A 72,089-nucleotide genomic window follows, 5' to 3' on the forward strand; every position below is an offset into this window, starting at 1 on the left:
GAATGGGGATACAGAGACCTCTGGTTTACATCCCTACCATTCCCCTCCAGGAGCATTGATCAAAAAAATTTTTGGCACCAATAATAACTACAACAACAACGAAAAACAACAAGGACAACAGAAAGGGAAAAGTAAATATTAAAAAAATTTTTAATAAAAAAAATTTTGGTGTGCAGAAAGTGGAATGTCTTTTGTAACTTCTCAGCTAGACATGGACGTTAGCAAGTCGATCTGGTAGGGCTCTGAAGAGGTGAAGATTCAGTAAACATTTCTGCCTTCTTCAGGAAGATCATCCCATGGAAGTCAGGATGGAATCATAGTAGTATCTGGAACTTGGTGACTGAAAGGCAGTAAGATGAGGATTATAATGATGTTCACAGCAGATGTGACCAGTGGTGGTATAGGGAGAGGTCTATTAGAGGTCTATGACCAGATTACCTATGGGACAATCCCTGTCTCAGACCCTGGGTAATGGGGATGGCCTGATAGACCAAAAAGATCATCATTATATGAGCTAGTCTCTTGTCCTTATCTAGCTTTTGTAGTTACTTCCTTAGCTGACTTTCTCCCAGTTGTTAAAGTGTTAATCAAGTGTCCTTAGTTGTATTCAAACAGTTATTAGGTTTATGAGATCTGGCCTCAAGTTAGGGAGGATTTTAGTGAGGTCTTAGCCTCCAGTTTTTCTGAATTTACACCTTTGATGATTCTAATAAAGGTTGTCATAGGGATAGTAATTGTCTTTTACTTGGTATGTAGTTTTTGCCAGTATAATTCTTGGTCAGTTTTATAGTATTTCTTCTGAAGCTTATCAAGTGGTTACAATAAAGCTGATGCTCTGTCAGAAGAGATTAAAAGATGGAAGTATATAACATACTTCTAATTGTATAGTTAATTGAGTAGACAAAGTGATTAAGGGAAGTAAAGTAGGGGTTAGGAGAGGAAGGTATCTAGGTCTAAGTAATAAATACATAGTTAAAGAATGCCTCCTTTAAGCTATTCTACTCGATTTCCAGGCTTATTAAATCTAAAAAAATTCACGGAGGGATATTAAGCACTTTTACTTTGAAATATATAATTGCCCCTAACTTATGGATAAATATACACATGGACCCAGTACCTTAGGCCCTAGCATGTGCCTAGTTTCTGTAACTTTGTTAGAAAATGTGCCACCTGAAATGGAACTACATGTGTTAGGAAAATATAACCATAAAGGAGTTGTGAAGTTGCTGGCGTATTGCACCAGAGTAAAAGACTGGGGTGGGGGAGTGGGGGGAGGGGAGGATACAGGTCCAAAAAGGATGACAGAGGACCTAGGTAGGATTTTATTGTTATATGGAAAACTGGGAAATGCTATGCATGTACAAACTATTGTATTTACTGTCCAATGTAAAACATTAATTCCCCAATAAAGAATTTTTTTTTTTAAAGGACTCGTGAAGTTGCTATCTCAGGCTTGGAGTCTCTGGAGACAATACACAGCAAAAAGTCATTAGCAGCATAATGTGGCATGGTGGCACTGGAAGAGTTAATTTAGTTAAGGTCAACAGAGGCAGTATAACAGGGTAAGGGGACAGAGAAGAAACATCAAAAACATAAGCAAAGTCACAGAGATTCCAGGACTAGGAAAAAAAATATGGATGTTTTAAAATAGAATGGTAAAGATTCCTTGTAGGTTTAGACCAAGTTTAAAATAGGATTAGGGTTAGCTATTATTATAACTAAGCTAGTTGGGAGCTTGTTTTTTATTTGAAAATCTAATCGTTAGAATTCATGCTTTATGTCATTTAAGGCCTAATCTATTAATAATAGTATCTTAGATATTGACAAGACCAAATAATTTTGGTCTATCTGCCCTAATGTAGGCAACTTAGGAATTAAAACAAACATATATGTATATTTCAAACTGCTTAAACAACTTAAACCCTGTGTCATAATCCAATCATTTTACAAATCTGAAACAGTAAATCCACAGGCTTTATACTCCAAACTAAAAGTATTTATTCAGAACTAAAATCTAGGGAGTTAGAGAACTTGAAGTATTAAATCTGTTTTTTTTTTCTGACCTACTGAATAAACAGTGAATTATAAGATATAATTTTGTAGGAGTATTGTTTCACACTGCTTTTCACCAAAAGCCTGTGCCCCCCCATCCCATAACTCTCCCCTATAATAACTACTGTGATTTTCCTATAGTCTTGGATGTGGGTTGACTTTTGCTGTTGTTTTTACATTCATGTGTTCAATTCTTTAAATTTTGCTTAGAAGTGAAACTATTCTGTAGTTGTCCTTTATTATTACCTTACCTCTTTCATTAAACAAAGTCTTCTCCAATTCCATCCATTTTAACCTAAGGGACACAATATCTTTTTGTAACTTAGTAGTACTCCACTGAATATATGTCCTATAACTTTTTTTATCCAGTCATCTGTTGAAAGACATGTTGGTTGCTTACATATTTTGGTTATTATGAATAATGTAGTTACAAATATGGGGGTGCATATATCCCTTTTAATCAGTGTTATTTTATCTCTTTTGAATAAATGCCTAGAAGTGGAATTTCTGGGTCAAAACATATGTATTTTCATTTGTATTTGTTTCAGAATTCTCCATACTGCTCTCCATAGTGACTGAAGCAATTTACATTCCCACCAGCAGTATAATAGAACCCCTCTCTCTCTCTCTCTCTCTCTTTCTCTCCCCTCCTCCCCACCCCCATGCTCTCCAACAAGTATCCTCTCTTGTTTTGTTGATGAAGGTCATTCTCACAGGTGTGAGGTAGAATCTCAATGTGGTCTTAATTTAAATTTCTCTAATGAGTGAATTAGAGCATTTCTGCATATGTCTGTGGGCCACCCTCTTAGAGAACTATCTACCCAAATCTTCTGTCCACTTTTTGTCGGGCTGTTCTTTTTCTTTTTGTTGAGCTGTATGAGTTCTTTTTAAAATTTTTTTATTTATAAAAAGGAAATATTGACAAAACCATAGGATAAGAGGGGTACAGCTTTGCACAATTCCCACCACCAAACCTCTGTATACAATCCCCTCCACTGATAGCTTTTTAACATTTTTTTAGAACACTGATGAGTTCTTTATAGATGTTTGTCTAATTTATGATATGCAAATATCTTCTCACAGTTGCTAGGTTTCCTGTTTATCCTTATGGAATTTTCTTTTGATGTGTAGAAGCTTTTTAATTTGATATAGTTCCATATGTTCAATCTTGTTTTTGTTTCCCTTGCCACTGAGGTGAAGTTCCCAAAATACACCTTTATTGTTAATATCATGAATTATTTCACAGATAGGCTTTTCTATGTATTTTATAGATTCAGATCTGACAATCTAGATCTTTGATCCATTTTTGAGTTAATTGTGGTATGTGATGTTAATTGGTGGTCTAGTTTCACTTTTCTATATGTCCATTTCTCCCGGCATCATTTGTTAAGGAGAACTTCTTTTCCCCACTGGGAAGTTTTAGCTCCTTTGTCAAATATAAGGAATCGAACATAGATGCATGGGTTTAGTTCTGGGCTGTCTATCCTGTTCCATTGCTTCATATGTCAATTTTTGTTCCAATACCAACCTTTTTGACTACTATTGCTTTGTAGTATAACCTGAAGCCAAGAATTGTGATGCTTCCATTCTTCTTCCATTTTTTCCTCAGGAGTGATTTTACTATTCATTTTTTTAATAGTTCCACAATTTTTTAATAAGTTGTTCAATTTACTTAAAATATATCATTGTAATTTAATTTTTTAAAAATATTTATTTATTTATTCCCTTTTGTTACCCCTGTTTTATTGTTGTAGTTATTACTTATCTCATTGTTGTTGGATAAAACATAGAGAAATGGAGAGAGGAGGGGAAGACAGAGAGGGGGAGAGAAAGACAGATACATGCAGACCTGCTTCACTGCTTGTGAAGTGACTCCCCTGCCGGTGGAGAGCCAGAGGCTTGAACTGGGATCCTTATGCCAGTCCTTGTGCTTCCCATCATGTGCTTCCCACCTGCTGCACTAATGCCCAACTCCCGTCATTGGGACTTTTATAGATTGCACTGATCACTTATTCAGTTGCAGTGTCTCCTGCCATTGGCTTACAAATGACAATTCAAATTTTGTGTTTTCCTTATTCCTTTTGGATTCCATGATGAGCACCAAGTTTCCTGTTTAGCCTTTCTGTTGTAATGGAAAACTTGACTCAATACTTAACTGCAACCACAGATCTTGCCCATTTTTATAAGTCTGTAGTTGTTTTCCCTGACCTTACAGAACAGGGGTCTCATTCATGTATAGTTTCCATGCTCTGGGTTACTTCTAGCACCTGTATCGTTCACTTTTGAGCACCTGTTTGCTAAATTCCCCTAACCAAGTAACTTCAAGATGTTATCTTTATTCTGGATTTAGCTGGCTAGTAGATACCTTTAACTTAGCATTTAAGGCAAAAATAAAGCTGTTTGCTCAACTCCCTTCAATGTTTCTCCACTGGATTGTATGTAATACAGGAGGAATTAAGAATAATTCATATTGAGGTGGAACAGAGAAACTAATATGTACTGAACACATTCTGCATCCTAGACAATTATTGTTCTTATGACTAGGAATGACTAGGAAAAGAATAAATTGTCATACACAATAGTAATGAATATATCAAGTGGTAAGATCTAAACTATAGCTGTATATAATGGTTTTTTGGAACTCTAGGAATCAGGTTCAAATGCCAGCACCAACCATAAGACAGATCTAAATACTTCTGAGAGAGAGGGAGAGAGAGAGAACGAGAGAGAGAGAGAGAGAGAGAGAGAAGGCATAAGAAGATGGAATATGAAAAAAGCTTGAGACTATAAAGAATAGCTCAGTGTTAAAAATGATGCACCATTAAGAGGTGGGGTGAGGACCTAGTGTCCAGGTTTCAGGTCTACAGACACCTAAATGAGGAGATGCACTTCCGTAACAATAGCTCTTCAAATTGACACATTCTCAACAGTCATCACAAAAACTAAAGCTTCTGAGGATATTTTAGAAATCAAATTCAGAGAATGGGGAGTTCATCTTTTGAAACAATAGACCTGACAATACAGCCTCTGTGATTATTACTTCATTTTCTGGGTAATATTTCGGCACATGATCAATACACAAAAATAATATCAATCATAAAAGTAATCTGCATGATATAGCTAAATGAATACAGTGATATTAGTTTAAAAATGATCCAGTATTTAAAACAAATGTGAGCCTATCAAATAATTCATTTTTTGACAGTAAATACCATTCTGATACAGGTTAAATATCTTAGTTACCTATCCAATTATAGTCTTCTAGAAATAGTAAAATCCTTGTCATTTTTTTTTTTTTGCATGGCATTTTTCCAAACTATGTAGAGAAAATTTGCCTTTCTGCTAGAAATTTTGCATTGTATATACAGTGTTACTTATTGCTTGGATAATGCCCTATTAATTTCAATGGATTCTTTTTGACATAAAAATGGATTTGCACTGAAGGGCAAACACTACGTCCATATGTATCCAGGCTGCATTACAATTGAATCCATCACATTATACATTTATAGGTGTCTACCCCTGTTACACTGCTGAAATGGTCTGCCATAAAAAATGGCCATGTGCAAAGCTGGTTTAAATTTCATGCACTTTTACTTGTAAAATATCTGGTTAGATGAACAGAAACCTCCAAAATGAAATCCTTTCCAACATGAATATGCTAACGTGACTCTCTGGAATCAACACCTCAGCACTTCGTCCAGTGTCTGTTCTTTAGATTCCAGTGACAGATTTGTTTTAGGGTCAGCATATTGGAGCACACTAAGGATTTATTTTTCAAGCTCACAGTGGTAAATGACACATCGAGAGAGGAAAATATAATGTCTTCTGTTTTCCTTGGCACCATTGATGCCAGTAAATGAGTGCCTCTACATGGTCTTCTTAAGCCAATTTAGCATTTAGAAACATTTGGGTGATGGCTTTAGAAATAAGTGTTCCCTGTATTGATTAACTTACATTTCCCAGGCAATTAAACTGTCTTCCTTTTCCTCATTATGCATGGATGCCAGACTTAAAGTCTTTCTGTTAGGATACATTTAAAAATTGAATAGAGTTTAGGAGAACTCCAATTTTGTGCAATTTCATTAGGTTAGTTTCCTTTATTTTTAAAAAGTTAGAGATTGCAATTAGAGGTAATCATATTATAGCAAATTCTACATTAGCAGAGGATAAATGCATTAGATCTCTACTGGCACTTTAAAAAAGAGTAAGTGTTGATTCACACTTCTCAATATAATTCTACGTCTAGTATAACAAAAACAAAATGGAATAGAAACTGGCAGTAACAATGCCATATCTGAATAAAAACAGACTGAACTATGACTTCAAAGAAATCACTGGATTTATATGAAACATGGGAATAAAGATCATCTATCTTGAACAGATTAAACTACCAAATAAAGATTTTAAAGGCAAATACTATCTCTTAAACATACTTTCTCTTAGTGATTTCTCTTGCCTCCTAAGGCTTTTTTTTAAAATTTTGCTTTTTTTCTTCCCATGAACCCAGAAATTAACCACAGAATGTCATTCTCAATGCTTTGAAAACTACAGGATTTTTAGTTAGCCTTGGCCCATGAAGACTGACTCATAACGTTTTCAGTCAAATTACTACAAGATGGCTTTATTTATCATAATGTATGAACAGAATTTAAATGAGGCACACTACGCAAGTATATCAGCTTCCTTATGTGAATACATATGGACCTAGAACATATATAAGAAAACACAGAGTAGATTTTGAGATGAACATGTGGGTGGAACTCAGTTTCTTTTCTCATATATTCCCTTCTATCCATAAAATAGAAAAGATATAGAAACAGCATGTATGAAAATGGACTAGTCTAGATCTTTAAAACAAGTGTATCCAGACCAATCCTTTGTTCTCTTAATCTGTTAAATATATTAAAATTGTATTATAAACCTCAAATTAGTCTGACATTTTAAGAAAAACCCTTTCATAGAGTATGAATGGTCAAGAATATTTAAAATTAATAGTATTTTGAGTTACAAACATTTACAGAATTCTTTCTGTATTTAGGAGCCCAAGACCTATTAATCTTGTTATAACTTAAAAAAAAAAAAAAGATATAAATGTGTGGCAAGCAGAAAGAATTCAGTTCAGGTCTGCTGGCCCAAATACAATGGGCTGAATAGCAAAGTCCTGAGATTGCGTAGATGCGTAATGTTCTTACAAATGGCCCATGCTATGCTAATAAAACTATTATGAGTAGGAGCCTTTGCAGTGGAAACTGACAGATGAGGCAGAGTTAAGTACTTTTTCAGACAAGCTACTACAGTAAATCATTAAGACGCACAAACAATCATCCTTCATCAGTGTGCAATTTGTTTCATAGCAATTGCAAATCGAAAACAATGTAAACAAACAAATCGACAACTAATGAACATCCCCCACCGCTCACTGTAAATAGATCTACAACTTTAGAAGAACACTTTATCCAACACATTGTCAACTCATTGTAAACACATCTACAACTCATAAACAACTCATTACCCAGTATGTTGTCACCTCATTGCAATTAAAGTTGAATGTTAACTGTACTGTATGTTCCTGCTTTGAATCAGATTATACCCTAGGAAGAAAAATGTTAAGGAGAGCCAGTTCAGAAACGAGAAGCCTTTTATTTTACTTTCTTTCTCCACATCAGTTGGACTTTTACAATCATTTAACCTGACTCACATAGAAATTAAACTAAATTTCAACACTTTCTTAAGGCATGCTATGTTTTTCCATTTTCAGACAGAAAGCAGTGGTTTCTTAGTACAAGTTACTTTCATAGAGGAAAAGTAAATATGTAAAGTATTCCCCAAGTACTAGTAAAACTCACAGATTTTACTGTAATTGTATTGTGTGAGCTGCATTTGGCAAGTCTACCTAGTATATGATCTTTAGGCTAGGGCTATTGTTGTTGATGTTGTTTTACAACCTACAGAATGGTTACTTTTGGAAAACAAATATGAACTTAGGAATGTTACCATAATTATTCCGTGATGTTAACTTTGCTTAGGATTTAAGTAGGGTTTTTTTCTCTTCATCTTTACCTTGTTCTTCTACCACATAGGTAGTATTGGCAGGTTATATGTATATGCACTTTTTAAACCTACCTGCAAATATGTATACAAACATAATCAAATATGTAGTCACTATTTGACCCAAGATACAGAAGGTCAATTCAAAAAATAAATATTTATTTTTTCTAGACCAAAGTTCAGTCTCTGTAGACAATAGACTTTTAAACTGAATTCTACTAAATGAAAACACATGTAAATCTAATGGTGCACATACAATTTAGTTTATCAAGTTTATAGACATCATATTCAAATCAACCAAAAGAAAAAGACTGTGGTGTGGTGAGAGAATAACTGATAATAGAGAACTTCAGTTCTGTATCCAGTTTTACATTTAAAGAAATAAACTGTTTCACCAACTTGTATTCCAAAGGGTTAGTGATAGTTTCCGTCTTGGAAAAGATGAGCTGTCAGACACTTGACAGCTCATAATAATCTGATTACTTTCAGGCATCTATAGTATAGCAAGTACTGAGTCTATTTCAGGAAAAAAAAAAACACTTATCTTTAGGTTATAAAATAATGAGGTTTATCAAGAATTTGTTGCCAGATGACTGAAGGTGAGTACAGTTAAATAACCTCCAAGCTGTGTCATATGTTGCTGTGACACTAAAATATGTTATTAGGTATCTAGTGAAATAACTGATACAGCTCCCACTGATTTTGTGCTCGGAGAAACTAAGACGGAACTTTCGGAAAGCAAACTGGCATCTGTTCATTGATCTTACCAACAAATCTATTCCTGCAATTCCAATTAACTCTATTCCCTCTGAAGATTCCTACAGGCGCTTCCGCCAAGCCATCTTCCAAGCAGCTTCCCAAGCTATTCCTCGTGGGAGACGTGCTAACTATACGCCTTGTCTTGATGCTGAATGTGAGCAACTACTAAAGCAGTATGATGAGTCGGGCGACCCAGATGTGGCCAACCACTGCCATTGCCTCCGTGGCTGCAGCACGCCAAGCCCGCTGGCAAAAACTCACGGAAAGTCTGAACTTCACCCACTCAAGTAGGAAGGCCTGGAAGCTTCTTCATAGTCTGGGTGCCAGTAGCTAAACCCCTCCCGTCTCCCATCCTCCTGTATCTCCAAACTCAGTGGCCAGTCACCTAACTCAAGTTGGACGTGCTAAGATCGACCCAGTCTGGAAAAGAGAAATTTCCCATGAGTGGTCATCCCACTTCCGTTTATCTTGTCCATCTCCAAAACTCTCTCCCTTTACACTGTCTGAACTGGAAGATGCTTTGAAGAGGGTTAAACCGGGAACGGCTGCTGGCTATGATAACATCACCCCAGAACTCATTCTTAACTTGGGACCTGCGGCAAAGAAGTGGCTCGCTTCATTCCTGTCCCACATCTTGGAATCTGAATCTATGCCCAAAATTTGGCGTCGTGCGAAAATTATAGCGGTTTTGAAACCAAAGAAAGACCCAACACTGGTCGCCAGCTATAGACCAATTTCTCTCCTCTCCATGTGTTACAAACTCCTTGAGAGGTTGCTTCTGTCACGTATTTCTTCTCTTACAGAGAAATTCCTATCACCCGCCCAAGCTGGTTTCCGCCCAGGAAGATCTACCTGCGAACAAGCCCTGGCCCTCTCAACTTACATTGAAAATGGATTCCAGAAGAATTTAAAGACAGGTGCTGTCTTTGTTGATCTCACAGCAGCCTATGACATGGTCTGGCACCGTGGTCTCCTAGTCAAGATCTCAAGATGCCTTGCCTCCATGGGTGGCCAACACTATATCGTTTCTTCTCCAAAACAGAAGATTCCGGGTGCATCTGGGTGACAAGTTTAGCAGATGGAGACTTGTCTCAAGTGGCCTCCCCAAGGGCTCTGTTCTGGCTCCTACGCTATTTAAAATTTACATCAATGACCTTCCAGAAACTTCTTCAAGGAAGTTCATCTACGCTGATGACATCTGCTGTGCAACTCAGGCATCCAAGTTTGACATCCTCGAGGAAACACTCACGAAAGACATGTCTCTGATATCTGATTACTGTAAAAAATGGTGACTAATCCCTAGCACTGCAAAAATGGTATCATCATGTTTTCCATCTACACCATGCCTCGGCCTCGCGTGAGCTTAATGTGCAGCTTGGCGATATGAGAATCTGGCATGAAGCCCAGCCAGTCTATCTTGGCGTTACTCTCGATCGCACTCTGTCATTTCACGAACATCTCATAAAAACTGCAGCAAAGGTGGGCACGAGGAATAACATCATTGCAAGACTGGCCAGCTCCTCATGGGGCGCGAGCGCTTCCACACTACGATCATTATCTCTGGCATTATGCTATTCCACTGCAGAATACTGTGCCCCAGTATGGTTCCGTAGCCCCCATGTCCACTTGGTCGATTCCAAATTATATTCCTCCATGAGGATAATTTCTGGAACCATCCGTTCCACCCCGGTTCCATGGCTGCCAGTTCTTAGCAACATCGCCCCACCAGATATTCTTCAGGATGCGGCATCATCTAAGTTCATTTCCCACATCTACGCTCGACCGGACCTGCCAATATACATGGATATCTTTGCCCACCCTGTCCAACGCTTGATGTCTCGTCACCCAATCTGGTCCCCTATGCCTACACTGAACTTCTCTGTTCCAGACTCTTGGAACAGAGTAAAGAACACCTCATCACAGACCCCTGCAAGCGTCAACCCGGCTTTGACCTAGCACGTTATGATTGGGCCCTCCTCAATCGCTATCGAACAGGCCATGGCCGGTGCGCCGCTATGTTCCATCGCTGGGGAGCCAGAGATGACCCGAACTGCCCCTGCGGCTACAGACAGTCTATGACCCACATAGTCAACGACTGCCACCTCTCCAGATTCAAAGGAGGTCTCGAAACTTTGCATCAGGCTCAACCTGACGCTGTTGACTGGCTACAGAAGAAGGGCAAACGCTAGAAGAAGACTGATACTGAACAAGTGTTTAGTACGCAGTAGTGATGGTAATAAGCCAAAGTAGTTCAGAATTTCCTCTAGAGAAAATACCAAATAAAATTTAATTCACTGAAATATCTTTTACCATACTTTCTTGCCATTACAGAGTTCATAGTGCCAAGCACCTCACACATACACACACACACACACACACACACACACACACACACGCACACATACATATACATCAAGCACCTTGAATTTTTAGGAAATGCTTTTGAGGAAGACCACAGAGTTCCTTCTTATGTGAAATACTCTATGATTAAGATGCTCTAAGTAGTTTTTTAAAAATTATTTATTCATTTATTAGAGACAGAGAGAAACTTAAATGAATGGGGGAGAGACACCAGCAGCGCTGCTTTACCACTTGTGGGAATCTATTCCTTGTGTATGATAGCATATACACTCAACCAAACACATCACCAATAAAATATTGGTTTCAAAGAACCGATATTTAGCTTCATTGATCTTTTGTATAGTTCTGTTGTTTTTATGTTATTTATTTTTGCTCAAATTTTAGTTATTTCGATCCTTCTAGTTGCTTTTGGGATCCTTTGTTCCTATTCTTCTTAGTCTTTAAGGCATGAAGTCAGGCTGTTTACTTGAGCTTTTTCCTGTTTCCTAATGTGTGCTTGTATGGCTATGAATTTCCCTCTAAGTACTGTTTTAGCTGTGTCCCGAATATTTTGATAGCTCATATCTTCATTTTAATTTGATGCTAACAACATTTTAATTTCTTCCTTGAGTTTCTCTTTGAGCCAGTAGTTGTTAAGCAGTATGTTGTTGAATTTCTATATTTTTGGACTTTTGCTAATTTTCTGTTTGTTGTTGAGTGTTAGCTTAATCCCACTGTGGTCTGAGAAGATGCTTGGGGTGATTTCAATGCTCTTAAATTTATTGATACTGTCTTTGTGGTCTATCATATAATCTGTCCTTAGAATGCTCCATGTGGATTTGAGAAATGTGTATTTCAGTTTCAGGGGAGATGTAGAATTTTGAAAATGTCCAGATGATCTAGTCTATCTATCTCTTCAACTAATTGTCTTGTTTCTCTATCAACTCTGCCTAGTTGATCTATCTAAGTGTGGGAGAGGGACACTGAAGTCTCCTACTATTACTGTGCTACTACTGATATTACTGATGTATTTTTATAGTTCTTTCAGTAAATGTTAGGCCCTCATAGGGTGTATATGTGTTAATAATTTTTAAGTCATCTTTATTGATTTAGTCATATATTTATTAGCTTTTTCCAACATGAAGACCCCAAATTTCACCTGCTGTACTCTTACCATTAGCTTCCTGGTTATTAAACAATTTGATCTGCTTTATATCTTAATAATTTTCAGCTATCAAGTTACAGATGCTACCATGATGCTGATATGACTTCCTTGGGAAGATGAACTCACCAATGATTCCTGGAACCCTACCTCCCCAGAGCCCTACCTAATTAGAGAAAGATAGAAATAGGCTGAATATATGAATCAAACTGTCAATACCCATAAACAGCAGAGAAGCAATTACAGAAGTCAAACTTCCTACCTTCTGCACCCAGATGGACCTTGGGTCCATCTCCCAGAGGGATAATAATAGGAAAGCTTCTAATGGAAGGGATGGGATGTGAAACTCTGGTGGTTGGAATTGTATGGAATTGTACCCTCCTTATTCCATAATCATGTCAATCATTATTAAATCACTAATAAAATTTATAAAAAGGAATACTTGAACTCAAGCAACTTCCTTAATTCCTTAATTAATGAAATTAAGCATTTGTTTCTTCTGTCTGATCCACCTCCCAGTCCAAGTTACCTTCTGATAATTTATTTATTCAAAAAATATTCATTTATCACTTTGATGTGTGAGGGACTCTCCTAGACATTAGACAGTTATTAATATCAACACAGCATGTTGCTGTACTTACAGGAGCTGTTGTTTCAATGCTGAAGACAAACTAAATAAACAAAAGAGTTAATAAAAAATAAAAGGATCATAAACTATAGCAGTTAAGAGATTTGAGAGTAATAATCAAGTCATCCAATTTTAGATAGATTGATGATAAAAGTCCATTTTATTACTGATGTGAATTAAATGAGATGAAGGCATATATATATATACATATATTTTTTTTTTTTCCTCCAGGGTTATTGCTGGGTTCGGTGCCTGTACCATGAGTCCACCGCTCCTGGAGGCCATTCCCCCCCCTTTTTTTGTTGTCCTTGTTGTTGTAGCCTCGTTGTGGCCATTATTATTGCCATTGTTGATGTTGTTCATTGTTGGGTAGGACAGAGAGAAATGGAGAGAGGAGGGGAAGACAGGGGGAGAGAAAGATAGACACCTGCAGACCTGCTTCACCGCCTGTGAAGCAACTCCCCTGCTGGTGGGGAGCCGGGGGTTCGAACCGGATCCTTACGCAGGTCCTTGCGCTTTTCACCACATGCACCACCACCCGACCCCCAAAGGCATATATTTTATAGGACATTCATTTATTACAAAAGTATTTAGAAAATTGTACACATGTCCAATGGGGAAACAATTACAGAAGCAAACATCCCACCTTCTGCAACCCCAAAAATAATTTTGGCCCATACTCCCAGTGGGGAGAAGTGATGGAGGGAAGATGACCAGAGGACTCTGTATTTCAACTCCATCAGGACCCAGAGAGAGAAGAGGAAAAAATGAAGGACATTAGAAAGTGGTAATTGGTGTAGGTGTGATTTGGAAAGAAAGCAAAGATGATGGGACAATAGAAAAAATGTGCAAATAAACCCAAATATAGACAGATTGTTGTAGTAGAAATAATAGTTAACTCATATCTGCAAACTTGTGAGACTAACTGTTGTAGCTTCTAGTAGAGAGAATGGGGATAGAGAATGTTGATTGGAATGGTGTGAAATTATATCTCTATTATTTTATAATTTTGTAAATCAATATGAAATCAATATATATAGTTGTATGTTTCTTTTGTTAAATGTAAATGTCTAGACAAATAATGTATATCTTCTCTCTTTCATCTTATTTATTGCCGCAATCCCACTCCATATTTAATACTAGAAATTGAGTCATTATGACACTTTTCACAAGTTCAAATTTCAATTTCCACTGTTTAAAACTTCTAATATTACTTATAAAAACCAAACATGTTAGAATGGACACACAGAGGACAAATCTTTGTAAGATAAATTTGTAGGAGCTGAGGTCATAGCCTAACTGAGTTGGGTCAGGTGGGATATTTAGGACAGTCCAAAAGGTTGATGCCCTGTCCTGATCAAGTTGTGCTGAATAGACTGAGTAGCTACAGTGGATGGAGAAGAGACAAACCAAGAGATGATGGATACAAATACCAATGTATCAGTTGAAAAAGCAATCAAAAGTGGGTTATATTCATGACTTTCAAAAATGTGGGACTCAAGACGGGGTGATGTTTGCATTATAATTGGAAAGATGAGATTAAAATAGAGCTGGTAAGGACCAGATAATGGTCCATCTTGTTAAACACACACATTGTCAAGCACAAAGATCTGGGTTAAAACCTCTAATCCTCACATGCAGAGAAGACATTTACCAAGAAATGAAGCAGAGCTGCGGGTCTCCCACCCCTCTATGTCTATTTCTATCAATTTCTCTCTATCAATTTCTATCTGTCCTATCAAATAATAAACCAGAACTGGTATACTGCAGATTTATTTGCTTTACTAGATATGAGGTGAAAGAACTTACACAGGTCACTTAATTTCTCTGACCCTCAGGTTCCATATTAAGTTATCACAAAGATCAAATGGGATTCAACTTCTGCACCCCAAAAATAATTTTGGTCCGTGCTGTCAGCAGGACAGAAATGATAGGAGCCACCAGGTTCTAAATGTTATCATGATGCCAACCTGACTTCCTTGGGCAGAAGATCCACCTCCCCAGGCCCCTACCCCACTAGGGAAAGAGAGAGACAGGCTGAAAGTAGGGATCGATCTATCAATGCCCATGTTCAGCAGGGAAGAAATTACAGAAGCCAGACCTCCCACCCTCTACACCCCATAATGAACCTTGGGTCCATACTCCCAGAGGGACAAAGAATAGGAAAGCTTTCAAGGAAGGGAGGATTGGATACAGTGTTCTGGCGGAGGAAATCATATGAAATTGTAGTCCACTTATCCTATGGTCTTGTCAGTACTTTAATTTTATAAATAAATACAGCAAAAAAAAAAAAAAGAAAGAAAGAAAGAAAAGAAAAAAGAAGAAGAGAAAAGAAAAGAGAAAAAGAAAAGAAAAAGAAATAATAGGAGGAGATGACCAGACAGCATTGAACTCCAACTCTATCAGGACCTGTAGGGAAAAGGGGAAAAAAGAACATTTGGAAGTAGTGATAGGTGTAAGTATGACTTAGAAAGGGAGAGAAGAGGGGAGTCGGGCAGTAGCACAGTGGGCTAAGCGCACATGATGCAAAGCACAAGGACAGGTGTAAGGGTCCTGGTTCGAGCCCCCAGCTCCCGACCTGCAGGGGAGTTGCTTCACAGGCGGTGAAGCAGGTCTGCAGGTGTCTAACTTTCTCTCCCTCTCTCTGTCTTCCCCTCCTCTCCATTTCTCTCTGCCCTATCCAACAATGACAACAACAATGATAACTATAACAATAAAACAACAAAGGCAACAAAAGGGAATAAATAAATATTTTTTTAAAAGGAGAAGATGAGACCATGGGAAAAAATAGATGAATACATATAAATTTTATATTAAAAATAGACAGATGGGGTTTATCCCAGGCATGCAAGGTTGGTTTAATATACGTAAATCAATCAACGTGATCCACCACATCAACAAAAGCAAGACCAAAAGCCACATGGTCATATCAATAGATGGAAAGAAAGCCTTTGACAAAATACAACATCTCTTTATGACCAAAACACTACAAAAAATGGAAATAGATGGAAAATTCCTGAAGATAGTGGAGTCTATCTATAGCAAACCTACAGGCAACGTCATACTCAATGGTGAAAAACTGGAAGCATTTCCCCTCAGATCAGGTACTAGACAGGGCTGCCCACTATCACCATTACTATTCAACATAGTGTTGGAAGTTCTTGCCATAGCAATCAGGCAGGACCAAGGAATTAAAGGGATGCAAATTGGAAGAGAAGAAGTCAAACTCTCCCTATTTGCAGATGACATTATAGTATACACAGAAAAACCTAAGGAATCCAGCAAGAAGCTTTTGGAAATCATGAGGCAATACAGTAAGGTGTCAGGCTACAAAATTAACATTCAAAAGTCAGTGGCATTCCTCTATGCAAACACTAAGCTAGAAGAAATTGAAATCCAGAAATCAATTCCTTTTACTATAGCAACAAAAACAATAAAATATCTAGGAGTAAACCTAACAAAAGAAGTGAAAGATTGAAAATTATGAGTCACTACTCAAAGAAATTGAAAAAGACACAAAGAAGTGGAAAGATGTTCCATGTTCACGGGTTGGTAAAATTAACATCATCATAATGGATATACTACCCAGAGCCATCTACAAATTTAATGCTATCCCCATCAAGATCCAAAGCACATTTTTTAGGAGAATAGAACAAATGCTACAGATCTTTATCTGGAACCAGAAAAGACCTAGAATTGCCAAAACAATCTTGAGAAAAAAGAACAGAACCGGAGGCATCACACTCCCAGATCTCAAATTGTCTTATAGGGTCATTGTCGTCAAAACTGTTTGGTACTAGAACATGAATAGACACACTGACAAGTGGAATAGAATTGAGAGCCCAGAAGTGAGCCCCCACACCTATGGGCATCTAATCTTTGACAAAGGGGCTCAGACTATTAAATGGGGAAAGCAGAGTCTCTTCAACAAATGGTGTTGGAAACAATGGGTTGAAACATGCAGAAGAATGAAACTGAACCACTGTATTTCACCAAATACAAAAGTAAATTCCAAGTGGATCAAGGACTTGGATGTTAGACCACAAACTATCAGATACTTAGAAGAAAATATTGGCAGAACTCTTTTCCACATAAATTTTGAAGACATCTTCAATGAAACGAATCCAATTACAAAGAAGACTAAGGCAAGTATAAACCTATGGGACTACATCAAATTAAAAAGCTCCTTCACAGCAAAAGAAACCACTACCCAACCAAGAGACCCCTCACAGAATGGAAGAAGATCTTTACATGCCATACATCAGACAAAAGTTTAATAACCAACATATATAAAGAGCTTGCCAAACTCAACAACAAGACAACAAACAACCCCATCCAAAAATGGGGGGAGGACATGGACATAATATTCACTACAGAAGAGATCCAAAAGACCGAGAAACACATGAAAAAATGCTCCAAGTCTCTGATTGTCAGAGAAATGCATATAAAGATAACAATGAGATACCACTTCACTCCTGTGAGAATGTCATACATCAGAAAAGGTAACAGCAGCAAATGCTGGAGAGGGTGTGGGGTCAAAGGAACCGTCCTACACTGCTGGTGGAAATGTCAATTGGTCCAGCCTCTATGGAGAACAGTCTGGAGAACTGTTCTAGCAGAAGGCTAGAAATGGACCTACCCTATGATCCTGCAATTCCTCTCCTAGGGATATATCCTAAGGAACCCAACATATCCATCCAAAAAGATCTGTGTACACATATGTTCTTGGCAGCACAATTTGTAATAGCCAAAACCTGGAAGCAACCCAGGTGTCCAACAACAGATGAGTGGCTGAGCAAGTTGTGGTATATATACACAATGGAATACTACTCAGCTGTAAAGAATTGGGACTTCACCGTTTTCAGCCGATCTTGGATGGACCTTGAAAAAACCATATTGAGTGAAATAAGTCAGAAACAGCAGTATGAATATGGGATGATCTCACTCTCAGGCCGAAGTTGAAAAACAAGATCAGAAAAAAAAAACACAAGTAGAACCTAAAATGGAATTGGCGTATCGCACCAAAGTAAAAGATTCTGGGGTGGGTGGGTGGGGAGAATACAGGTCCAAGAAGGATTCAGAGGACCTAGTGGGGGTTGTATTGTTATATGGGAAACTGGGGAATGTTATGCATGTACAAACTATTGCACTTACTGTTGAATGTAAAACATTAATTCCCCAATTAAAAAAAAAAAAGAAGGAAAAAATCTGAAAAAAAAATAGACAGAAAGTTATGGAAATAATAGTCAACCCCTATCTGTGACCTTGAGAGAACTACTATAGCTTACAATGGAGGGAATGGGAATACAGAACTCTGATTGTGGGAATGGTATGGAATGATAGCCCTGTTATCTTATAATTTTGTAAATCAGTATTAAGTCACTAATAAATGTTAAAATATTAACAGCAAAATTGATAGTTGTAATTTCATCTTATCCATAGAAAATGTATTGAAATAATGTATTTGTTTATTAAAATAACTTTATTAAAGGATCAGTTTAAAAGATTAAGTGGGATAGATGACTAATAGCAATCTCCAAGTTAATTATTGCTTCCATTCTTCATTTTTCTTTAACTACCGAAAATGTTAGAACCAGTAAGTTGTCCTCTGAAGCTATGACATAAATCACTTTATACTTTTATTCCTTCTGATGACCTGCACACAATATATTTTTAAAAATGAGATGATAAAAAACTATAATGCAGTGCCGTAAAAAATTATAGTATTTAAAAACAGATGAATTTTAGAAATAATTTTTCTTGACAAAGATCTGTGGCCTTAGAGGTGTCAATTAGCATTAACAAAGATCCCCAATACAGCCAGCAGGTAAAATGGTAAGGATTGACTTCCTTGAGACCAGATGACTTCATAATAACTGCTCTCATTCTTTGAAGCTCTTTCAGGGTTAATGCCTTACTTCCTTGGATATTGTAACCTAATCAGGTACCCATACTTTTATGCCATTCAAAGATTATTATCCTATTGTCTCTGAGCAAACTAAACTAGCACAAAAATATTAGTGATTTCCAGTGTAAGTATCCTGGTTCCAGCACTCAGGTCCCCACCGATAGGCGGGGTCGCTTCACAAGTGGTGAAGCAGGTCTGCAGGTGTCTATCTTTCTCTCCCCCTCTCTGCCTTCCCTTCCTCCCTCCATTTCTCTCTGTCCTATCTAACAATGACAACAATAATAACTACAACAATAAAATAGCAAGGACAACAAAAGGGAATAAATAAATATTTAAAAATATATATTAGTGATTTCATTTATCTTTAGGTTAGCTACTACTGAGTTCAACCAGTAAGAGAGCATTCTCACTGAAAGATGCTTTCTTGCCCTTAGCTTCAGCATGACTAGAAATGGAGGAGATTATGATAAATGAAATAACTCAGGTTGAGAAGGACATTATATATGCAATCTAGAGAAATAAAGGAGGGGATCATTCATTAAAGGGATGCAAGCCCTTTGGCTTTACAACTGAGTTCACCAAAGAGAAAGGAATCCGTAAGCGCATGTGGCACAAAGCACAAGGACCAGAGTAAGGATACGGGTTCAAGCCCCCGGCGAGCCCCCACCAGCAGGGTAGTCACGTCACAAGTGGTGAAGCAGATCTGCAGGTGTCTATCTTTCTCTCCCCCACTCTGTCTTCCCCTCCTCTCTCCATTTCTCTCTGTCCTAACAACTCTGTCCTAACGACAACGTCAGTAACAACAACAGTAACTACAACAACAATAAAAAGACAATAAGGGTAACAAAAGGGAAAATAAATAAAAAATTAAATTAAAAAAAGAGAAAGAATAAAGGAAGATATAAGGGTACAGAGATACTCGTACTTTCGGAGTGAACAGGATATGGTAACATAAATCGGAGAAAGATTTGATATTGTACCCCTAAAACACGCAGACTGTAAAACAAGGTTATCAGAGTAGAAATATAGAGGGGGTTAAGACTAGAAACTCCTGTTTTCTCTTACCATATAACAACAAAAATTTAAAAATAATAATAATAATAACATGGAAAAACTAGCATAGAAGTGACTGGAAGGTCAGGTGAACCTAAAGGGAAAAAGCCCAGAATCCAGACAACTATGGAGAAAAGACAACAAAGATAAAATTTGGCTTTATGCCTAATTCTATACCACTTGGTCAGGAGCACACCAGACTTCACAGATGCAGCTACGAGCTGCTGAAATTCCAATATGTCATATATTTATAAGTAGGAGAAGAGAAAGGGAAAGATCTCATTTTAAGAAATTTTAGTAGAGGAGCTTTCCAGATTAAAGGAGATAGGCTTGAAGAGCTTCAAGTCTAAGTTCATCAACACACATAACAGTTAAAACAACAATGACTGAAGATAAAGATGATATTGGAAACCGTTAAAGAACAGTAAAGAGTCAGCTACAAGGGAAATCTTATAAGATCATCAGCTGATTTTTTTCCAGACACTTTAAATGTTATAAAGGATTGGCAGGACACAGTCAACTTTCTGAATGGAAAAGATCTCCACCCAAGGCCAAGGAGGCATGAGCAAGTTTTCAGATAAGCAGGAGATGAGAAATACATCACCACCAAACTGCACTGATAAATAGTAAAGAGAGACACATGAAATGAAAAATAGAATTACCTAGAAGGAAGGAAAGAAAGAAAGAAAGAAAGAAAGAAAGAAAGAAAGAAAGAAAGAAAGAAAGAAGAGAGAAAGAAAGAAAGGAGGGAGGGAGAGAGGGAGGGAGGGAGGGAGGAAGGAAGGAAGGAAGGAAGGAAGGAAGGAAGGAAAGAAGGAAGGGAAGAAAAGTATTAACCACAGAGAATAGAAAAACAAAGCCAGGAAAATAAAATTCAGAAGAAATATATGGGCTCAGATAGCAGAACTGAGGTTAACAAAAGGTTATGTGGCGGGGGCAGATATTGGGGCAAGGGAAAGAAGGTGGTCCAGTGGATTTTAGTGAAGAGATATGAATGTTTTGGTTGGGGAAGTGGAAAGGTAATATATTTTAAAGAAGTGAGAACTTCTATTTCAAAATATTTACAGTTTATAAACTAAGGTTACCTCAAAAGCAAAAATTATAATTAAATTTTTAAAAAAAGATTGGTAGCTAAGCCTCTTATGGCCACAGATTTCATTACTAATCTTCCTAAATGAAAAACACAGAAACATGTAAAAGTCCTTACTGAAAGTTCTCAGCATCATTCAATCTTGCAAGTACTTTTGGATTTCCACTGACTCATCTGCACTACACTTCCAGGAGATAGATTACATATGGAAATGCCAGTTAACAGGCTAGCATGGAAATTTATATAATCCATGCACAGATAAGTGACCTAAAGGGAGAATTTGAACTCAGATATTTTGGTCCTTGAAACTAATATTTATTTTTAATATTTATTTATTTAAGACAGAAATTGAGAGGGAAGGAGAAGAGAGAGAGATATCTGCAGCACAGCTTCATCACTCATGAAACTTCCCCCTGCAAGTGGGAACCTGAAGCTTGTACCTGTGTTCTTGCACATATTCTACCAAGTGCACCACAGTCCAGCCCTTGAAACTAACCTTTTAACCATTATTCTATAAGAGAATATATTACTATGCTCAAAGACCTGAGTTCAATTTCCCTACCCTCAAGAGGAAACTTAATGTGCAGTGAAGCAGTGCTCCAGGTTTCTCTTTCTTTCTCCCTCTCTATTTCTTCTTCCTCTCTCATTTTTTCTCTACCTCATAAAACAAAAAAAAATTTTTTTTAAATAGCAATGGATGAGCAAGTGATCTGTTACTTGGTGTTGTTTTTAAAAAATTACTCTATGCTGCCTCTATCATGTTTAGAAAATAAATCATAGAATATGTCAACTATAACAAAACATTCTTCCTGTGAGGAACATCATCTTAATAATAACAGAGAGAATGTGAGATGAAAGGCAGATTAAGAGTCTGAAAGATTATATATACTATAGATATATGTATGACAACCATTACCATTTAAGTGACCTATTGCAGGATAGAATGTTGGTCTGTGAGACTGTGTTCTATGAGATAGTCTTTAAATCAACTATTCTCTCCATTGCTAGCCAGGAAGTTTCTGAGTGGCCTTCAAAGGAATACTCAGCTACAATAGACTGAAGAGTTTGTGATGTAGAGAAAGAATGGCAGGATCTCAGCAGGGAAATAATATTATACCCTGCATATGAAAACTTCCAGAAAAAAATATCCAATTCTCTATTTTTCTCCCTTTCTCCACTCATCTTGTCTTTGCTCTGTACAACCACACTCCTCTTAATACCTACCAAAAAACATGCTTAGAATGAGCTAATATTTTACATGTGTATAAAACAGATGTGTGTATATTAAGCTATAGTTTCTAGGAATCTAAGTAAGATACAATTGCTAAGGCTTGAATCCTATGAAGTTTATTTAAGCGTAACACTGTTCAGTGTCATAACAGCTTCTAGGTAAAGGAGTTAGTAATGATTCATAATGGCTATAAAATATATGCTAATGATTTTAAACAAATGTTCTGTTTTTCTCTTCTAGTTAAATATATGCACATGTATTGGCTTCTGAGTGATGTGCATTCTTTTATTAATCATGTTACTTAGAAAAAATGTAGATGTTTAGAATATCATGTTTGTTTCCAGAAGCAACAGGAACTTTATAAATTCAAGTAGATTGTACACTACCAATATGGAGCTCCATGTGTGGGGAACTGTGAGGCTGAGGTTGAGCATGGAGTGGACCGCCTATAAAAAATGGGTGCCTGAAAGTACAGCTACCTCGTCAGTCTCCCCCACCTGGGTTGAGCAAGGGAGAGCCTTGGCTTTCGGTTTCAGTGCCCCTATTAGTCTCCCCCGCCACACAATGACCTCACATTCTCTAAGCACAAAGGTTCACTTCCTTGTTCTCAAACTGGTTAGTCCGCTTACTCAGCTACTAGAGCCTCCTCACCTCTTCCCTGTCTCCCCTTGTTCTGACCATACATGGTTCAATTCCCCCTGCCGACGCAAAGACCCCCCTCCCACTCTCTCTCTCTCTCTCCATGCGCCTGCTGCTAATTTCACTTCCTCATCCCCCAAACCGTCTAGACCACCCGCCCAGCTGTTACTGAAAAAACCCTCACCCTTTCTTAACCTCCTAGTGCCTTAACCATATTAGGTATAAACAAATTGCTTCCCCCTACCACCCTTTAAAAACTCTGCTGCTCAATAAACAGACTATTCGCTGCCATAGTCTCCTGGGGTGATCTTTGGTCTCATTTCTTGCTGCAGGCCGCAAAGGTATCCCAGTGTACCCACCCCTGGTGCCTCGGGCCAGATTCTCACTGGCGCCCGTCTCCCGTGGCCAAAGGAATGGTCACACTTAGAGGTCTGGACTGGAGACAGGCCCTCCACGAGAGCCCGACATCCCTGAGTCAGTGAAAGTTCAAGTTATACATTGTACTTAAAACAAGTGACTTATGCCAACCTCCACACGATCTGGTTATTTATTCTTCACTTTTCCATAACTCATCCTGTTCACTTCTTCTGTACTTTGCTTGTTCTGTTTCTTTTAAGTCCCCCCCCCCCCCCTTAATTTGCCTATTTTGTCATTCAACAGAGACTATAAGGCCTTTGCTTTAAGTTTTGGCTAACTTCAGGCTGAATTCCAGATAACCAGTAGAGGTTGAAATTTGTGTGTAGAGAAAGGTTATATGGGACATCTGCTGTACAAATGGAGATGCTTTTTAATGCATATACCTGGTCTTGGTTAGATGAAAAATAGATACATGGTTGACTTCCTACATAACTATAGGTATACTTATTATACTCAAAATTAAAGCTACCCAGACACACACCATCATAAAACTTCTCACTATTAAGTAATGTATTTTCATGTATACCCAGATTGTTGTGGCAGTCAGTCTGTTCTTAATGACTTTTGCATTTTCCGAACTTTAGGAAAAATAAAAATCATTGATATTACATTTCTTTGAAAATAGTGTCTCCTATATCATATATTTAAGCCATTTTCTGTTTCATTATTATAAAATCAACAGTGGTTTATAGTTTTGAACACAAATAGTTAACTGTTTTCCCCCAAATGCATATCTTCAACAGTTAGTTATAATCCACAGAGATTTCTCACTTCATAGATTAAATAAAAATTCATAACTTTAGAATTTATGTTCTCATTTCTAAAGTCTGATTGTCTACAATATCCAAAGAAGCTGGTTTTAATCTATATATGATAGTTAGTGATATATTATTAAACATTTGCAATATACTTTAATTGACTCTTCAAATACACTTATTGGATTTATATAGTGGGGACTGCCAATCTAGCACTTTATAAATAAGTACTCTATTAAGCAGAGAAAATGTAAACAATATACTCTATAATAAAAACTATTCTTTAAAATTAATAGCAAATATATCTTATTTTATTAAAATGTGTTAATTTGCTAGTTTTTTAAAAAGTGCATTGATCTTTCAGTCAATAGTTTATTTTCTCATTTTTTGAAAGAACTTTTGTCAAAATATCAAAAAAAAAAAAAATACACCTTAATAGAAGATTTGGGACTCTGAATGAGATGCTTCAACTGTCAGAAATGTGACCTACATGGCCAGTGAGTGATGGATTAAGAGTGAAAGGGTTAAACTGTGTGTGTGCTTGTGCATGATAGCCAGGAAGTAAGTTCAAGACACAACAGTTCAAAGGAGTCAAGGCCTAGCTGAGTCAAAGATCAGGGAAATAAAAGGCTAGTCAAGTTGGAACCTGGAGAAACACAAAGAGGAGGGCGTGTGTGTGTTAAGGAAACTGGCTCTAAGAACTCCAGTTGGAACTAGGCTATACTGTCAGCACTGGCCAAGAACTGAAGTAGGAGTATACCTATAAATCACTCTTTCTAGGACAGTGTTTTCTGAAAATTCCGAGTATGAACATAGAAAAAAAGGTAAAGAGCCTCTTTCCCTGAATTTCAATAAGTCTCAGAGACCCTAGGAAGGCTAGGAGACCCGTCTGGAAGGCCCTGAAGGGACTTTAATGCAAATGGGACAATATAGACTCCCCACAGCTCTATAGAACTTATTAAAGATAAGTGGGTTATTGTGGTGGTCCCCACAACCCACCTCAGCCCACATATACTCTGTGTAATTCTCATCTATGGGGAGAAGCACATTCTGAGTGGAATGGGGAAGTTTTGGAAGCACAGATAATCTACACTTTCAGAGGTCCATCCAACAGTCTCCTACATTCTGCCTCAACAAGCCCCACTGCATGATGACTTCCCATGGCCTCAATAGCCCATCTGAGAAAGTGCTCACTCTTCTCCTGGAGGATTGTCACAGGAAGTGCCTTCTTTTTAAAAAAAATATTTATTTATTCCCTTGTGTTGACCTTGTTGTTTTATTGTTGCAGTTATTGATGTTGTTGTTTTTGGATAGGACAGAGAGAAATGGAGAGAGGAGGGGAAGGCAGAGAGGGAGAGAGAAATATAGACACCTGCAGACCTGCTTCACCACTTGTGAAGTGACTCCCCTGCAGGTGGGAAGCTGGGGGCTCGAACCAGAATCCTTACTCCCATCCTCGCACTTTGTGCCATGTACACTTAACCTGCCTTCTTATCAAGAGCCTGCTTAACTAGACAGCACATCATTGCAGACTCCTCCACTGTCAGCCTTGTTGAAAGCAATCCCACCTTTCAAGACCACATTCAACTTTCACAAAGCCAAGCAGTTGAAGCATAAGAAATAGGATATGAGGAGTAAGGGAAAGTAGGAAGAATACTCAAAGAGAACTCAGAGTAAAAGACACAGTAATGGAAACACATATATGATGGGGCAGAGGGGAATGTTCAAAAGAAGCATGTCAGGAGTCAAAAGGTAAAATAGAAAACTCAAGAAATCCAAAAGAAAAGGAAAAGAACACAATAAAATATTAGCTACATACAAGGGAAGATTAAGAATTAATAGGAATAATATTTGTATAACAGGGACTTCAAGTAGGAAATAAAAAAGTTTGAGTAATGAATTTCTCTGCACTGAAGAGTGAAAGACATCCAGATATAGGAAGTCCAAAGAATCTAAACATACTAAATCTAAACAGATATGCATCAATACATAATATAATTAAAAACACAAAGACCAAATGTAGAGAGACTCTTGAATGCAGGCAGAGATAATCAAGGTCACAAACAAGAATAAACCCATTAGTTTATTTGGAGTTCTCAACAATAGGGAGTGGAAGGACATACTCAACAGACAAGACTACGACTTCCAACTAAGACTTCTCTGCCCACTAGACAATCATTTGGTCTTGAAGGATGTGTAAAAAAATTTTCATATGATCAGTAGCTGGAAGGATTCATCACCACCAATCCAGAACTGCAAGAGCTTCTAAAAAGACCTATAAAAATATAAGAAACCGGGGGTTCCCGGAAGATGGTGGACTGAGAAGCTGCTAGTGGCTTGAGCTCTGACCACATCTTCTGGAAACGGTAGGATTTTCTGCCTTTAGTAGGCCAGTCAATAAGGGGTCCTAATGGTAACACCAAGGAGGTGACTATAACTTAAATTGGATTAAAAAATCGAGTAGGAAAAAAAGGGAAAAAAATTTTTTTCTTTTAAATTATTAAGCACACCTCCTCCCCCTTCTCCCTCCCCCATAACCAGTCCCTAGGGACCAGCTCCTAGCAGGCTTCCCTGCTGAGCTTCTTTCTTTACCAAGATTCCTGCCCCACCAGGGAGTATCATTCATTATAAGTCTATACCCTTCTGAAACCTCTGGCCTTTTTTCTTTCTAAGTAGCCAAACCCCCCCACCTCACCCCACATAGCTAATTAAATAATTAAAAATAAATAAATAAAAAACTCTTTTCTTTCACCGCTCTTTTGTGACTGTTCATTTTCTTATCTTTTTCTTTTTTTCTCTCTCTTTCTTTTTCTCATTCTTGTTATGCTTTCTTCCTTAATCCTACAGCGTCCAAAGCCACAGGCCCCATGCCCCCCACACCACCAAACAGTGTGCTTTTTTGAATACACTGATACACATTTGAGAATTATTTTGGGGAGGAATTCTGACTCAGAGTGGACTCTCACTGCAAGTATCTCTGCTCAACTTCCCTAACTCCTTTAGCTACACCTAGAATATACAGTGGATAGTAGATTTGCATAACTGTCTATTTCAGCTATCCTTGTCTAGTCCTGAGGTTTATTTTTTTTTCTCTCTTTCTTAACAATCAGCTGCCTCTGATCACGAGGTTTGAGGTAATCTGGGACAGGGTTTTTTTTTTTTACCCTGCTCTATTTTATTATTAATATTATATAAAGGCATATATCTCCCCCCCCCTAAGGTTGATCAGAATTAGCTCTTAGGGTATCTTTCATTGCTAGGATAGTGGACATCTTACCTATTGTGGGAGGAACTTGTCTTGTTACTCCCACCTCCTCTACAGACTCTCCCCTCCCTCCTCCTCCTAAGTAATTAAAAAAACTAAATTGAATTAAATTAAAAATAAAGTAATAAAAAAAAACTTTCCTTTCACTGCTCTTTAATTACTTCTCTTTTTCTTATCTTTTCCCTTTTCTCTCTTGCCTCTTTTTTTTTTATCTTGTCATACACTTCTTCCTTCCTCTATGCCTTTCTGAATTTATAAATTATTTGGGGGAAGAAATCTGACTCAGACTGGACTCTCTATGTGTGTATCTCTGCTCTAGTTCCCTTTCCCCTCTTGATACCCCTAGAATATACAGTGGATACTAGATTTGCATAACTGTCTATTCTTGCTATCCTCTCTTTCTTTTCTCTTTCTTCTTCACTGGGATTTGGTTACTATTTTTTCACAGACTGGAGAAATTGTTTGGCTAACTGGTAGTGATTAAACAGCTTCAAAATTTGCTTCAGTTGCTACTGTAATTCCTGAGGTTGGTGAGTGCAATTGTCATAAAGGTATTTAGTACAGTGTTGCTTGTACTCAAGACAACAGCTGAGGAACAACAGAGCATAAAAAAAGAAACACATAAATCAAAAAAATGGGTAGATCAAAAACAAATAAAACTGCTACTCCAATGAATGAAGACAAGAGACCAGAAGAAACTACAAATCAGGCAGAAGTAACCATATGTAAGAAAAGTATACAAGCAATAATAAACTTATTAATCACAGAAATGAAAACAACATTGGAGGAAAGGAATGGCAGTATTAGGGAAACAACAGTTGAGACCCCAAGGAAAATAATGATTATCTTGAGGCAATTAGAGAACTGAAAGCTGAAATAGCTGTAATGAAGAAAGAAGCTGAGGCAAGGGAAAGCAGACTAACAGAAGCAGAAAACAGAATGAGTCAGACAGAGGATGAGTTAGAGAAAATGAAGAAAGAGGTGAAAGAGCTTAAAAAGAGATTGAGAGACACTGAAAACAACAACAGAGACATATGGGATGATCTCAAAAGAAGTAACATTCGTATAATTGGTCTGCCAGAGGAAGAAAGAGAGGAAGGGGAAGCAAACATTCTAGAGGATATAATAGAAGAAAACATCCCAGACCTGAATAACAGAAAGGACATCAAGATTCAAGAGGCCCAGAGAGTCCAAAACAGATTCAGCCCAGGCCTGAAGACACCAAGACACATCATAGTCACAACGAGAAGAAGTAAGGATAAAGAAAGGATCCTAAAGGCTGCAAGAGAGAAACAAAAAGTCACATACAAGGGAAAACCCATAAGATTATCTGCAAACTTCTCCACTCAAACTCTAAAAGCCACAAGAGAATGGCAAGATATCTATCGAGCCCTGAATGAAAAAGGGTTTCAACCAAGGATAATATATCCTGCTAGACTTTCATTCAAACTAGATGGAGGGATCAAAACCTTCTCAGACAAACAACAGTTAAAGGAGGCAACCATCACCAAACCGTCCGTGAAAGAGGTTCTAAAAGACCTTTTATAAACAAGAACATTACTATAATACTTGCAATATATATCAGAGCAAACAAAAAAAATTTTTTGAACAATGGCACTACAATACATTAAATCCATAATATCAATAAATGTCAGTGGCTTAAACTCACCCATCAAAAGGCACAGAGTGGGGGAATGGATCAAAAAAACATAACCCAACCATATGCTGCTTGCAAGAATCCCATCTGTCACAACAAGATAAACACAGACTTAAAGTGAAAGGATGGAAAACTATTATACAGGCTAAGGGACCACAAAAAAGGGCAAAACAGCCATTCTCATCTCAGACACGATAGATTTTAAATTAAATAAAGTAATAAAAGATAGGCAAGGATACTACATAATGATAGAGGATCAATCAGCCAAGAAGACTTAACAATCATTAACATCTATGCACCCAATGAGGGACCATCGAAATACATCAAGCACCTACTGAAAGAGTTTGAAAAATACATCAATAGTAATACAATAATAGTGGGAGACTTCAATACACCATTCTCACACTTAAACATATCAACAAAGCAGAGAACCAACAATGATACAAGAGAATTGAATGAAGAGATTGACAGACTAGACCTCTTGGACATTTTCAGAGTCCTTCACACCAAAAAAACTGGAATACACGTTCTTTTCAAATCCAAAAACACATACTCAAGGATAGACCACGTGTGAGGCTACAAAGACAGCATCAATAAATTCAAGAGCATTGAAATCATCCCAACTATCTTCTCAGACCACAGTGGAGTAAAACTAACACTTAACAACAAACAGACAATTATTAAAAATCACAGAATTTGGAAACTAAAAAACATACTGCTCAAGAACCACTGGGTCAGAGAGTCACTCAAGCAGGAAATTCAAATGTTCCTGGAAACAAATGAAAATGAAGACACAACCTATCAAAATATTTGGGACACAGCTAAAGCAGTACTGAGAGGGAAACTTATAGCCATATGATCACATACTAAACACCAAGAAGAAGCTCAAATGAACGACCTTACTGCACGCCACAAGGACTTAGAGGAAGAGGAACAAAGGAACCCTAAAGCATCCATAAGGACAGAAATAACACAAGTTAGAGAAGAAATAAACAACATCGAAAATAAAAGAACCATACAAAAGATCAATGAAGCCAAATGTTGGTTCTTTGAAAGATTAAACAAAATTGACAAACCCCTAGCCAGACTCCCCAAACAAAAAAGAGAGAAGACTCAAATTAATAGAATTGTATACGATGGAGGAGATATCACAACTGACACCACAGAAATCCAGAGAATCCTGCGAAACTTTTATAAAGAACTACATGCCACCAAGCTAGAGAATCTGGAAGAAATGGAACAATTCCTAGAAGCATTTGCCCTTCCAAAACTGAACCAAGAAGAACTACAAAATCTAAATGCACCAATCACAGACAAAGAAATTGAAACCGTTATTAAGAACCTCCCAACAACAAAAGTCCTGGACCAGATGGCTTCACAAATGAATTCTACAAAACTTTCAGGAAACAGTTAGAACCCATACTTCTTAAGCTTTTCCATAAGATTGAAGAAACAGGAATACTCCCTTCCACATTCTATGAAGTCAACATCACCCTGAAACAAAAGCTGATAGGGACAGAACAAAAAAGAAAAACTACAGACCAATATCTCTGATGAACATAGATGCCAAAATATTAAACAAGATCTTGGCCAACCGGATACAGCAACATATCAAAAAGATTGTTCCTTACGACCAAGTGGGATTCATCCCAGGAATGCAAGGATGGTTCAACATCCATAAGTCAATCAATGTCATTCACCACATCAGTAAAAGCAAAGCCAAAAATCACAAGATTATCTCAATAGATGCAGAGAAAGCCTTTGACAAAATCCAACACCCATTCATGCTCAAAACTCTACAAAAAATGGGAATAGATAGGAAATTCCTCAAGATAGTGGAGTCTATATATAGCAAACCTACAGCCAATATCATACTCAATGGACAGAAGCTGAAAAGATTCCCCCTCAGATCGGGGACTAGACAGGGCTGTCCACTGTCACCATTACTCGTCAACATAGTATTGGAAGTTCTTGCCATAGCAATCAGGCAAGAGAAGGAATCAAAGGAATACAGATTGGAAGGAAAGAAGTCAAGCTCTCACTATTTGCAGATGATACGATAGTATACATAGAAAAACCTAAAGAATCCAGCAGAAAACTACTGGAAGTTATTAGGCAATATAGCAAGGTATCAGGCTACAAAATCAATGTACAAAAATCAGTGGCATTTCTTTATGCAAACACTAAAGCTGAAGAAGAAGACATCCGAAATCACTCCCCTTTACTATTTCAGCAAAATCAATCAAATACCTAGGAATAAAGTTGACCAAAGAAGTGAAAGACTTGTATACTGAAAACTATGAGTCGCTACTCAAGGAAATAGAAACTGATACCAAGAAATGGAAAGATATCCCACGCTCATTGATTGGAAGAATAAATATCATCAAAATGGATATTTTCCCCAGAGCCATATATAAATTTAATGCAATACCCATCAAAGTTCCACCAAGCTTCTTTAAGAGAATAGAACAAAGACTACAATCATTTATCTGGAACCTGAAAACACCTAGAATTGCCAAAATATCTTAAGGAAAAGAAACAGAAATGGAGGCATCACACTCCCAGACCTTAAACTATATTATAAAGCCATCATCATCAAAACAGCATGGTACTGGAACAAAAATAGGCACACAGACAAGTGGAAAAGAATTGAAAGCCAGAAATAAATCCCCACACCTATGGACATCTAATCTTTGATAAGGGGGGAGAAAGGATTAAATGGAAAAAGGAGGCTCTCTTCAATAAATCGTGCTGGGAAAACTGGGTTTCATGCATAAGAATGAAATTGAACCACTTTATCTCACCAGAAACAAAAATCAACTCCAAATGGATCAAGACCTAGAGGTCAGACCAGAAACAATCAAATACTTAGAGGAAAAATTGGTAAAACACTTTCCCACCTACACCTCAAGGACATCTTTGATGAATCAAACCCAATTGCAAGGAAGACTAAAGCAGAAACAAACCAATGGGACTACATCAAATTGAAAGCTTCTGCACATCCAAAGAAACTATTAAACAAACAAAGAGACCCCTCACAGAATGGGAGAAGATCTTCACATGCTAGACATCAGACAAGAAACTAATCACTAAAATATATAAAGAGCTCAGCAAACTTAGCACCAAAAAAGCAAATGACCCCATCCAAAAATGGGCAGAGGATATGAACAAAACATTCACCTCAGAGGAGATCCAAAAGGCTAACAAACATATGAAAAACTGCTCTAGGTCACTGATTGTCAGAGAAATGCAAATTAAGACAACACTAAGATACCACCTCACTCCTGTAAGAATGTCATACATCGAAAAGGACAGCAGCAACAAATGCTGGAGAGGTTGTGGGGACAGAGGAACCCTTTTACATTGCTGGAGGGAATGTAAATTGGTACAGCCTCTGTGGAGAGCAGTCTGGAAAACTCTCAGAAGGCTAGACATGGACCTTCCATATGATCCAGTAATTCCTCTCCTGGGGTTATACCCCAAGGACTCCATAACACCCAACCAAAAAGAGTTGTGTACTCCTATGTTCATAGCAGCACAATTCATAATAGCTAAAACCTGGAAGCAACCCAGGTGCCCAACAACAGATGAGTGGCTGAGAAAGCTGTGGTATATATACACAATGGAATACTATGCAGGTATCACGAACAATGAACCCACCTTCTCTGACCCATCTTGGACAGAGCTAGAAGGAATTATGTTAAGTGAGCTAAGTCAGAAAGATAAAGATGAGTATGGGATGATCCCGCTCATCAACAGAAGTTGAGAAAGAAGATCTGAAAGGGAAACTAAAAGCAGGACCTGACCAAATTACAACAGTAACCTCACATCTCCACTATAGAGCCTCTACTTCCCTCAGTCCTGGCACCCTTGGATAGGGCCCACTTTCCTGTATGCCTCTCCCAATCCATAGCAAATAATATAGCATCTGCCGATCACAGCCTAACCAACGCAACGATCGCCACCTCAACATGCTTCATTTCAGACTGTGTCCAGAGACTTCACCTGTGGAATGACAACCCTTCAGCTTCATTACTCAGGTGAGACCTTTCCTTTCATAGTATACTCTAATTCCATCTCAGGTGGTTCATTTTCTAACAAAGTCCCAAAACCTAGATATACACCAGTTTCTGTGAGAGAGAGCATGTGTTCACACGTATCCATAAACTACTGCAAAATATATACCTGAAAGCAGAAGTACACTAGAGTATGCAGTGAGTACCCCCCTAACACTTCCTCTCCACTATTCCAAGCTTTGGGTCCATGATTGCTCAACTCTTTTCAGTCACCAGGTTCCAGATGTCATCAGGATGCCGGCCAGGCTACCCTGGACAGAAGACCCCACCAATGTGTCCTGCAGCTCAGCTTCCCCAGAGACCCACCCTACTAGGGAAAGAGAGAGGCAGACTGGGAGTATGGACCGACCAGTCAATGCCCATGTTCAGTGGGGAAGCAATTACAGAAGCCAGACCTTCTACCTTCTGCAACCCACAATGACCCTGGGTCCATGCTCCCAGAGGGATAGAGAGTGGGAAAGCTATCAGGGGATGGGTGGGATATGGAGATTGGGTGGTGGGAATTGTGTGGAGTTGTACCCCTCCTACCTTATGGTTTTGTTAATTAATCCTTTCTTAAATAAAAAAGAAAAAAATAAGAAGAAACCATGACAAACTGCAAGAGCCCCCTGTGAAATGTGGTATTCGGTTTTTTCATGTCCATAATCTCACTAAAAGTGAATGACCTGAAGCCACCACTCAGAAGACACAGAGTGGTAGGATAGATAGGAAACAAAATGCAATGTTCTGCTACTTGCAAGGGACACATTTATGTTTCAGTGAAAAATATAGATTCAAACTTAAAAGGCTATTAAATAATTATATGAGCAAATGGGATAAAAAAGAATAAGCAGACAAAGTTATTTGTATAAAGAAAATAATAAACTTCAAGCTAAGAAGGTGACAAGAGATAAAGGTCCAGGTGGGGGCATACCTGATTAAGCACTCACATTACAACACACAAGGACCCAGTTTCAAGCCCCTGGTCTTCACCTTCATGGTGAATGCTTCAAGAGTGGTGAAGCAGGGCTACAGGTGTCTCTCTGTCTCTTCCTTTCTATCTCGCCCTTCCCTCTCAATTTCTCTCTGTCTCTATCCAGCAATAAATAAATAAAAATATAAGAAAGTGACAGGACATAGACATATATATGAGCAAGAGATTGAAACACCAAGAAAATGTCTTTCTTCACATATGTGCACCCAGTGAATGGGCGTAAAAGTAGATAAAGCAAGTTTCAGATAACTGATAAACATGTACAACAACATAGCAATACTAGGAGGATTTTAATACCCCATTCTCACCAATGGACATATTAGTCAGGGAGAATTGTCATTACGACTTAAATTAACAATTAAATTAGTTGGAGTTCCTTGGCATTTATGGAGGACACTACCCACCAAAAAGCTAAATGCATATTCTAAATTGCTTAAGAAACATGTTTAAAGATAGACTACATGCAGGGGCCACAAGAAAAATCTCAGTAAATTCAGGTATAGTGAAATCATATCAAGAGTCTTTTTAGATCATGTTGAGATAAAACTGTAAACTACAAGAAAGCCAAAAAAAGAAAAATTTTTAAAAAATCTCAAACACAAGGAGACTAAACAAAGTGTCATGGAATGACTATTGGATAAAAGAGAAAATTAAAATGTTACTGGAAATATATGCTGTCAGAGCCTATAACAAACTATAAATGCAATCTCATTGTAGTTTAGGTAGGAAACAGGAATGCTGGCCTAAATCAAAAGGGTGGTAATGAAACTACCATGGGAGAAATATGGAGATTACAGACCAGGTATACGAAAATTTTCTGAAGTTGTATGACTTCACCAACTATTTCTCCTGGTATTTATCAGCAGATGCTTTCCTCTCATGGTGAAGCCACTAAAAAGACAGCAATACCTATTTTCCAACATCTCTTTTTAATATATTTTATTTTTGCTGGGTATTTTTTGTTCACTAGAAATAAGTGTATATATATGTATATATATATATTATATATATATACATATATATATTATATACATATATATATATATATATATATGATAGAGACAGAGAAATTGAGAGTTGAAAAGGGGATAAACACATGCAACATTACTTCATTGCTTGTGAAGTTTGTCCCTGTAGGTGGGGACCAGAGGCTCAAAGCTACATCCTTATATAACATGCATGCTCTACCAAGTACGTTAACATTTGGCTTCAAGGATCCAGCATCTTAACCCCTGTGTTACTTCCCAAACACCTTTTATGAGACCAACATCATCATAATTCCCAAAGTTAACAAGGATATAAAAACAACAACAACAAAAAATCAAACATAAAAGCTATAGACCAATCCCTACAAAATTGTAACCATTAGGGGCAAAGGGAGATAGCACAGTGGTTTACATGACAGACATTCATGCCTGAAGATCTAATATAGTAGATCCAATCCCTGAAACATACAAAAGCCATAGCCGCTGAGCAGTGTTCTAGTTTTTTTTTTTTTAATGAATAAATAAACAACTTTAAGAAAAAAAAAAAAAGTAGGGCTAGGTCAGTACACTCAACAGAGTGCAGTGCTACTGTTGGTCCCTACCAGCAGGTGGAAAGCTTTATAAGCAACATCAGAGCAGTGTTGCGCTATAGGTAACTCTCCCCAACTACTCTGTCTCATTCTCTATCAAAAAGAAAAAAAAGGCCACCAGGAGTTGTGGTGTCACTGTGCAGGCACCAAGTATCATCAATAACAGTGGCTGAAAAAAAGAAGAGAAATTGTAGTGAGTCATATTCAGTAATGCATTAAAACATCCATACATGATGATCAAGTAGGATTTATACCAGGGATGCAAATATAGTTCAATTTATTTAAATTAATCACACAAGTAAACCAATATAATATACCATCTAAACAAAAGTTAATAAGCCTTGAGAGGGAATTTAACAAGATATAATAGCCACTAATGTTAAAAAGCCAACACGAAAATGGATAAAGTGCATAGATTTGTAAAATTAAAGTTACTAAAAAAGCCACCGTACCCAAATCATTCTATAAATTCAATGAGATTTCTATAAAAATTTAAATGTCAAGAAATCACATCACATTCAAAAGTTCCTGCATAACAAAAGAAACCACCACCCAAAGGGACTTCTTATAAAATGGGAGATCTTTATATACCATACATACATCAGACAAAAGACTAGCCAAAATAGAGTTCATCAAACTCAGCAACAAAAATTTAAATGACCCCATCCAAAAGTGGAGAGAGGATTTGAAAAGAATATTCAACAACAAAGACATTCAAAAGGCCAACAGACATATGGAAATATTCTACAAGTAATTGATTATCAGAAAAATGCAAATGAGTACAACAATAAGATACCACTTCATTCCTGTGAAAATGTCATACACCAGAAAAGATAGTAACAACCAATGCTGGAGAGGTTCTAGGAGTCAGGGTACCCTCCTGCATTTTTTGTGGGGATGGAAATTGTTCCAACTCCTATGGAGAAGATCCAGAAAGCTAGAAATGAATCTACCCTGTGACCACGATATATCCTCTCCTGGGAATTTATCCTAAGGAATCAAACACACTTATCCAAAAAAATCTTTGTATACCTATGTTCATAGCAGCACAGTTTATAATGGCTGAAACCTGGAAACAACTTAGATGTCCAACAACACATGAGTGGTTGAGTTAGTTGTGGTATATATAGACACAATGAAATACGACTCTGTTACTAAAAATGGTGAATTCACCTTCATCTTCTCATCTTGGATGGAGCTTGAAGGAATAATGTCAAGTGAGATAATCCAGAAAGAAAAGGATGAATATGTATGATCTCATACATAGACAAAAGTTGAGAAATAAGAACAAAAAGGGAAACACAAATCAGAACTTGGAATGGGTTTGGTGTATTGTACCAAAGTAAAGGACTCTGGGTGGGGAGGACTTTCAGGTCCTGGTGCATGATGGTGGAGGAGGACTTAGAATGTGGTAAAGAGAGTTTTTCAGAAAAGTAAGAAATTGTACACATGTGTTAACAACCGTATTTATTGAAACCACTAACCCCCCCCCAATTAGAAAAAAGAAAATATCAAATGTAATTCTTTAAAGAAACAGCATAAATGTTACTAAAATTTTCATGGAACCATCAAAGATATCCGATTGCCAAAGGAGTCCATAGATACCCTTTCAGACTTGTCAGAATGGCTAATGTCAAAAGAAAATAAATAGCATTTGTTGGTAGAGATTTGAAAATGGAACACTTGTGCACTGTTGTAAATATAAATCAGTACAGCCACTATAAAAGAGGTTACTGAAATAAGTTAAAATAGAATGACAATATCATACAGCAATTTCACTTATGAGTATTTGAAGAGAAAAATAAAAAGCTATGTAAAAGTAATAGATGCCTCTCTGGTTTCTCTATAGTTATTTGTTTGTTTTTAAGATTTATTTTGGAAAGAGACAGAAGTTGAGAAGAAAGGGGAGAGGAGAGAGAGGGAGAGGGAGAGGGAAAGAGAGAGGGAGAGGGAGAGGGAGAGGGAGAGGGAGAGGGAGAGGGAGAAGGAGAGAGAGAGAGTCCTACAGCACTGCTTCACCACTTGTGAAGATTTCCTCCTTATGTGAGGACGAGGGCTTGAGGGTCACATAATATGGACACTCAACCAGGTGCACCACTGCCTGATCCCTCTATGGTTTTCTTTCATTTTGCCACAATATGAAAGTGATCTAAGTGTCCATTAGTGGATGAGCTGATTAAAATCTGGTTTGTAGAAGAAAGAGCCTACTTGTCACTCAAAAAATAGTGAGATATTCTCATCTATGAAAACATGGATGCATCTGGAGGGCATTATGCTAAGTGAAACATTATTTCACTTATATGTGGAATCTAAAGAAAATAAACAAAAATTGAATATTATAGGTATGAAGAGTGATGGCTGGTGAAGGAGGGTAGAAAGTAGAAGCTTCTAGTTATAAAATAACTAGGACTGGCATAAGGATCCCGGTTCAAGCCCCTGGTTGCTCTTCTGCAGGAGAGTCACTTCACAGGCGGTGAATTAGGTCTGCAGGTGTCTATCTTTCTCTTTCCCTTTCTGTCTTCCCCTCCTCTCTCCATTTCTCTCTGTCCTATCTAACAACAACGGCATCAATAACAACAGTAATAACTACAACAATAAAAAATAACAAGGGCAACAAAAATGAATAAATAAATAAGTGTTAAAAATAGGAAAATATAAAATAACATAGGGAAATAATATACAGAACGTTGAATGTAGTTAATCCTCTGTCACATATCTGAAACTGCAGAAAGCTAACTTTATAAGTTCTTAACACACACAAAAATTTCATAGTTATGTATGCTGGTAGATATTAACTTGACTCATTGTAGTATTCACTTTTTTCTATATATATTAAATTGTTACACTGTACATCTGTAATGTCTAGAATGTCATATGCCAACTATACCTCAATAAAAAAATAAATGCACATTTCAACCTTAGTTCATGGTAATCCTGCATACTTTTTGAGTAAAACTTCTTTGAGAGGAAATCCTAGTCAGTTTACAATTCACATTTTAATGTGTTAAAATCCACACAAATGTTTATCCTCTAACTGCAAAAGATAGAGAAATATCTAGCAATCAGCAAGAGCTGAACTTTTTTTTGTAATGTTTCCAAACTGCATCAGACAAAATATTGACAGAACTTACCTAGCTAGATGTAGCAGAATTTATGATCAATTTATAGAGGCTGAATGATGGTGTGACCAGTTTAGCACACACATTACCATGAGCAAGGACTCAGCATGGAAGCTTCATAGGTAGTGAAGTGGTGCTGCAGGTATCTTTCTCTAACCTTATGTCCTTCTCTGCCTCCCCCTGCCTTCTCAGTTTCTCTCTTTCTTATCAAACGACAAGAAAAAAGAAGAAGAAGAAGGAGGAGGAGGAGGAGGAGGAGGAGGAGGAGGAGGAAGAGGAGGAGAAGGAGGAGGGGAAATAATGGCTCCTGGTAGAGGTGAATTTGTTTTGCAGGCATCTACATAAGCTCCAGCAATAATCCTGATGGGAGGGGGAAGCTATTTATAGAATAGGAGGAAACCCACAATAAACCTGGTCTGGAAATGTAAATTTTATGTTGATATCTGTTTGTGTAGGTATTTTCTTTCCTTGCTTAAAAAATAAATAAAAACACTTATAAATTAGGTAACTCCAGAAATGCAATAATTAACATTTAAAATTACAGTTTTTATTTGTCCCCTCCATAAAGGTGTGTTTGTATTTTTAAGTGAAAACATGTCAGCACAATACAAAAGAACAAAGAAAAGCTACTGTCTTGGTCTAAGGAAAAAAATTAAGGTGAGAGACAAATGAATTTCATATAAGACCAGAAAACAAAAGTTTACTGTAGGATTGCACATATGGAATCTACGTAGATATCATATGTATATAAATGTTTATGTAACAGATTGGGTGCTATATGGCAAATATTTTATGTGTGGGGTTTTACATACATGTAATACATGAACACAGACATACAGCATGTACACATTTCTAAATGCATACACATCTGCTTCTGTCATTGTCCTTGGGGTATTGAAGCAGGGTAAAGGGTCAGACAGGCCTTTTGCCTCTGACAGGATATCCTGAGGTAGGATTTTGCCTGTGGCAGGCAGCCAGGACAATACATCACTACAGCTGGATTAGGGGGATATCACTGACAAGGCTTGGTCAGGAATAGGAAGAAATCTTTTTTGCAGAATTGTAGAGGGGAGACTTTTTAGATGATTCCCCCCCCCCCTCTCATCCTCATACAAAAATCACTATTTCTATAGACAAAGTGGAAGGAAAGAGCTGTCATCCAGAAAGGGTGAAGAAAAGGACAGTGGGACTCTTGAACAAAGGTAGAAACTTGGCTGAAGCAGGAACTCCCCCTAGCTGTAGAGAAGGAGGGGGGTTTGGGAGGGGTGGGTATCGGGCTGTTTCAGGGCTATTGCAAGACCGTCCAGTGACCAAGAAAGATCTCAAGAGTTTGAATGTTTGATTCAACTTTCCTGGCCCTATCTGCTGAGATTTTACCAATGAAATATATAGAGTCTTAAAAATAGTTTCAAAGACTAGGTGGTGGTACAGCTGATTGAGCACACACATTACCAAGTGGAAGAACGTGGGGTCAAGCCTCCCATCCTCACCTGCTTTGTGAAGCATCCCTATCTCCCCATGCTCTTAATTTTTCTGTCTCTATGCAATAAAAACAAACTATTCAAAATGTAAAACATTATTAAAATGACAATAATAAAGATTTATTTCAATCAATAGTTTCAGTGCAGAATCCAGATTTGCACAAGTACTCTGCTATTTCCAGGTCTGAGCCAATGGCACAAACCTGAAATGAAGAGAGGTTGTTACATCTAGTTTGTGCATCAAAGCTTTAGCTGGAGACTTTTAATAGTGCTTTGAGGAGTCTTCTTAAAACTGATCATTCTCTTCAGGAAGACTTTGAGATTATTTGGTCAGAATTGACTTCGGTTATTGGTTTTTTAATGACTTTCCGTCTCTCAGAAATGATTTTTCCAATAATAAGCTCATGACAATATACGAACATTTTGCTTATTAGCATAACCTTTTACCAAACGCTTCTACTCTCCCTACAAAAATATAAGAATTTAGAATTTGCACTTGGTGGCCATCTGTTTTCTCTCCGAACATTACTTTGAAGTCCCTTTCTTTGGGGTTGTTATTAAGATATTTTAAATCACAATGTTCTTGCACAGCATGTCAGATAGAAATAATGATAATAAAATTAATGCGTATAGCAATTTACTTAGAAACAGGAGAGAGCACCAGAAAATGAGCGCCTGTTTAATTCTAGGCAGAGGGCCAAACTATCCCAAACTCCCTCCTCCATCTGCCCTTGACATATTTTTAAAAACCCACCTTCAAGAAGTAGACATTTCTTTGTGTATGGCAGTAGCACTTCCATAAAGAAGTGTGCAGTAAAGAGGTGTGTAGTGTGTTTGTGTGTGTGTGTGTGTGTGTGTGTGTGTGTGTGTGTATGTGTGTGTGTGTGTGTGTGTGTTTAAATTTAGACAAAGTTCAAACCCCAGCTCTTATTTGCTGGGTGACCTTTGAAGGCTACTTAACTTCTCTGCACCTTGAATTGAATTTTCTTTCCGTAAAAACAGTGTGGGGGGGGGGGAGGGGGTGAGGCAACAGCAATAGCCTAATTAATAGAATTACTATGAGGAGTGTCCCCAGTATTAATGAGTCATACTCTCAGAATGATTTGGGGAAAGCACGGGACAAGCAGAGGGTAAGATTACATACTGTTGGTCAGTATTTTTTTTTTAAGAATTCTACTAATTAGAGGGTCCAGTGTAGGTCGAGTACACACATTACCATGTGCAAGGAATCGTTTTTAAGTCCTTGGTCCCTATCTGCAAAGTGGAAGCTTCAGGAGTGGTGAAATTGTGTTGCAGGTGTGTCTCTTCTTTCTTCCTAATCTCTCAATTTCTGCCTCTATTTAAATAAGGTAGAAAGAAAAAGAAAGGAAAGGGAAAGGAAAGGAAGGGAAGGGGAGGGGAGGGGAGGAGAAGGGAGGGGAGGAGAAGGGAAAGGAAGGGAAGGGAAGGGAAGGGAAGGGAAGGGAAGGGAAGGGAAGGGAAGGGAAGGGAAGGGAAGGGAAGGGAAGGGAAGGGAAGGGAAGGGGAGGGAAGGGATGAGAAAAAGAAAAATTAAAGAAAAGGGAGTCGGGCGGTAGCACAGGGGTTAAGCACATGTGGTACAAAGCATAAGGACCAGTGGAAGGATCCCGGTTCAAGCCCCCGGCTCCCCATCTGCAGGGTAGTCTCTTCACAGGTGGTGAATCAGGTCTGCAGGTGTCTTATCTTTTTCTCCCCCTCTCTGTCTTCCCCTCCTCTCTCCATTTCTCTCTGTCCTATCCAACAACAACAACATCAATAATAACTACAACAATAAAACAAAGAGGGCAACAAAAGGAAATAAAGAATGAAAGAAAAAAGGAAAAAAATTTAAAAAAAAGAAAAAGTAAAGAAAAATTGCTACCACTTACATTGGATTTATTATTTATTACAGCAGCTGATTCTCAGCAAATAACCCAAGTGGCAATAAATAATCAATAAAAATAAAAGGAAAGCACAGTTCTACGAATTAGACTTTTGGTTTCATTGATCTATATTTAGTGGAGGCTGTACCTTGCTGTTATCTTTAAAAACTTTATAGATAACCACTTCTAGCTGCACCTGCAATTGTGAAAACACTCTTTCCTAGTACATCTGGATAAAATCTAGCTCCTTACTCTCAACTCCAGATTCTGCAACATTTAATGGAAAGAGTTTTTCTGTGAAGTCAGCACAAAGTAATTTTCTGGATTCTCCTTAATTGTATATATGGATAGTGGTCAAATCCCCATGAAACTTCCTATTACTTATGCTCATGGGGTTCCATTGATGATTCAAACCCAGCTGCAAGGAAGACTAAAACAGAAACAAATCAATGGAACTACATCAAATTGAAAAGCTTCTGCACAGCCAAAGAAACCATAACACAAAGATACCCCTCACCGAATGGGAGATTGTCATATGCTATACATCAGACATGAGACTAATAACAAAAATATACAAAGAGTTCATCAAACCTAGCAACAAAAAAGCAAATGACCCCATTAAAAAATGGGCAGATGATATGAACAGAACATTCACTACAGAAGAGATCCAAAGTCTAACAAACACATGAAAAATTGCACCAGGTCACTGATTGTCAAAGAAATGCAAATAAAGACAATACTGAGATAACACCTCTGCTGTGAGAATGGCATACATCAAAAAGGACAGCAGCAACAAATGCTGAAGAGGCTATGGGGCAAAGGAACCCTTCTGCACTGCTGGTGGGAATGTAAATTGGTCCAGCCTCTGTGGAGAGCAGTCTGGAGAACTCTCACAAGGCTAGACATGAACCTTCTATATGACGCAGTAATTCATCTCCTAGCGATATTCCCTAAGAAATCCATAATACCCAACCAAAAAGATATGTGTTCACCTATGTTCCTAGCAGCGTAATTTGTAATAGCTAAAACCTGGAAGCAACCCAGGTGCCCAACAACAGATGGGTGGCTGAGAAAGCTATGATATATATATACACAATGGAATACTACACAGCTATTAAGAACAATGAACCCACCTTCTCTGACCCATTTTGGATGGAGCTAGAAGGAACTATGTTAAGTGAGCTAAGTTAGAAAGACAAAGACTATTATGGGATGATCCCACTCATAAACAGAAGTTGAGAAAGTAGAACAGAAAGGGAAACTCGAAGCAGGATTTGACTGAGTTTGGAGTAGGGCACCAAAGTGAAAATCTCTGGGTGGAGGGGAAAGTGGATGTTTGGTGTCATTGGGGGGTGGGAGGAGGGGAGGATTGGATGGGACACAGACTTTTGGTGGTGGGAACAGTATTTATGTACACTAATATTAAACTGAAGTCATATAAATCACTATGTAATTAATATGAGAGGATAAAATTGGTTGAATCTCTCAATTTTTTATGCACAGACCATAGGCTGAGTCTTTGAAATGTTGACTCTCAACATTTATGATATATGTATGATACAGCAAATCCTAACAAAAGGGTTTTCAAAGTTAACCCAGTTGCCAAATAATTTGATTATAGCAATAACTCTCTGTTGACTTCTTAAACCCTAAGACAGCAGGAACCTCTCACTTCTTCTACAAAGCCCAAATTTCCCCTAGTCCTGGAACCTCTAGGGTGGGGCTCACTTTCCTGCATGCTTCTCTCAATTCATACCAAATTATACTGCATCTGCTATCCCAACCTAACCAACAGAATGAGTACCACCTCAGCAAGCTTCACTTTAGAGGCGTCAGGCACGGAATGTCAACCCTTCAGCCTTATTACTCGGGTGAGACCTTTCATTTCATAGGATTCTTTAATTCCATTTCAGGTGGTTCACTTCCCAACAAAGTCCCCAAACCTAGATATACATCAGATCCCATGAGATAGGGCATATGTTCACATGTATCCATAGTTAGGGCAAAATAAATACCTGAAAGCAAAAATTCACAATAGTCTGCAGTGAGTTGGTATATGCAGGAAGCAAGTAGAAAGACCTAAAAGACACCATAAAGTTCAAATTAAAATAGTGTCTACTTTGACTTAGATAACCTCCTCACCTACTTCATTTTACACTTCCCTCAGTCACTCCAAAGCTCAGCTTATCAAAGTAAGGACTGCAAAAGCTGAATAAGGGCAAGAGACTGGCACATTTTAATGATGACTCTTTAGTCACTATAAGGCCAGCCTAACATCTGGGGCCCTAGTCAGGGAGTCCTGAAATTCCCAAACAGACATGATGGACCTGGACCTTGAATATATCCCTCTTTCCATTGTCACTGGTCATCTCCAACAGGAACAACACAATAGATCCCTTTGTGAGACCCCATAGGACCCTGCCCTCAACTTGGATCAACAATATTCCATCATCCAAACTGAGGCTGGACAACATACTCTATCTACCACCTGAGGTGATGGGTCCTGAAACTGGGACAGCTTTGGATGTTCCTACTCATGACAACAGAATGTGAGCTCAGATTTACAGGGATGCAGAGGTCCCATAGACTCCAAAGCTGAATATGGGCCCCAGATCAGATCAAATTGATGGGGTTTACAGTCAACAATATTTATACACATTTCCCATTTTTGGGAGTGACTCTTTTCTTTGATGCAGCTTTCTGGTCCTTTTTCCAGCCATGTAATAATATCCCAAGACAATACCTTAGATCCACCTGCATATCAGATGTCAGGCTCAGGAAAAAATAAGCAGTATAGTCATGGGCCCTTTGGAAAATAACTAAAATAGGACTACTAACTATCTACAAAATGGAGGACCCCCCCCCCCAACTCTTCATCTGAACTGTTCCAGCCTATAGCTTCATGATTAGTCAACAATTTGTTTGGCTTTATATGTTAATTCTTTTTTTAGCCTCCAGGTTACAGATGCTAACATGATGCCAACTGGACTTCCCTGGGCAGATGACCCCACTAATGTGTCCTGGAGCCCTGTTTCCTCTGAGCCTTACCCCACGAGGGAAAGAAAGACAGAGACTGAGTATGGATCTACCTGCCAACACCCATGTTCAGCAGGGAAGCAATTACAGAAGCCAAGAAGCAAGACCTCCCACCTTCTGCACCCCATAATGACCCTAGGTCCATGCTCCCAGAGGGTTTTAGAATAGGAAAACTATCAGGGGAGAGGATGGGATACAGAGTTCTGGTGGTGAGAACTGTGTGGAGTTGTACATCTCTTAACCTATGGTTTTTGTGTTTCCTTTTAATAAATAAAAATTTTAAAAAAGAATGATAAGGAAAATGGGACCTGAAGTGTCTTCCTAAGAACTCAGTGTGTATTATTTCTACACAATGGGCATCCAGGAACTAAATACTACTGTATTTTAATCATAATAATTGCACCAGAATCTATATTTCTGGTTCAACTTTCCTTCCTCGAAAATGATTCTGAAACATGGGTGAACAGGTTCTTTTCTTCACAGACATGGTGTGTTGTGGCTACTTTTATAGACCTTGCTAGTGTTTACCAGATTCAACTTAAAAACCACCACTCAATGATTATTAGGAGAATATTTCTTTATGTGGCATTAATGGCCTCTCCCTTTACGTGCACCCGCGTACACACACACACACACACACACACACACACACACACACTTCAATCCAGAAACATGAAATCAATTTTTAAATTGATATTAATTTTTTGCAATGCATTAAATAATAAAAACAACAGACTGTTTTTCACTTGGGTGCTTAAAAATACAATTAGGTGCTTAAAATACAATCCTTAATTGCACTTTCTTTACCATGCTTGCAACAAAGGTTCCATCCTGATTCCCACTACACTGAAAGAAGCTTCATTAATGTAGTTTCTGTCCTTCATTCTTACTGTCCCTTTACATATAAAAGCAGAGAAGCCCTGGGAACAAAAACAACAAAAACCTTCAAATGCTGCTAGATCTATCATAATCTATTTAAAAGTGCATATATGAGATTATCTTTAAGAAATAATAATGATTAAAACTGAACTTAATGGGTAAAGTCTTCTCTTCGGTATTATGGCACAAGAACTTTGGTGGGGGGAATTGTGAAGTGTATATGTGTGGAACTGTATTCAAAAATTTTACTATAGACCCACATTAAACTGATTTTAAAAAATAGTAGAAATATGTATGCTTATTCCAATATCTTCAATAATTTTCCAATTACAAATATAATTTATTCTTCAAGTTATTTTACTGATTGGTCTATGTTACTTTCCTATCATAAAAGTGTGTATAAATCATAGTCATATTTTCCTGAAAAAATCACTTTAGTGTAAGATTCTTCAGACAAAGATTTCTGATTTTATTATTATTTCAAATAATGAAAAACAGAAGTTTTTCATTAAAATTATAATGATGGATGAATAAAAATTACAGATTATACATTACATTGGAAGTGCATTTCTTTAAAAAGGATGGTCATTTGCAACTGACTCATGTATTTCTGGATGACTATTATTGCCACAATGAAGCAGAATTGAGCATCAACTTGTATTCCTTTCTTTATTTATTGATATATACACTGTAAATTCTAGTATATATGAATGGAAATGCAAAGAACTTTGTTATAACACTGTCACTCATCTCTTGGTTCCCCACAGATTTATGCCAAAATATCATATAGGGATCTATCGTCAAAAATAATTCATAATACTCCATTAGCTAACAACTTGACAAGGTGCTTGTTCAATTATACTGAAAGCAAAGAATTATAAACAACTCAGCTTGCAAAAGACTTTGTCACCCAGTTATTAAAGTCATTCATTGCTTCTGTTTCTGGGAAATAAACCAAGAAGGCTTTACCCAATACCTATCAAATAACTATTAATTATTCCTGTTTCTATATTGCTTTGGAGCATTTTGAGCCCTCGTACACTCACAAGAAGATGAGAAGATAAAAATACTGCTAATTTCAACATATCTTTGCCAATATAATTTTAAACCAAATGCTTTTAGCTAATCACATGCTTTGAATAATTTTGTCAAGATTTGAGCTGGCGATTTTATTCATTCTAAGATTGAAATGTGTGTGTGTGTGTGTGTGTGTGTGTGTGTGTGTGTGTGTGTGTGTGTGTGTGTGTGTTAGCCACTTAACCTATTTGGCAAAGTCACTACCCATTCTCTCATTCATAATCAAATCAAAAGTAATATTTTCTAGAAAACTGGAGTTTTTCAATTCAATGATGTTAATATGCATATTTGTAAGAATGTCTCACTTCTGATTTCTAGCTCTACAATACATTCAGTATGCTAGGTAGGTCTGAGATTTATCATAATTTTTTTTTCCTTCCTGGACTTTCACTTGCATTACAATCCCTTTTCTTTTTTTTTTTTTTTAATTTTTTATTTAAGAAAGGATTAGTGAACAAAAGCATAAGGTAGGAGGGGTACAACTCCACACAATTCCCACCACCCGATCCCCATAACCCACTCCCTCCCATGGTAGCTTTCCCATTCTCTAGCCCTCTGGGAGCATGGACCCAGGGTCGTGGATAGGGCCCACTTTCCCGTATACAATCCCTTTTCTTTGCCTTCCTCTTAACTTCTACAATGAGTACCATGCATCCTCTTACAGTAGTTAGCTATGAAAAGTATATGAGATTCTTGAGAGGAAAAAATCTATGTTGCCCACTTTATAGATTTATACTTGAATTGGATATATCTCATCTTGGGACAAATGAATACTCTGTAATATCACTCTTCTTAATAGAAGTATGTTTAAGAATGTGAAAGACATGCTTATGGCATTTTGGTCATAGGAGATGTGTTGACAGATAAGAATATTAAAACTTATTCTTTCTTTTAGAGCTTTTGAAACCATGGACCAGAGTGATGAGGGGTATGACTTTCATTTAAAAAGTAGTTTTATTAAAGAGTTGAAAGAGACAGGATAAAGCTTTAGCCACAGGTCTATCAACAGATAAAAGTCCATGTGTATGTTAAGGACTAGGAAATTTATTTTCTTAAAACTATTACTGTCACATATATTCTGGAAAGGCATGCTATCTGAAGTACATGCATTTGAGTGAATATTGCCTCAGTATATGACTCTTGAAACTCTGAATGTGATCATAGCAGCGAACCCTACAGACCTCATACACAAGCAGAGTAAGGGGCCACATAATGGGTATAATTGCAAGTATGTGAGTTTTCTCCATCATACTGCCCTAGCTTTTGAAGCCTGAAGTGCACTCTCAAAGACTCATTTTACTTTCATTACCCATAAAAGTGCTCTTTCAACCCCTGAGAAGGTATCATTGAACCTTGTAAGCCACTTTTATGTTAAACCTTAATGTAAATGAGATTTTAATCATTGCCTAAAAAATATGAATGTGAAGCACATATAAAATTGATAGAGATGGATAGAGATAATGGCAGGAAATGGGCTCACTGAACCCAGATGACTTCCCTTTATCTACAGCTACTGAATGTTGTGACTTCTTACTAAAAGGGTCTATTTACAACAATATGTGAGTTTCCATGACCTGTCTTGGCAGATGAGCTCAACTGCATCAGTATTTATAGTCATGACTCAGGGTATGTTACTCGGTCTCTGTCTCAATCTTGACTGTATACATGTGTTATCAGGACTTTAAACTTTGAGATGATGGCATGTATTAGGTATCATTAGTCTATTTTAGGGAGCAAAAGTCTCCTTAAGTCACAAAGTTTGGTTTGCCAATATGATATTTATATTGCATATAAATTTTCATGTTATGAAAGTATGATCTGGTATTCAAATTATGAGCTCTCTTTTTATCCTCATTTCTAAATTCCACACACAATTACTAGAAAAAGTGCATAAAAGTGAAGACAACTAGCCTTTTGAGAGAGTCAACATATCAAAGATTCAGCCTATGTATTAAAAAGACTCAGTCTGTGTTTTAAAAAGTTTGAGACATAAAATCAATTTTCCCTTCTCATATTAATTAAATAGTGATTTATATGACTACAATTTAATAGGAGTGTACATGAACACCTTTCCCACCACCAAAAGACTGTGTCCCACCTACCCCCCGCCCTGGGAAGCCTAATGTCCACCCTCCCCCTCACCACAGGGTTTTTACTTTGGTGCCCTACTCTCAATTTAGTCAGATCCTGCTTTTCCTCTTGAAACCCTAAGACATCAGAAACCTCACATTTCTACTATACAGTCTATATCTCCCCCAGTCCTGGAATTTTAGGGTGGGGTGCACTTTCCTGCATGCTTCTCTCAATTCATATAAAATATTATTGTATCAGCCAATCGCAACCTGATCAACACAATGAGTGCCACCCCAGCATGCTTCACTTCAGACTGTGTCCAGAGACTTCAGGTGTGGAATGACAACCCTTCAGCTTCATTACTCGGGTGAGACCTTTCCTTTCATAGTATTCTCTAATTCCATTCCAGGTGGTTCACTTCCTAACAAAGTCCCAAAACCTAGATATAGACCAGGTCCCCTGAGATAGAGCATATGTTCACACATATCCATAAACTACTGTAAAATATATACCTGAAAGCAGAATTACACAATAGTCTGCAGTGAGTACCCCCCCCTGAACACTTCATCTGCACAATTCCAGCCTTTAGGTCCATAATGGTTCAACAATTTGTTTGGCTTTGTATGTTAACTCTCTTTTCAGCCACCAGGTTCCAGATGCCAGCATGATGCCGACCAGACTTTCCTGGACTGAAGACCCCATCAATGTGTCCTGGAGCTCTGCTTCCCCAGAGCCCCACCCTACTAGGGAAAGTGAGAGGCAGACTGGGAGTATGGATCGACCAGTCAACGCCCATGTTCAGCGGGGAAGCAATTTCAGAAGCCAGACCTTCCACCTTCTGCAACCCACAATGACCTTGTGTCCATGCTCCTAGAGGGATAGAGAGTGGGAAAGCTATCAGGGGAGGGGATGGGATATAGAGATCTGGTGGTGGGAATTGTATGGAGTTGTACCCCTCCTACCTTATGGTTTTGTTAATTTATCCTTTTTAAAATAAATAAATAAATAAATAAATAAATAAATAAATAAAAGTGAAGACAACTCAGAGAACTACCAAAGAGGAGTCCAATCACGTACTCTGAAGTTATTCCAGATATGGCTATTCTTTTTAAAATATTTTATATAGATATAAACAAGGTGGTGGTAGAGATAGAGACAGAGATCAGAGCACTTCTCAATTCTTGCTTATGATGGTACTTGGGATTGAACATGGGACCATGAAGCCTCAGGCATGAAAGCCTTTTGCAGAACCATTATATTTCCCAAGCCTCAGACATAATAATTTTTCTTTACAGTATAATATGGGACTGTCTCATTTTCCCATGTTACCTAGTTTTGTTGATTTTTATTTCTTCCAATATATATGATTCTCTCTAACCTCAATGTGTTCCTCCCCTACTATATAAAGATATTATCCTAGTTCATGCATTCAATCAAACTAAAAGTCTTACTTATTCTTACCAAAGTTCTAGTAGTTATCAAACACTACTAAACCTAGGCAGGAAAATGGAAGGTATCAGAAGCTATTTCTTCAGGAACTAGACTGATTTACATTTCTATTAACAGTGTAGAAGAGTCCCTTTATCCCCACATCCTTGTGAGGGATCAAGTACTCAAATAAATGTGGACTTATTCCGTCAAGAAATACATTTATATTTCTTTGAAAATAACTATTGTTTTTGTTGTATTATAATACTTTCATGTGAAGTAGGTTAAGTAGTATACAACAAAATAGAGGATGATCTGCTATTTCTATTTTTGCTGTTTAAAATCAGAAGCTCATTTAAATTTATTTTCCTTTATACTTACATCAACTATATTTCACAAAGTTGCTTTAAGGATTAAAACAAACTTTTTTTTTTTAGAAAAAATCTTTATGTTTCACTCATTTGAAGAGATTTTTGTATACCTATGTTCATAGCAGCACAACTTGTAATAGCCCAATATTGAAAACTAACCAGACGGCGGGGCTATGAGCAGCAGCAGATCTGTTTCTCTCCTCTCCTGGATCAACTAGGAATACTAAAGGAGACCTCCTGGGACTGAAACAAGACAGGACTAGAACGACTTTAGGAACCCACCAAATCACCGGTGAGTGCAAACGCATGTGGCTGGTGGACAGAGAGGAGCCTAGGGAGAGATTAAGTGGCTACGGAGAGATTAACTGGTAACAGTCTGGCAGTTTATCAGAGATACCATCTCCAGTCTGTTTCACCAACAAGGGGATAGCTGAAGGGAGGAGAGGACCAAGTGCAACTCTGAGTCTCCATTGCTACTGCCCTCAGAATCTGGAGCAGTGGCAGGGAGGGACACCAAGGGACAGATATCTAACCAGGAAACTCAGGAGAAGACCTATACCTCGATGGCTACTTCTCCTGGGAACTGAACACATTGAACACGTGTGACTCTGCTAGCTGGTAAACTTTTAGACCCCTCTACAGCCATGAGCAACCGTTACCAGAGCTGATAATTGTTTATCTTATGGGACTAAACTTTTTATAACTATATTCAGACTTTATGGACCTAGCATACTCTTAACCCTTGATGATAAGTGCTTATTTTGCCTTTACCCATTTCACCCTAATAAACCCTGTGTTACTTAAACCAAAAAGAAAGAAAAGGAAGGAAGAAAAAAAGAGCGAGAGAAAGAAAGAAAGAAAGAAAGAAAGAAAGAAAGAAAGAAAGAAAGAGAGAGAGAAAGAAAACTACCCAGATATACAATGACAGATGAATGGCTAGGAATATGTGGCATATATACACAATGGGATCCTACTCAACTACTACAATGATAAAGTTATCTCCTTTGCTTTATTCTGGATGGAACTTGAAGCTATTATTCTAAGTGAGACGTTACAAAAAAGAAGAATACTAGATGATCTCACTTATAAGTGGAACTTAAAAGGAAAACACAAAGCAAACCTTGGCCTAAGCAAGGCATACTACGTCAAAGAAAAAGACTCTGGGGAGGAAAGAATTGGGAGAAAGGTGTTGATGTCATATTGCAAACTACTAACACCCAAATAAAAAATAATGCTATATGTACAGAAAGGCAATAACTGATATGCAAATGAAAATTATCATTCTGACAGGTGTAATCTTTAAATCAGTAAATTAGACATGAGTAATATGATAATAAAATCTCTGAGAAATAGGAAATTATCATTGTTTAATTACTTCTTAAATAAACATAGAAAGGCAAGTCATGTGTACATCCAAGTTTGAAACCCACTGCTGGGGAGATAGGTCAGTGCTAGAGTATAGACTTTCATATTAAAGATCCCAAGTTCAATCCCTAGCACCGCTAATAGCCAGAGTTGAGTGGTGTTCTGGTCAAAACATAGAAAAAATGTATAATGATAGGGTGGCCTGATAGTGACTAAAAGGGCCATCATTAAAGTGTATCAGTCTCTTGCTTTTGTAGTCCTTACTTTAACTAACAAGTTTATACTTAGAGTGATTGAGGAAAGTGAAGTAGGAAGTAGGCAAAAATTAGTAGTCATGGGCCCCTTGGAATATAACAAAAATAGACTTTTTAGTTTCTTCTCACATGAAGACCCTTAGTCACATTTGCTCTATCCTTACCTTTAGGTTCTTGATTATTAAACAATTTGTCCCTATTTATATCTTACTTATTTTCAGCTACCAAGTTGCAGATGCTACCATGATGCTAACCTGACTTCCTTGGCAGACAACCTCACCAATGTGTCCTGGAATCTCACTTCCCCAGAATCTTGTCCCATCAGGGAAAGACAGAAACAGGCTGGGGGTATTGCTCAACATGCCAATGTTCATGTTCAGTGGAGAAGCAATTACAGAAGCCAGACCTTTCACCTTCTGCATTCCATAAAGAATTTTGGTCCAAGGAGGCCAGGCAGAAATGCATCGAGTTAAGTGGACATTATACATAGTGCAAGGACCCACACAAGGATCCTGGTTCAAGCCCCTGGCACCCTACCTGAAAGGAGGTCACCTCACAAGTGATGAAGCAGGTCTTTTGCTGTCTTCCTCTCCTCTCTTAATTTCTCTCTGTCCTATTCAATAAAATGGAAAAAAATGACCTCCAGGAGCAGTGGATTCATAGTGCTGGTACTGAGGCCCATTGATAACCGCGGAAGCAAAAATAAATAAATAAAATTTTGTTCCATACTCCCAGAGGGATAAAGACACCTGCAGAGCTGCTTCACCACTTGTGAAGCGACTCCCCTGCAGATAGGGAGCCAGGGGTTGGAACTGGGGTCCTTATGCCAGTCCTTGCACTTTGCACCACCTGAGCTTAACCCGCTGCGCACTTTCCAACTCCCAATCCATGTTGTTTTCTAAACCACTAAAGTCACTAAACTAATTTAAGACCTCACACAAGGATTTCCTTCAGGCCAACATTTATTATGTCTTGTCTTTTAACAATGGAAATTCTAACAGGTCTTTTTATTTTATTTGCATGTGGTGCTGAGAATCAAACCAAAGGCTCACACATTCAAGGCTTGTGCTATTCTTCTGAGCAGCTTTCCCAGAACTGTACTTGTCTTCCTTTTGAATGTCTTTCTTCCCTGCCTTATGTTTAAGTCTTACTCCCCACCTCTCTCTGTCTCTCCCCCCGCCCCCTGTCATACATCTACTATCTTAAGACAAATGTTCTTATATCTTGGTCTCAGAACAAGCTAAGTCTGAGGCTTTCCCTTTTGGTCTATTTGATAAAATCTCATTCATCCTTTAAAACCCAAATCTGACTATCCTAGGCAGATGAATATGTAGCCCTCACCTGTTGGTATGCTTCTAGTTCTGCTTCAGGGATCCCTTCTGTTACATTGCTTGACGTTGTGGTCTATTTACATGATCATTCTGTTACATTGGTTTGGTCTTGCTCCCCCTGCCTCTGGGAGATTTTGGTTTAGTCCTCACTGGTTCGAGTTTCTTCCTTCTCCCCACCCCCTATCCTAGATACTTGCTTGGTTCCAGATGCTGCTGCAGGAGGAGAGAGATGGAGGAGCCCATTGTGTAGTGACTAGGTTGTTGGACTGTTTTCCCGCTCGTGAATAAAGATTAAACTGCGTTCTCAGCTCAGCCATGAGTTTCTGGTCATCTCTGTCTCCTGCCTGTGAAGCCAGCGGGGAGAAAACAACACGTACCATGTCTATAAGTAATCTTCATGCACATCTAATTTTCTGGCTATTCTTAGTAGTGATTACATTTATTGCATCTGTTTACATTTTGCTTTATAACTAATTAGGTGTTAAACACTGAATATATCTAATTATCATGATCAAAAATAATAATTTATTATTTTAATTCAAGTAAATAATAAATCTATTATATAATTTGTGTTCTATAAAAATGTCACATATCACGTTTGGGAGCAAATTAGCACATAAAAAATCCTGCTTGTGATAAGTATAATGCCTGACACTAGGATAAAGTAAGTGATATCATTCTCTGTAATGAAGCCACCACCTGGTGAGGGGGCAGACATTTAACCACTAAGTAAATTCCCTTCTGGAAGCAAAGCAACCATAAATGGCATCATTGAGGTAACTGTGTCCACCAGACTTCCTTCTGCATTTTCCCTTATTCTTTAAGAAATACTCTACTGTAGATATAAAGATAGGGAGGGTAAAACAGCAGGTATTTCTACCTGTCTTCCTCTGCTTCCAACTTTGAGGGAAATTATTTGTTAAAATGAATTTAGAGTAGGATCCATTATAATAATACATTCCCTACCAAGATTATAACCTAGTATCATTGCTAGCTTCCAAATGAGTTAACTTTTATTACAAATATGTTAACATGGTAAGATATGAAAAATGTATCAAAATATAGGATACAATTAGAGAAACCTTTTAATTAGATTAAGAGACTTCACAAAAATCAATATATGACATGATCAAAAATGTCACTAAAGAATGCTGTATTGCGAGCTAGTTGCAGATAGAGTGATTAGAAACAGGTGCATCTTTTAAAGGATTTTAGCCATGGAAACCAGTAGTTTGTCTAAGTAATTTGCTTCATGGAGTTGGTCCTAGTAAGGAAGATAAAAGCATTCTTGGCCAAAAAAAAAGGGGGGGGTCCAAGTTTTACAAGTATATTGCATATTTATATTTTCTACTTTTAGTGTATACATGAGTAATGCATGTCACTCAGCTTGAAATTGACTTGGGAATTTGCTAGAGAATTCTAGTCTATACCATAAACAAATGTATTGTTTTTAACCTGCATTAAAAAATGATCTCACTTTACTCTAAGTAATGGTAGATTTTAAGTGCCTAACAAAGCGCTTAGTCAGAAGCAGAGGGTCAATATATACAATTGTTCGCAAACTTTGGCAGTAGTGTATTTGCACAGAATACATCTTCTGTAGACGTAGTGAGGGCCATACATATTTAGTTTTTTTTTTTAATTTCTTTATTGGGGGAATAATGTTTTACAGTTGACAGTAAATACAATAATTGGTACATGTATAATATTTCTCATTTTTCCACTTAGCATTATACCCCACACACACAACACACCCCATTAGGTACTCTGCTGTCCTGTTCCAGGACCTGATCTCCACTCCAGAGTTTTTTTACTTTGGTGCAATACACCAACTCCAGTCAAAGTTGTGTTTAGTGTTTCCTCTTATGATCTTGTTTTTCAACTTCTGTTTTTGACTTTTTCACTTAACATGATTTCTTCAAGTTCCATCCAAGATGGGCTGAAAATGATGAAATCACCATTTTTACTCTGAAAATGTACAATAGTTCTAGTTTATATATCTCTTCATTTAGCTCCTTCGTTTTTTTGTTGATTTTCTGCCTGGATGATCTGTCAAGTTGAGAGAGTGGGATGTTTAAGTCCCCTACTATTACTGTGTTGCTGTTAATATATTGCTGGAGCTCTTTCAGTAGATATTTGATGTATTTAGATGGCCTCTCCTTGGGTGCATAGATGTTGGTAATCATTAAGTCCTCTTGATTGATTTATCCTCTGAGCAAGTAATGTCTATCCCTATCTTTTAAAATCTTATTTATTTTAAGGTATATCATGTCAGATAGGACCATAGCTGTTCCTGCCCCTTTTTTGTGGTCCATTGGCATCTATGATAATTTTTCCATCCTTTCACTGTGAGTCTGTGAGTTTGAGTTAGTTGAGATTCCTGGAAACATCATATGGTTAGGATGTTTTCTGATCCATCTTCCTACTCTGTACTTTTTAATAGGTGAATTCAGACCATTGACATTTATTGATATTATTGATTGATGATATTTTAATATCATTATTATAGATTTTTAGAGTGTTCTGATATATGGCATATTACTGACTGTTTATAGGAGACCTTTCAGAACTTCTTTCAAGATAAGCTTGGTGATAGTTGATTCTTTTGACTGTTGCTTGTCTGAGAATGTTTTTATGCCTCCATCTAGTCTGAATGAGACTCTAGTAGAGTACAGTAGTCTTGGGTGAAAGCCTTTCTCATTGAGCACTCAATAAATATCTTGCCATTCTCTTCTGGCCTATAGTGTTTGTGTGGAGAAATCTGCTGCTAATCTTATGGGTTTTCCTCTGTAAGTGACTCTTTGTTTTTCTGTTGTACCCTTCAGGATCCTTTCTTTATCCTTATTTCTTTTCTTTATTTTTTTAAACTTTCTTTTTTTAAAAAAAAAAAAACTTAATTTTTTATTTTTTCCCTTTTGTTGCCCTTGTTGTTTATCATAGTTGTTGTTATTATTGCTGTCCTTGTTGTTTGATAGGACAGAGAGAAATCAATAGAGAAGGGAAAGAAAAAGAGGGGAAAGAAAGATAGACACCTACAGACCTGCTTCACCACCTGTGAAGCAAAACCCCTACAGGTGGGTAGGAGGGGCCTTGAACCAGGATCTTTATGCTGGTCCTTGCACTTTGCACCATGTGTGCTTAACTGGCTGCTCTACCGCCCAGCACTCCCTTACTCCTTTTCATTCTAAATATGATGTGTATTGGTGTCTTTAAGTCTGAATTAATTCTGTTTGGAACCCTCTGCGCTTCTTGAACCTTTATGTCTTTTATGTTATCTAGACTGGGGAAGTTCTCATCTACTATTTCCTGTACAATACTTTCTTCCTCTCCCTCTCTTTCTTCCTCTGGTAGGCCTATAATTCGTATATTATTTCTTTTGAAGTCATCCCGTATGTCTCTATTGCTGTTTTCAGTATCTCTTAATCTCTTGTTGAGATCTCTTACTTCCTTCTTGATTTTCTCTAATTCATGCTCGAACTTGCTAATTCTGTTTTCTTCCTCATTTATTCTATACTCTTTCCCTACCATTGTTTTCTGTAGCTCAGCTGTTTTGTTACCCTGTTCTGATACTGGTTTAGCTTGTTCAGCTAATTGTGTTCTTAGCTCAGCTATTTCAGCTTTTCAGCTTTCAGCTCTCTAATTACTTTGAGATAATTAGTGTTTTCTTCTAGAGTCTCATTTGTTGTTTCCCCATTTCCAATGACCATTCTTGCAAACTCTTTCCTCACTCCTGTGATTAATTCCTTAACTAGTATTTGGATGTTTACCTCATTGTTCTGTGCTTGATTCAACCTGTTTTTTTTGTTTGTTTGTTTGTTTTTGGGGAGTGGGAGGTAGCTGTACCTTTGTCCTAGTTCATGTCTCCAATATTTCTTCTTGGTTTAATCATTCTATATAGTATGTTATGAGGTCCCTCTCTCAGTGCTTTTCAGTCCACTGATCACTCTTGCCTGGATTGACTTGTGTCTAGTAAGATACTTAAATAGTTCACAGTTGTGGAAATTAACAGCTGTTTAAATGTTATCTCAATCCCTGAGTTGAAGCGCAGTGGCTGTTAAAGCCTCTTGTTCTTTTACTTCCCTGTAGGCTATGAAAGCCTGAGGGCTTTTTAACTGTAAGTAGGCTTTTTAGTTTAATCACTCACTCTTGACCAAGACATAAATCAGGGTGGGGATAGATAGCACAGTGGTTATGCAAAGAAACTCCCACATTCCAAGGATCCAAAGCTCCAGGCTCAATTCAGCTTCTCAGCCAAGCTGAGCAGCACTTCTGGGCCCTTCAGTTTCTAAACAAGTTCTGTTTATAGTCTGTAAGTTCTGAGGCAGTTATTTACCATGTTCTCATCAGTAGAACAATGTGGAAAAGCTCCCACTATACAGCCCCACTGCCAGACCACCAGGGTGTAGATCTTCTCCTGAGTTTCCTGGTCAGTTCTTTGCCTCCTGATGACAACACAGGATGCTGCTCCAGCCTCCGAGGGAAGTTGCAAATGGAGACTCACAGTTGTATTTGGTGAGTCTTAGGGGAGTCCTCTCTCCCTTCAGCAGTCTTTTTTTTTGTAAAACAGACTGAGGAGGTGGCCTCCTCAACTGTAAACTGCCAGACTGTTATCAGCTGCTTGGGAGTACATATGGATTTAGCCTCAGGAATCTCTTCTTATGCTCCTCCCTGTCCACAAGCCATTCGTCCTTTCACTCATCAGTGACTTGGTGGGTTCCCAAAGTAGTCTCAGTCTCATTTTGTTGCAGTCTCAGGGGATCTTTGGTATTTATTGTTCTTCAGAGAAGCTTCTCAACTGGATTGAGCTGGAAGTCTGGGCAGAGCTGTGGTCTCTGGATGCTCTGTTGATTTGGTGGGTTCCCAAAGTAGTTCTAGTCCTGTCTTGTTGCAGTCCCAGGTTGTCTCCTTTGATATTCCTAGTTCTAGAGCCATACAATTTAATTCACCTAAATTCAGACTAAGTTCTTAAAGAATGTTGGGACAGGTGGTAATGGAGTATCTAATAAGTAGCTAAAGAAATCTTAGGCTTGGAGACAAAATGCACAAAGGTAAAGAGGTAAGAAAATAGCAGGTATGTTGGTGGAATGGCCTGGAATAGAAAAAGAAATAGAGAAGAGGTGAGTCTTGAAAGAGAGACATAAAAGGGATCAGAGACTGAAGTCTTCAGGATGACATCTCAGTTCTATATTACTCATCATTTTCTCTCTAAACCACTAAACTCAACCCTGACTATACTCAAGGCTTATTTGACTTATGTTTTAATCTTTGTATTCTTATCAATAACAAATATAAATATATAGTTAGGTTTTACAATAAAAATACAAAGATGCCCAATTAAAACTAAATCTTAAGTTTTTTAGCAAAAGTATATTTGGTGGTCCTGGAGGTGGTATAGTGGATAAAGTATCAGACTCTCAAGCATGAGGTCCTGAGTTCAATCCTCAGCAGCACATGCACCAGAGTGATGTCTGGGTCTTTCTCTCTCCTCCTGTGTTTCTCATTAATAAATAAATAAAATATTTTAAATTTTAAAAAGTATATTTTGTGCCAAATTTGGAACATACACATGAAAAATTAGTGCTTGCCTACCTGAAATTCAAATTTATCTGGGCCTGCTTTATTTTTCCCCTGGCAATTCATCCTATCTTCTCAGAATAATCAAATCAGGTTCACTAAGGTGAGTCCTAGTCATGGGCAGAGGATGGTTACAGGATCCCTGCCACTGTCACCATGACTTACTTCCTCTTTTTCTCTTCTCCTTTAGCTTAGGATTGAGCACAGCTGCAATTTATTATCAGGGTGACATTCAATAAAATACTTAGCGTCTCTACAACTCAATAATTCTTCCACAAAAGGGAGAAAGGGTAGTTGCAGCATATTTTTGTAAGGCTTAAATAATACACTTTAGATCTTTCTTATTTCTCTAGATATGCTGAGTGTGCAATAAATTTTGACCATTAATGCTGCAGTATTGTAATTAGGAAGTTATGGGTCCAGGTGATAACACACCTGGTTAGTACACATATTATAGGGCACAAGGACCTGGGTTCGAGCCCCCAGTACCCACCTACTTACACCAGCAGCTTTGCAACTGGTGAAGCAGGTCTGCAGGTGTTTCTCTGTCTCTCCCTCTCTGTCTCCCCTTCACCTCTTGATTTCTAGCTGTCTCTATCCAATAAAGAAAATACAAAAAATAATAATAATAAAGTTAATGAACTTGATTCTGAAGGCTTTTTTTCCCTTTTCTTTCTCATCCTTCCCCTGTCTCCCTTTTCTAATTATTCATTTTTCTTCCTTTGCTTCTCTCTCCATGATGACTTTTGGGTCACTGGATTGTAAGATATAAACTATTGAGAAGCTGAGTTCCCAAGGCTTTATTCACTGACTCATTCAAGAAACCACAGAATAAAATCAGCATGTGGCCTAGGAGGTACTGCAGTGGATAAAGTGTTGGACTCTCAAGCATGAGGTACCTCTTGTCTTTGATCCCTGGCATCTTCTGTACCAAAGTGTTGTGCTGTTTCTCTCTCTTTTATTTCTTTCATTTAGTTAATTAATTAATTAAAACAATAAAGTAAAAGTCAGAATGAATGTGGCAGCTTTGATTGTGTCTTGTTTAAATGAGTCTAAACTGTTATCAGCAAATTTGATCCAACATATAATAAAAGGATAAAAGATAAAAAGTTATTGTAGAGGTAATCTGAGATATTTTCATATTCATTACATAGGAGATGACAATATTAATTAAATAGGAGGTAATATATTTTTTTAATTTTTGCTAGTGATTTAGTAATGATTAACAAGATTGCTAGATAACAGGAGTGCAATTCTACACAGTTTCCAACATCAAGATTCTGTGCCAGATTCCCTCCACTGGAAGATTCTCTATTCTTTATCTATCTTTGGGACTATGGGCCACAATTCTTTATGGGGTGAAGAAGGTGGAAAGTTTGACTTTTGTAATTACTCCTCTGCTGAACATGGACACTGGCAGTTTGATTCATATGCCTAGCCTGTTTCTATTTTTCCCTAGTGGAGTAGGGCTCTGGAGAGGTGTGGTTCTGAGATGCATTGGTGAAGTCATCTATCCCTGAAGGTCAGAATGGCATCATGGTAACATATTAAACTTGGTGTCTGAAAGGTGGTATGATATAAAGCAAATTGTTCAAGAAACGGGCACCTAAAGGTGGGAATAGAGCAAATGAAACTAAGGCTCTTTGTATGAGAGGAAGCTGGGAAGTCTTTTTTAGGTATGTTCATATGGCCTATGACTTTAGTAATTTTTACATGAGCCTAATTGTTAGCATGTTGGTTGTCTAAAAGTACAGTCTGGGAAGATAGTTTCAAGAGGTAAGAATAAGACTAGGTAGCTGGATTATGGGAGAAAGCAGTTACAAACATGAAGAAATTATATAATGCCATTAACCGTTAACCCCGTCCATCTGACCTAAGGCTCATGTTTACTAATATTTAGCACAGAAGCCTGTGTAAATCTCAGTTTAGGTTCACAGTCCATGATCACAGCTAGGAAAATTCTAGTCTACGCTCAAGAAATGTTCTTTTTTAAGGCATAAAATATCATAATGATTATAACTTACACTCTGGAAGAAACCATTTGGTCTGTATGAAGCCATCTGGGAAAATACATGCATATATTCATGTATATATGCAATTGTATGTTCATATGTAAAGAGAAGGAAGAGAAAAATTGGTGAATCTGACTGAAGGGTTTGTGTACATGCTATACTACTTATTTTTCTATTGTTGATGTTACTGTTATTATTTATTAGAATCAACCTTGCATTGACTTTTACAGATAGAAAGGCAAAGAGACAGAAGGAGAGAGGGAAAGACACCAGAGCACTGAAGCTTCATCCAATGCCTTGGGGGCAGACTTGAACCTGGGCTGTGTGTCTGATGAGGCAGACACCCTCCTAGGTGAACTATCTTGCCAGTCCAGTGCTATATCTTTTAAAAGATTCTGGTGTTAATATACACTCCTATTATAGTCTCACAGATCACTACTTAATTTATATAAGAGGGGAAAATGGATTGAATGTCTTAAACTTTTTGATTCATAGATCATAGCTTTTAGTATATGTTCTTTCAATCTAAGCACTTAAAACTTCAAATTGGCAATCAGATTGGATTTTAATAGTGTACTCAAATTGTTAATACATTTCTAACAATGACTGGTTCTTTGAAATATTAGATTTCCTTAAAGCTTAGACCAGGGAGAACAAAGCAACTGGTGGTATTACTTTATAAGATGTAAATATATGTAAATAGCATAAAAGAACATAAATTATGAGGAGGTCTTATATGCTACAGAAGATACTAACAATGGGATTTTCAAAATTAATCCAAATGCCAAATAATTTGGTTATAGCTATAACTATCTATTGCCTTCTTAAACTAAAGACAGCAGGAACCTTCCCCTTTCTCTATAAAACCCATATTTCTCCCAGTCCTGAAACCCCTAGGGTAGAGCTCACTTTCCTGCATGCTTCTCAAATGCATACCAATGGATACTTCAACTGCTAACCCCAACCCAATCAGTACAACCAGTACCACCTCACCATGCTTCACTTTGGACTGCATGCAGAGATGTCAGGCGTGGAATGCCAACTTTTCAGCCTCATTACTATGCCACCAGCTTCTAAATGCTGTCATGATGCCAACCTGACTTTACTGGGCAGATGATCCCATCAGTGTGTCCTGAAGCCCCAACTCCTCAGGCTCCTACCCAAATAGGAAAAGAGAGAGACAGGTTGTGAGTATGGATCAAACTGTTAATGCCCATGTTCAGCGGGAAGCAATTACAGAAGTCAGGCCTTCCACCTTCTGCATCCCTTAATGACCTTGGATCCATACTCCCAGAGGGATAAAGAGTAGGAAATCTATGGGGGGGATACAGAGTTCTGGTGGGAATTTTGTGAAATTATACCCCTCTCATACTATGCTCTTGTCAATATTTCTTGTCAGTAAATAAAAATTTTTAAAAAGATACTAATGTGTAAATTAAAAATAAAGTACATTTAAATCAAACTAACACCAAAGGAAAGATTTTGCTATCAAAACATGGAAGAGCAGATCCTGGAATCAGATCTGTGTTCCAACCCCAGTTTGGTCATCTTTTAATATCTTTTTTTTTTTTTGCCTCCAGGATTTTTCCTGGGGTTGGGTACCTGCACTACAAATCCACTGCTTGTCGAGGACATTTTCTCCTATTTTGTTGGCCTTGTTGTTGCCATTATTGCTATCATTGCCATTGATGTTGTTGTTGTTGGATAGGACAGAGAGAAATCCAAAGAGGAGGTGAGACAGAGAGGGGGGAGAGAAAGATAGACACCTGCAGACCTGCTTTACTGCTTGTGAAGTGACCCTCCTGCAGGGTGGGGAACTGGGGGCTCAAACCACAATCCTTGCTCTTCGCACCATGAGCACTTAATTCCTGCTGCACTACCACTTGACCCCCATCTTTTATTTGTTAGTACTGTATTTTATTTTTTAAATTTAATTATATATATTTCTATATTTTCTGCCATATATATGGGGGGGGGAAGCGCATAGTACCAAAGTATTCTTCAGTATGTCTGGACTCAAACCTGTGTCACATACATGGCAAAGCAGCACACTATCCAAGTGAGCTACCAGTCCTGGTCACAATTTTTATTAACTAGACAACACTGGGCCAATTAGAAAAAATTTATAAACCAGTGACTTCTATAACCACTTACAGAAATAGGTTAATACCAATATGCACCACTTGCTATTTCACTATATTGTTGTTATAACTGAATAAGCTATAACAGTGAAATGTTGTGTGCCAAGATCTAGCATACACTAAAAGTTTTACTAAAATTCTCCACACCCACTCCACTGCATTCATGCCGATCTCTCTCTCTTTCTCTCACTCTCTCTCATATCCAAGTTCACATGGTGATTTCTGCCAGACTACTTTTCTTTTCCTTTCATTTTCTAAATACATCTACAATAAACTGGGATAATGGGGAACTGCAAGTGGCTCAACTGGATTTAAACCCTGTGCTGTCACATAGTAGTTCCTTTTGTGGTGGTGGTGTGGTGTAGGGGGCTTAGGTGGAGTGGTGATGCAGTATCGCTTCTTCTCTTTCTGCCTCTCACCCTATTTCTGTCTCTTATTCTCTAGCTATAGGGAAAAAAAGAAAAAAAAGTGATCAGTGGGAAAAATAGGATTGTACAGGCACTCAGGTCCAGTGCTAATCCTTCCAGAAAGAAAAAAAGAAACAAAATAAGGAGGGGGGGGGAGGATAAAGATAAGATACAGGGAAGTAAAGAGAGAGAGACATGAGGGAGGGAAAGAAGAGGAGAAAGAAAGGGGAAAGGAAAGAGAGAGAAAGAAAAAGAGAGAGTAATAAAGGGAGAGAAAGAGATAGAAGAGGGAAGGAAACAAAGGGAGAAAGAAAGGGAAAAGAGACAGAAAGAAATAAAGAGTGAGGGAAAGAAAAGAGAGATACGGCAGAAGAAAAAGGAAGGAAGAAGGAAAGAAAATGAACGAAAGAAGGAAATAAAGAGGAAAGAGAAAAGGAAGGGAGAGAGGGAGGAAGAGGAGAAACTTTGGGAAGCTGGACCTCAATTTTCTTAGGTTAAACAGGAGACACAAAAAGACCCTTCTCTGCATTTGGTAGAGTAAAGATGGCATTCACCCCTCACTGACATCTCAAAAGTCAGCAATAAACAAATCATAAAAAAAAAGGGTGCTTGGAAATTTCAGCTCCACAGCAAGCGCTAGAAGAAGAAGTAATAGCTGAAACAAAAGCAGAAAATTGCAGCTCTTTGTGTAATAACTAAGCCTCTCGTTATGTGCTGCTGTATTAAATATAAAACATTTTCATTTCCTTTGTATAGGAAATTCAATAGGATCTGAAAAAGGGGGTCAACCAAGTACTGTGACTTCCACAATAAAATGTGAGTAGTGCTAATATTCCTTTTCTAACTCTCCAGTGACTGCAAATAACCAAACAGATAAAATGTAGCTTTCATAAAACTGGAGGTTTGGTGGAGAATTAGCATGAGACTTGTGCTAGCAACTTGCTAAGGGAAGGTTGGCCAAGAGCTCAGATTTATGCTATGAAATTTAAATGGTGCTCTCCTGAGGTTTTCTTGACAATATCATTGAATGCAACTGAGTTAGTTTATTGGCACTTCTGCATGAGTGGGGGAAGGGTTGTTTTTGGAGAAGTGGGGTGTGGATTGGGGGGTAGGTGTAAAGGTAACCTATTTCTTTAAGAAAACAAGTACTTATAGGGCTCCTGGGAATTTTAAAGCAGGGAATTTGGAAGAGTAACACATGCAAAAGTCTCCAAATGGTGAGGCAAAATCAACAACATTTACAAAATTACGTTGAGCAAAAGGAAAAAAAAAACATGGTAAGATCACAGTTCTTTTGTTGGGGTGTTTATAACATAACACATGGCTTCATCTCACCCGGCTTCTGAAATTAGAATGAGATTGCTAGAGGATTTTTATGGATTGGGGTTTCGAATTTGCATGCAAGTTTGCAGGGGATTTTGTAGAAAGAGGAAAACTTCAGAGAGCATTCTGACCCAGGTATTTTAGCAGCTAAGAAAGGTCTTTCCAGACATGGTTAATACAATGTCACTAAGTAACTCGGAAAGAGGAGGTCACAGACTGAAGAAGGGACATTAGGCCTATAAGCAATTCAAGCAGAATTTAATTACGGAAAGGGGAGCAGAATGATGGCCAGATATTGCTAACGGCATCAATAGATGCAGGGGTTGAAAATCAGTGAGAGAAAGCTGAAGTGCAAATGGGCATCAAAAAGGAAACAAATCAACTTTCTTTACAATATCCCAGGGTTAAATGAGCAAGTCTCAGTTGATCAAAGAGTCAAACCTTTCTCTTTTTAACATTCATGTGCTCTGAAAACAAAACAAAATAAAAACAACCTAAATAGCAGTTCATTGATTACTACAAAGGCCAAAGACCTATGTCATCTGCCCAATAGAATTCTTTTGTGTTCTACATATGCTTACTCTATATTGGCTGTACCTTTACAATTCTAGCTCCCCATGTATATACATTTCTTTCCTCCTGGCTGGGACACAATTATTCTAGTGTTGCCTACATGAAATCTTTAATCACCTTGGGAACTGACATTTTATGCTTGCCCTGGCAATACACAGGAAGAGTGAAAAATCCAGGCCCTCAATGGCTTTCATATTTATTTCTTCTCTGCCTTTCTAGGGTCATAACTAGCAAGAGAGAAAAATTCATCTCAAGCTGGAAGTTAAAAACATAGTAATGTACATCCAATAATAATTATGCTTTTTTTCTCTCCTTTTAAATGCCTGTATTTCTGGACAAGGAAATAAAAAGAAGCAAGGCCAATGTTGAAATGACAAAATAGCAGAGGATGCCCGTGGAATGGAGCTTACAGTGGGACTGCCAGAAAGCTCAAGCTAACATTAGAAGCATGTGAAAAGCTGGCACCCCAGACTCACGTGGAGCTAAAGAAACTGTGTTTTCCTATATTCCCATTCCTGTTGGTTCTGATCCCTTGAATGTTGCTTGGGTTATTACACTTCCATTTCCAAACAAATTCAAGCTAAATCTCAAAATATTTTTCACTATAAGAAACCAAACATGATTTCAACTAAGCATAATAAGTCAGCTCAAATTTCAGTAAAGCCTTAAGAAATCAACTGAGGTGTTAACAAAGTCCCTAGCAAAGAATTAACCATCCTCATGTGGAGCTGTTAATGGCTTTTGGGAGACTCCTTGTTTTACATGTTTGAGCAATTTCACGCCTACTTCCTTGTCCTTCTCAACCCAGCATCCAATGCTTTTGAGTCAGGCAGCCTATATATATATATTTTTTTAACAACCCAATTGACATTTATTGGGCAGGTGGTAGCCAGGCATCTTCTCTGTAGGGAAAGAAAATGATTTTAGGCATTTACCCTACTCTCCTGCCTTGCAGACTAAGTGAATTTCAGCACCTGATCCAAACCACAAAGGTCATCCATTAGCACAAAGCAGAAACTAATTTGGCTTTTCCTGGCACCTTTCATAGTCAGTGACTGTCTAATAGTTTGCATAGTGCTAAGTTAAAGCCTTGAAAGAGAATGACTGCCATGAAGGTTACATGTTAGAATACCACTATGTACTGAGTGCAAAGTTACAACACAACTTCAGACCTAAGGATTACCTCCTGGGACAAGGTAAATAATTCATTTATTGGCCCATAGGTTTTATATGTAGTTGCCTTTCTTAAACTGTATCTCAAATTATTTTGCTTCTGATCAATAATCATACAACAACAGCTACATGAGTAAATTGTGTTTTTTTTTTGTTTTTTTTTTTGCACACCGGGCAGGGTATGAGCTAATTATGTACTCTTTTCCTTTAAAAAGAGAAAAAAAAAACTTTTGGGGAGGAGGGGCGGGGACTAGAGCCTTTAGGCCACCTTTTAATCCATATAGAGAAGTAGAAACAAAGGGAGACATCATGGCACCCCCTATTTGGTGGGGTCTGAATCTGAATCATGCACATGATAATACAAGCATCCCACCAAGTGAGATATCTCTCCAGTCCTCCACCTTGTTACACTGTCTTCTCTCCTCTATCATTAGCTCCGTCAACTTATTACCTTGAAATAGTCAGCCTAGAGAAGGCATTTGACATCAGGATTATTGTGACATCCTAGATATAGATGGGATATGTGGGATGGATTACCCTTCTGCTTTCCAATGGCTTCTTTTATAAAAAATAAAACAGAATTCAGAGAGCAGATTGATTTAAAAAAAAAAAAGGAGAATAAATAAAGGCAAAGAATCTGCTGATTTAGCCCTACATGAAGAATTGCATTACTTATTTTTAGATTTATGCTTAGAAGACAAAGAAATCTATAGGAGCCTCTGTCTCCTGCCTGTGTCCTTCCTCCAAGCTTTTAAAAATCATACCTCTTATATATATGTATGCATATATGTATGTTTATATATATATATTGCTTTCACCTTGTTATTATTCCAGACAAGAAATACTTTTTTTCATTCTTCCATATTAATTTATAAATTCTTACTTTTCTTAACCCTTGTCAAAACTTTTCACTTATAACCCAAGAGCTAAGAAGTCAAGATCAGTATTGTCCTGTTATTTTGAATGTCATTCTGTGGCAATCCTAAGTGGACCCTAAACACTTTTGTCAATATTTATTGATGGGATCCACAGGCACTGGGAAGGGTCCTGCTCTGAACGGGTGCAAATCACAGGCCAGGAGAGCAAGGGAAAGAGTGGCCCAGCTGCAGGCCAGAGTTAGTGCAGCAGTAGCACTGGGACGCTCAGGGGCCATTGACAATATGTCAAACATTTCATATTTCTGACTAGCTCTTTGGCTAGTTCCATGCTAAACAGAAACACTACTATTTCCTCCAAGGAACCAACAGACACACAGGCAAACATATAACCAGAATAAGTCCAGATTCTGCCTTCACACCCCCTCCTCCAGTTCTTGTTCTGTTCCCTGTCTCACGTGCACACACAGAACACACACACACAGGCACATGCATGTGTGTGAGCACACACACACACACACACACATACACACACACACACACAATAGTCTACAGGGAAATTAAGCAGTGCCAACAAAACAGTGTACTGAGAAAGTTCTTGGATAAATTAACAACGCAATTACATTCCATGACATGCCACAAGATGGATGAGGAAAACTTGGCTGGTATTATGTTGGGTTTTCAAATTGCAATTTATTTGAGGGTTTTAATGGATGCCTTATTAAAACATCTCAGCCCCGGTCAGGTTTCAGCATATGTCACAGTGGCCTGTGATTGATGACACCCTCTGCTGCTTCTCTTGCACATTTGCAGGGAATTTAAGCAAAGAGGGAATGAGCTGAGGCCCAGCTTTGTATTGATCGTGCGGAGGTGCACTGCCTGGGAGCACAGTCTAATAACATTCTCTTAGCTGAACTGCTGCACATGAAGGCATTTATTACAAGAACTAAAATGGTATATTGCTTAGAATAAAAGGATAGTGTACAAACAAAAGAGTTAGCCATGAGTGGGGGTGAGAGAGAGAGAGGTTATGGAGTGCCACCAAACAATGTCTTATCTTTTGCCACATTTCTAAAGGTTGATGGAATAAAATGTATAAAACTATGCTTAACAAAGTAGCAGGAAGAATACTGTGTGCATTATTTTTGCTTTCTTTTTTTTTCTCTGCTATGTGTATTTGATATCTGTGTCTCAGGAGAACAAGCAAGCTTTAAGTTGAACAGAACTGATGCCAATTGGAAAATAACTAAATACCAAAATAAATCACAGGAGATTAGTTATAGGACCATTTAAAATAATTCTTGCTTTATGTGTGCTGAAGTTATTTTTTGACACTCTTATCAATACAGAGAAGTGATTCAGACTTGAAGAATAGTTTACACCCAACCCCATAGTAGAAACTTAATTTTCAAAGTGTTACATTTGAAATGTCTATTAAAGTTTGTTTAAAATCAATGCTTACTGTCAAGTACTTTTCATTTCAAATTGTTAAATAAAAACATAATTTTACCTTCATTACATATGTGTATATATACTTGTTATGGATTAAAAAAAGGAGAAGGAAGAAAAGAGCACACTCATCATCACTAGGAAAAAAATAATTTCTATATATTTTTCTTTTTTCTGTATTTAATTTTTATTGAGCTACTTATAAGATCAAAAGGATAAAAAGCATTCCAAAGAAATGTGCAGCTTCTTATTTCATAAGAGTAATTAGAGATATAAAAAAGTGCCCATTGAGTTTAGAATAAATGTAACTTCACAGAAAATGAAACACTTTACAGTATTATGGGTTTCTATATCTAAGTAAGCAGATTCAATGCATTGATATTGAAATGAAAAAACAGTAACATTTGTGATTAAATTAAAATGTTTCTGTACAAAACACACACACACACACACACACACACACACAGTGCTTTTTCTTAAAGCTTAAATGAGCCAAGGGGATAGCTCAACATATTCAAGCACGTGACTTACATATCTAGGGGTACAGGTTTGATACCCAACATTGCCATGTACCAGAGCTGAGCAATGCTTTGGTCTCTTGCACAAAAATCAACAAATCTTATAAGAATTAAAAATTTAAATATAAAAAGAAGAAAGTGCATTGAATTTCTAAACTCTGGTAATGCTAGGAATTGCCCATTTCAATACAGAGATTTCTTTGTACATATATTTTATATATATGTACAAAGATATATATATATAAGATTTCTTTCATATATGTATATATATATATATATAGCTTGACCTGGTGTGATTGCTATTATTTGAACTGCCACATTTATTATTTTGTTAGCCTTTAAGGACCTATAAAAAGCTCACCTAATTGTACTGCAATCACCTGCTATCACAATCAAAGCCAAAGGAGATGAGAAAATGACCAGTATCGTTCCTTGAAACAGAAAGAGAAAATAAAGAATGAACAAACAGCAGAAACCCAAACCACTCTGGAAAGTCAGCTTTATGAGCCTCCCAAGAAATGGATAGAGAGAGCATTTTTTAAATTTTGACAGAAATTGTTAAGTTGTAAAAATGGATTTCCTAGCATTGTCAGTTGAATGTACCTTCTAACGTACAAAATACCAAATTTACAGTCTTGGGATAGATTGGGATACCTTCAGTAGAGCAATGCTAAGGAAAAATAGGAAATATGACTTAACCCCCAAGGTATCTTTTTCTCCTGTATTTTAGATTTCACATACTTCTTCTGTGTCTTCTTAAGGCCCCTTGCCTTTTTCACCTATATGCCTATTCATCTATCAGAAAGGAACAACTAATTTTTTTCTTTAACTGTGGAATAGGTAGCATAGTATCAAAAGCTTGAAGTTGTTTAGGTTTAGAATGAGGACAAGTGCACCAGTCTTGGAGAATTGCTTCACTTAGCTTCAAGTAAATGAACACTTAGTTAGCATCTCCCCTCTCTAAAGCAGAAAGCATGGCCATAATATCATGATTCTTCATGCCTTTGCAATCATAGCCAACTGTAAGAAGGATCTTCTCACTATAAAATACATTCACTCATATATGCTACCTACATACACCCATTTGTGCTATAGTTGAGTCACTTATCAAACCCAGGTTACAAATAAAGAACCAATGAAATAAATGAACAATGATGCATGCCTAGACAATATGCTTACTGTGGTACAGAATAAAAACATTTATCAATAATTATCAGTCCAATCAGAAAGAAGAGGTATAGCTGAAAGGAAAATAATTTGCTCTGTGTTTCAGGCAAGTTCTTGTATTGTCTGTTATATAATGTTTCCAATAATAGGAAGCAGAGGGTGAGCTCAGAGAAGATGAGACAAGTGAGCTGCAGTATGTAGTAAACATGAGAGATACACACTGAAGGTGCTTAGGATGGTATAATTAGGAGACAGAATCCCAGGACTTGTTTGCAGGCACAGAAGGTAGAAATGAGAATTTGGTTTACCCAAGTAAGCTAAATTCCCACATGACTTGGTTATAATAATAACTATCTATTACCTTCTTAAACTCTAAGATAGAAGGAATCTTCCCAGTTCTCTATAAAAACACATATTTCTCATAGTCCTGGAACTTCTGGGACATAGTTTGTATTCCTGCATGCTTCTCTCAATCCATACCACCCAATACTGCATCTTCTGAGCTCAACCAAATCAGTGCAACCAGTACCACCTCGACATGTTTCACTCTGGATTGTGTCCAGAGATGACAGATGTGGGATGCCAACCTTTTAGCTCCATCATTCTAGTTCTTCTAGCATTTGCCCTTCTTCCGTAGCCAGTCGACAGCGTCAGGTTGAGCCTGATGTAAAGTTTCGAGACCTCCTTTGAATCTGGAGAGGTGGCAGTCGTTGACTATGTGGGGCATAGTCTGTCTGTAGCCGCAGGGGCAGTTCGGGTTGTCTCTGGCTCCCCAGCGATGGAACATAGCAGCGCACCGGCCGTGGCCTGTTGGATAGCGATTGAGGACGGCCCAATCATAACGTGCTAGGTCAAAGCTGGGTTGACGCTTGCAGGGGTCTGTGATGAGGTGTTTGTTCTTTACCTCAGCTGACTGCCAACTCTGTTTCCAAGAGTCTGGAACAGAGA

The sequence above is a fragment of the Erinaceus europaeus genome, chromosome 16 (genome assembly GCF_950295315.1).
Source record: "Erinaceus europaeus chromosome 16, mEriEur2.1, whole genome shotgun sequence".
Lineage (NCBI taxonomy): Eukaryota > Metazoa > Chordata > Mammalia > Eulipotyphla > Erinaceidae > Erinaceus > Erinaceus europaeus.